Here is a 60,948-nt window from a genome sequence, read left to right as displayed (position 1 = left end):
GTTCGGGGCCATTTACGAGAAAAATATGGAAGTATGCGACAAAAGGACCGGACACTCTCCCCTCGGTGCCCGGGGGCTACTGTCGGGGATACGATCTCCGTTCTTGGAGCCTGCCGGTCAGTGAGCACGCTAAAGGAAGAGCCCTTGGTCGCTTGGGCCCATTGGTTAGCTGGAAGAAATGGATATGTCAACCCTAAAAGAACCCGCCCTTGGTCAAACCCCACAGCACCGAGGGAGGGTCGGATGTGGTGGAACCTGACATGAGGGACTAGGCGTGGTGGAGAGAAACCACTCGAGTGGATCCCGCGTCCGACCCCAGATTGACCTGTCGTAAAATAATCGGCCGCATTAGCCACGCCTGGCACCGAGCCACAACGCAGGCGCTGGTCCGCTTCCCACTCATGACCTACAAACCCTTTAGGCCGCATTACACTCATGACCTACGAACTCCCTGGAGTGCGACACATTTATGGTCCGTGTGCCCCTCGGCCTACGACGCACTCATGATCTACCGGACTAGGCCTGAGTGCGTAGATCACTGGCAGAGCGCAACACGAAGACCATGGTTTGGCATAACCTAAATGATGGCGCTTGGGACCCATAGCCCCGCGTCGTCCGCCACAATAAATGTAACACCCCAGGTGTTTATATTCCGCTGGACAGCGAGTATGAATTTAAGCACGTAATATCAGTGGATAAAACAGATGCTAAATTTTAAACATCTTCGCGTATCGCGATTTTAATATCGCATCTGTTCCATTTATCGCGAGTTCGATATTGTTTTTATTTATCCGGGCTCTTCCTAAATTTTCGTGATGTTCGGAATATCGTTGTTCCGAAAATCGGTGCGTCCGGTGAGTATTTAAAATTCATCGCTCACGCAAATACGAATTTGGAAGCTCGACCCACTAGGTGATTTTTATCCCGGGCAAATTAATTTGAACTCGGCGACAACAGTTAACGCAAAAACGTTATTTCGGACTGAGATAACTTAATCAGAACTGAGTATTCGTGATTAATCCGTTCCACTGTTTACAATTATGGAAATTATTCGATTCCTATGTAAACAAAAGCGGACTAAAATTTCAGTCTCGATCTCGTTTGGTTCATTCTGTTTGCGTCTTATCTGAACCCGATATTATCCGAGACAAAGAGATTAACGTTTGATTTTATAGCAGATAATATTGGTCCGAAAGTATAATATGGATTGCTTGCGTTACCAAGAAACCGTGCGCAAGATTAATAATTGGGATTATTCTTTAGTGTGCTATTCTAGGTAGAGAAATCAAATGGGTTCGAAAAATAGATAAATTTTTATCCGGGTTTAACTAAATTAATGGCGTCTTAAGTATCGTATTCTGATTGTGTTTTGATCTGTTCTATTTATATCACACCCAAACTCTAATTCTAATACCAGTATTCTTTGAGAAAGAAGAAAAGACCAAATAGAAAATATCTGAAATCTTTCCACCGTTTAGCATTTTTTGACCACCGCATGGAACTCTTCCACGCGTCTCTCTCTCCTCCTTATATTGACCACGTCATCTGCGGGACTCCATTATCTGGTGCCGTGTGGACGAAACAGCGGTTCGGCCACTCCCGTCCGTCAAAATCAAGTGGCGCTACTAGCTTGTCGTCGTCGTCGCTGGCCATATCCATTCTCTTCTCGACGGACTCCATTATCCGGCCACCTCTCCGCATCGCACATATTTTCTATCCCCTACAGTTCTGCGCTCAGAGCTTGCAGACGCCCGACCGCCGCTCCAAGTCGTCGTTCCAGCCAACCTCGCCGGAGCTCCTCCCTCTGCTATTCTCATGTGCCCAGGAAGAAAAATCTCGCGGCTCTATCCTTCCAGCCGTCTTCTTCCCTTATCCCCGCCGCCGCTCAGCTCAAGATTTTTCTCACCGCCGTTGCCTCGTTCCCATCCGCTCGGCCACCCTGAATAAAAATCCCATCGCGGTGTCCATCTTCTGCTCTTAGCCGAGTGCCTCTGCTCCTCTTCTCCCCGGCGCCTGGTCGGATGTGGATCCTCTGCTCGAAGCTCCCAGCGCCGGATTCCCTGCAAGCTTCAGCTTCCTGCGCGCCCAGCCTCTCCACTTCTCCAGCGCCCAGCCCCAACTCCCAGCCGAGCTCGGCCGCCCGGCCCCCAACGCCGCTCTCTTCCCCAGCGCCCCTCCCCTCTGTTCGCTTGTCGCCATGTCCGCCGTAGCTCAGCTCGACCGCTCGGCTTCCCCTAGCCTCTTCCCCTGCGAGCTCGACTCCTGCTCGCCCATGGAGTTCGCCCAGCTCCCTGCTCCGGTGACTAGCGCTCGGCGTCCTGCTCTCTATGCCCTGCTCGTCCCTGCGCACGCGCCGCGGTTTCCCCCGAGCTCCCTCGCCGTGGATTCTTTCTGCGCGTCCTCTCCGGCGCTGCGGTGCCCCAGCTTGGCCTCTGCCCATTCCTCAGCCGCACCCTGCTCCAGTCGCTCACCCATCGGACGCTACACGCTCGCCTCTGCTCGTTCCGTGGGTGCGCACTGCCTTCTCTGTCCATGGTGCGCCCTCACCTCTACTTCTCTGCTGGCCGGCGTTTTTCCAGCCGTGGATCTCCTTGTGTGCCGCGTCCGGCTCCCTGACGTGCCGCGGTGCCCATCGCCCTGCGCGCGCTCTGTTTCCTCGCGCGGCTTCGTGCTCGCCTGGCCGTTGTCTTGGATGCGCAGGAGTAGTGTAGGTGCTTGCAGTTGGGGGATCCTCGATATCGGGCTGGGATTAGAGAAGACAGTACTGTTCCGTGCGTCGCTTATCCGATGCTCGACGGAATGTCCAACTGGGAGGTGATAGCTTCGTGTGTCGGCGAGCCGTCGTTTTCCTCGTTCAGTGTTTGCGCGGCCTTGCCTGAACCGTGCTGCCATCTCCCGACCGTTGGCTCTTGCCCCCTGCACGGGCTTGTCGTGCTAGTCAACCCCGCCTCGATCCTCGTCGTCGATACTGCGCTTGCTGGTGGCCAAAGCTCGCGCTAACCTGCTCGATCACACGTCGTCAGCTCGCTTCATACTCAAACTCGTCGTCGCGTCGTGTGTGCATCACTCGCCAGCCATATGTGATCAAAGACGTCAACCGGAAACCATCCTCGTGCTTGCAACTATCGCGTCGAATTAGTCAGGGTAAGTTGATTCGTATTCCCGTTAACTAGGTCTATAAATAGATTAAATAGAATTGTTGGTCACAGTAAATATTATTAATTTAGCATGCGTATATTGTGATGATCGATTTAGATAGCTCGCTAAATCAAGTAATTAAGTTACACAGTTTAGAGAGTTAATAAAAAGCTAGGAATAAAAATAGATTTTCTAGTGTTATTAGGTCAATTTGGTTAATGAATGTAGTCGATGCTCTGCTATGATATCCATGGTGCTTAATGCTTGATTTTAAGTGTTTCATCCTTTTTAGTATAGAGTATCTATCTTATACTCGTTCTACTTGTGCTCATACATGTGCATCGTGCATCTCATGAGGTACGATAAATAATCATGTGATGCGGAAGACAAGCCAAGTCGACCCCAAGCACGGGCTAAATCCGCAGGATGAAGCTGATGGACCAACCTGAAGATGGTTAAATTAAGCAAGTGCTCGGTCGAGGGATACTCGTCAAGCGGACATCGTCTAACAAACACTAACGTAGTGTTATTCCAGGCAAGCCCCGGTGCATTTACCCCTTCCTTGTGTTTTAAATACTTTTTCACCTTATCTGATGCATTAGGTGATAGGAGTTGTGTGATAAACAATTGATGCATTATCATTCCTTGGAGACTCCTTAATCCCGGTTTTATAAAAAGAACTGATAATGCTTAGCCCTGCTTAGAAACTGAAAAATCATTTGTTTTCAAAAAGAATGATTGTGGCACATTGGTTATGGGCCTTTCGTTTCAAAAATCAAAGCAAACTTATGGTGATGATTCCACTTCGGCCGGAGTGGGTTCATCATTTGGAAAAGAGTACCCCTGCCGGGTACCAAAAATGGGAAAATGGTTCGAATACATCTAGACCAGACGTTGAGCGGACATGGTCGCCCGTCTGTGTCGATTAAGGACCGTTCGATGTAGGCCTGATGAGGTGAGACTTTGCAACTAACCACATGCTCCGGTAAGCCTGAACCTGGCTATTCCATACGTGAAAAGACAACCGCGCACTGGGCGTGGGAGATGGTGGGAGTAGCGTGTACCCTCCTGGCTAGAGGCTGGATGGAGGAGTACTGTGCTCCCGGGTAGCGCGGACCGGTTCACGTTGTGGAGGATCTATGGGAACAGTTGACATATGCAAGGGTTAAGTGCTACATATGTCGTGTGGTTAGGGATCTCCAGCTGGGTATAATCGGTTCGAATCGTCGTTGCTCCTCGGTTATGGAGACTCGACTCACTGACCACTCATCGTAGTTGACAAGTGAAACATGATTGTAGTTGGTTAAAAGAAAGCTAGATCAGGACAAGTGAATGCTCTAGATTAGACAAATCTAGATTCAGGAAAAGTACTTAACTTGTGAAGTAAAATTTTGGCATAAGGATTCACTACTAGTAAGCTCTTCTGCAAAATGAGTCCTTGATTATTGCTTAACCTTACCTTGACTCCTAATCAGCCAGCATATCCTTGAGAGTCTTTTCTTTAGTCGGGTAAGTCTTGCTGAGTAATTCCGTACTCAGGGTTTTATTCCCTGTTGTTTTTCAGGTTATAGTTTTGTGCTGCTGTTGATGGTGTTATGTGCCGGTGGGCTCGGCCTTCTTATAAGTCTAAGTAATTCTTCTATACTTCTTATTGAGGATGGTCACTTGAGCTAGCATATATTTCAAACTTACAAATAATTTATAACATCTCAAAGTTATTCCTTTGAACCACTTTTGCAATCACTCCGATAAATACAATGTAAACTTGTTGTAACTTGTAAAATTTGGTAATAAGATTTTCCGCTGCAAAATGTTGGTGTGTGATTTGTGTTTACTTAATCTTGCGATCCTGGTTGTAAGTGGTTTATCCGGGGTCCTTGGGACACTCGGACGGATCCTGTTAAGTTATCTGGTGCACATGCATAGCTGTCTGAGGTCTTTGAGATAAGGACAGGTGCATGTGGGCCCGATAACTTGGGAGGTTCTGCCACAATAAATACGAGATAGACAGGCGAACCTAGGGCCCACGAGGACGTGTCACACCCGGCTTTAAGGAACAAAGACAGGTGCATCTCATACATGCGCCAAGAAGACAACATATATAATAACAGAGTGTATAGAGATAAATGTCATAATAACATCAGAGTATTTATTACATAGCAGAAGACTTATTACAGAATAAAATATAAATATAAGACGAACTAAGGATCATCCTTGGCGCAAGAGTCAACTGGGGAAACGCCACCTAGATCAGATCAAACTCCTCGCCTTGTGGCTCCTCCTGAACCACCTACTCTTCTCCTGTGGTGGGGGTGTGAGACAGCAAGGGTGAGCTCACACATGATCATAGTTCAACAAGTTGTGGGGAACCAGTGGACATGAACTCACAAAGGTGGGAGTCCATGTGATGTGTAAGTCTAATCATTGACAGGGGTTAGAGCTGAGCATTGCTTTTAAGTAGTTGGTCAAAATTTTATTAGCAGTTACTAAGTGTAAGTAAATACCAAACCTTAAATAAAGTATTAGAACAAAATTAATAATAATCCCATGCATATGCAAATGACAAATTGAATTTAAGTTCCATAAATTAATCATCAGAGAGTCCCGAGCTGCTGATGACCGTGAGCATGGCTAGTATACCAGTTTTACACTCTGCAGAGGTTGTACCCTTTACCCACAAGTCATGTTACCCATCTGCTAAGGGGTCGCGACTCCCATACACCTCTACTGAGGAGGCGAGGCAGGGCAACACTACGAGGCCTTTACAAAGTTCCACTAGCTTCCGAAAACCCGCTATAGTTTATGGGAAGAGCACTTGCAAGAATCCCTTGTCTGACCGCCATCGCAACAAAATCAACCCGAGAACCTCCTTGCATGCAACTCCCCTACTGCCCTTGCCCCTTTCGGGTAAGGTAGTCTTCCTCTAGCTTTCCTAATTAGTCAGCCAAGGGGTCCCATTCCTCCCTTGTGGTGGCACGTGTTTCTCAAGTTAAGCTCTATATTCCAATTAACATTAATGATCTTGACATGAACATAATAACAAAAGAATTGGAACATAGATATACTAAATGATTATCCCAAAACCATATAAAGCAATAGCAAACTACCCAAGTGATTCAGGGGTAAACAAGGTAATGAGATAAACAATCTAGGGTGACCTATCGGGTCCCATCAAAATTAACCTATGCATGAATAAATAATATTAAAGAACATTATTGGGTAAAAAGTGATCAATGGCACAACTTGCCTTTAATGAGCTCCTGCTCAGCTACTTCTATCTGCTGCTCACCAGGATCCTCAGTCACAGGCTCTTCTACTCGCCACAATACAAACAAGCACAATATATAGAGAAAATTAATATTACACCAAACATGTAAACAAAATACACAGTAATATTCTACACATTAAAATAAAAACCTAGGAACATGAATCATAATTTTTGGAGTTATAGATTTTAAGATATGAATTTCCAAAGGTTTAATGTGTTTAAAATAGGATTAAGTGAGAAATTATTTTTCTTACTGTTTTCATGACAAAACAGAGACTCTAAGTGGTAAAGAATAAAATTACAAAATTTTAGAAAGTGGAATGGATTAATTTGGAGTTCATATGAATTTTCTATGAATTATTAAAGTTCTAGCATATATTTTTGTATTAAAAAGTAATTTCTAAAATTAAATAACTGAATTTACAGAGCTATGGACTGGGCACACTATTTACAGAGAACCCAGGGGCCTCAGGGTAAGATGTCCAAGACGCAGCGCATAGTCCATGCGGATGGCTGGTCGAATACTTAATAACAGAGGGGGTCTTACGCAAATGCGCCAGAGCGAACGGGTAACCTGAATCCAGAGCCGACTGATCAGATTTGAAGGGCGCAGATTAAATCTATATTACGTCGAACCGGTATGCAAAACTGACCGCATGATTTTGATCCCCCGGTCCGGATACCCCGATGGTCTCATACACAAACAGACCGTTGATGGGTATATCAAAGGTCCCGATCTTATTTTCCGAGATTGAATCACAGTCACCGGATCACAATCAGATGGTTACGCCTATTCAACCCAAGCGGTACGCCAAGTTCTAATCCTGGCCGTTCTTTTCCCGATCAACGACCCTGACCAACACCCGACTCAGCTACCTCTACGGCGGTGGCGTAGCCCCTCGCACGGTGGCGCCCATCACCGGAGCCAAGCGATCCGAGGCCCCCAATGGAATATCCACCCAACCAAATAGGTCTACACCGTATGGCCAGCAACGTGAATCCGAGGAGGGTTATCTCACCGGCGATGATTACGCGACGATGGTTGACCACGACGAAGTGCGAGCGCACGGCAGAGCTTTTCCTCCGACGACCAATTCACGCCACTCTGGCCTCAAAACTTGCGCGGCGAGACTACTGATATCTTCAGGGTGTTGAGGCGAAGCTCCCTCAATGGCTCAGGTCAGCTTTACGACGGCGGTTGCGTGCTTCGACCACGGCGGGTTTCGCGGTTGCGGTGGCTCTAGAAATTAGGTCGGTTGCGGACCTAGTGGGGCTACGAGAAGTGGCGAGGTAGGCGGAGAGCACCCAGACGAATCCATTTATGCGCCTGGCATGAGCTCGGTCCATGCCTCCGTGATTCGCGCGCGGTAGTTGACGCCGCCGCGACAGGTCCGCACGGTCGTTTCAGAGGAGGAAGATGGCGCAACTGATCCCTCGGGCCCACGTGCCAGCGACAGTTCACTCGCCCAAGAGACTGGCGGCTGGGCCCAAGGTGTCGGCGCCACATTTCCAGGTGTTGGGCTATGCGGAGGATTTGGCCAAATGGGCCGAATGGCTGAGGACGCAGCCCAAGCGGGGTTTTGCCTTTTTCTTTATATTTATTTTTTTTCTTTTCTCCCTTTCCAATTCAAACTTCAATCCTAGTTTAAATTCAAACATGTGTCAAACTTTTATCCTCAGATTATTTTGTGCCATAAACAGTACCAAATTGAAGATATTTTTATATATGTATTATTTTTATCTTTATATCTCCATATATATTTTTTTCTTACTTATATAATTTCCTTTATATTCTAAATTCCACCTTGGGACTTTATTATTTTTTTCTTGTCACATTTGTTATTTTATTTTGTCACAATGTGCACACAAAAGAAAATCGCAACATGATGCAATGATTTAGTGGCATTTACTTTATAATTATCTGTTTTAAAATATGGTGTTCACATGTGATGGCACAAAAAGTTCAAACTCCCACATAGATAAAGTGAACTTGTTTCTCCCTTTGGTATTAGCTCTTGCAAATTACAAATGGGGTATTACAAATCCTACTCTCCTTAAAAATAATCTCGTCCTCGAGATTTAGGAAGATCTAGGGAAAAGGTTGGGGAAATCTATGCGAAGCTCTTCTTCTCTTTCCCATGTTGCTTCATCCTCTCCATGGTGACTCCATTATACTTTGCACATCTTTATCACCTTATTTCTTGTAACTCGAGTCAATGTATCAAGAATCTTGACAGGATACTCAGTGTAAGTCAGATCACCCTGAATACTGAGCTCTTCCATTGGTAACTATTCCTCAGGAACACGGAGACACTTCTTAAGTTGAGACACGTGGAACACATTATGCACATCCGATAGATTAGCAGGTAGCTCGAGTTGGTATGCCATCTCCCCAACTCGCCTAAAGATCACGAATGGTCCAATATAGCGAGGGGACAATTTGCCCTTAACTTTGAATCTCCTCATTCCATGAAGTGGTGACACCTTGAGGTACACATAATCTCCTTCCTCAAATTCCAGTGGTCTCCTTCTATTATCAGCATAGCTCTTTTGCCTGGTTTGAGCTACCCTCAAATTCTCTCGAATTATACAGACTTGTTCTTCTACCTCTTGAATCAGTTCAGGCCCAAAGAACTGCCTTTCTCCAACTTGATCCCAATATAGAGGAGTCCTGCACTTTCTCCAATATAAAGATTCAAAAGGTGACATCTTCAGACTAGCCTGATAGCTATTATTATATGAGAACTCAGCATATGGTAAACTTTTATCCCAACTTCCTCCATGTTGAAGGGCACAAGCTCTCAACATATCTTCCAATACTTGATTGGTCCTTTCAGTCTGTCCATCAGTCTGAGGGTGATAAGCCGTACTAAAGTTCAACTTTGTGCTCATGTTCTCATGAAAGCTTCTCTAAAATCTTGAGGTAAACTGTGAACCTCGATCAGACACGATCTTCTTCGGTACTCCATGTAAACACACAATCCGAGCCATATATAACTCTGCTAGTGGAGAGCCTTTATAAGTAGTCTTGACCGGAATGAAATGAGCCACTTTAGTCAATCTATCCACAATCACCCATATAGCATCATATCCTTTTTGGGTGCGAGGCAATCCAGTAATGAAATCCATACCAATCTCTTCCCACTTCCACTCGGGTATCTTCAGTGGATGCAATAGTTTAGCTGGCCTCTAGTGTTCAGCCTTAACTCTTTGACACACATCGCACATAGCCACGTGTGCAGCCACATCTCTCTTCAATCCATACCACCAATATTTCCGCTTCAAATCCTAATACATCTTGGTACTACCAGGATGAATAGAATAATCTGAGTCATGGGACTCCTTTAAAATAGTCTCACGAAGGCTTCCAATATCAGGAACACATATCCTGTCCTTGAACCATACGGTGCCTTACTCATCTTTCGTGAATTCTGGACCTCGACCTTCAGTAATAAGATCCTTAATCTCTTGTATTTTAGCATCACCAATCTATCCTTTGTGGATTTCTTGCTCCAAAGTAGGTTCCACATCAATAGTGACTCCTTCGGTGTGAGCAACTATCCCCAGGTTAAGTCTCCTGAAATCCTCAACAATTTCATCGGGTAGCTGGGCAACAATAGCTGAATGAACATGCTCCTTTCGACTCAAGGCATCTGCAACCCAATTTGTCTTGCCCGGGTGATAGTGAATCTCCAAATCATAATCCTTAATAAGCTCCAACCAACGACGTTGTTTAAGGTTGAGATCCTTCTGAGTGAATATATACTTCAAACTCTTATGATCCGTGTATACTTGACACTTGGTTCCCATGATATAATGTCTCCATATCTTAAGCGCATGCACAACAGCTACCAGTTCTAAGTCATGAGTGGGGTAATTCAATTCATGTTTCCGCAACTGACGAGAAGCATAGGCAATCACATGTCCCTCTTGCATGAGCACACATCCCAAGCCTTGGCCACATGCATCACAATAAATATCAAATCCCTTCTGCAGATCTGGCATAACCAACACTGGTGGCGACATCAATCTTTTCTTTAATTGATCAAAGCTGTCTTGGCACTTCTCGTCCCACTTAAATTCTTTGCCCTTCTCCAAAAGGGAGGTCATAGGCTTAGCGATCTTAGAAAATCCTTCAATAAATCTCCAATAATATCCTGCTAGTCCCAAGAAACTCCGAATCTCAGTAACTGTAGTGGTTACTCTCCACTCCATTATCTCCTTAACCTTAGAAGGATCCACTGATATTCCTCCATTAGATATGATATGACCAAGAAATGGCACCTCGCCAATCCAAAACTCGCACTTGCTAAACTTGGCATATAGTTGGTTATCTTGTAGCTTCTGTAGCACCAATCTCAGATGTTCCTCATGGTCTCTATCACTCTGGGAATAAATAAGTATATCGTCGATGAATACCACGACGAATCTGTCCAAATACTCCATAAGCACCTTATTCATCAAATTCATAAAATAAGCTAGTGCATTGGTTAATCCAAACGACATAACAGTGAACTCATATAATCCATATCGAGTCGAGAAAGTCGTCTTAGGAATATCTGATGGTCTAATCCTCATCTGATGGTATCCCGATCAGAGATCAATCTTCGAGAATACTCTGGCACCTCTCATCTGATCGAATAAATCCTCAATAGGGGGTAACAGATATTTGTTCTTCACCGTAACATCATTAAGTGATCTATAATCCACACACATCCTTTGTGATCCATCCTTCTTCTGTACAAACAGAACCGGCGCTCCCCAAGGTGAGGAACTCGGACGAATGTACCCAGCCTCTTGTAACTCAGTTAACTACTTCTTCAGTTCCTTTAACTCTTCTACAGACATCCTGTATGGCCGTTTAGAAATAGGGGCAGTTCCAGGTAGAAGATCAATTACAAACTCAACTTCCCTATCAGGTGGCATCCCTGGTAACTCCTCTGGAAAGACAACCGGAAAATCTCTAACCACACGGATGTTGTCGCCAACAAACTCCTCAGGTATAAAGAACATTGCACGTTTGGATGAGGTGGTTACTGCAATATTAACTTGAAATCTTTCTCATTTAGGGCTAGTGAATTCTACGGTACGTGTACCACATGCTATAATGGCCTTTGTCTTTCTTAACCATGACATACCAAGGATCAGATCTATACTGCTTGCCTCTAATATTATAGCAGTAGCTCCAAATTCTCTTCCCATAATTGTTAATGTCAATCTACGTGTCATTTGATTTGCCTCAACAGGCCCTTTAGGTGTAATTTCTATCATTGGTTTTCTCATATTTAACAGTGGTATCTCATTTGTGTTGGCATATCGAGCAGACATAAATGAATGTATAGCACCTGAATCAAATAATATAGTTGCAGGAATAGCATTAACATAAAACATACCAAGTACGATGTCAGCACCATCCGGAGTAGCATCAACGCTGACTTGATTAACCTTGGCAATAGAGTATCCCTTGCCAGATCCTGGAGTTTGCTGCCTATTCTGAACTGGGGTAGTAGCAATCCTTTGTGGGCAGACATTTGCATAATGTCCAGTCTTCCCACACTTGAAGCAAGTGGTGCCTGCACTCTGTCCTGAAAACTTCGTCGGGGTGCCAGTGGGGGTGGCCTGACGAGGCGGTGGAGTCCTCTAAGGTGATTGCTGAACTGGGCGCTGGCCTCCGCCAGTGCGAACTGGTGTACCCTAGGGTGAACTGTAGCGAGGACGAACACTGCTACTTCCTTGTCCTTGAGATATAGCTATCCTCTTCTAGTCTCCTAGCTGAACACGCTTGTGTTCAATAGCTAGAGCCTTATCGAGCAACCTCTGAAATGATGGGAATATATGTGCCACTAGAGCATACTGTAGAGGTCCATTAAGTCCTTCAATAAAATGTTCCTGCTTCCTCTCATCCTCAGCAACTTCATCTGGAGCATATCTAGATAGCTGGATAAACTTGTCGCGGTACTCGCTGACTGACATACTTCCTTACTTCAGCGATAGAAATTCCTTCTTCTTAATCTTCATCAATCCAACTGGTATATGATAATTCCTGAACTGCGTACTGAACTCTGCCCAAGTAATAGTATCAGCAGCATCGTGGGCAGCAGTATATGAATCCCACCAATCATTAGCAGGACCTGTCAGACGTCCAAAAGCATATAAAACCTTCTCCCGGTCAGTGCATTGAGCAATGTTCAACATCTTCTCTATGGATTTCAACCAATCATCTGTGTCTAGTGGATCAGGAGAGCTTGCAAATGTCGGTGGCTTATGGCTCATGAACTCCCAGTGCTTATCACGGGGTGGAACTGGTGGTGGAGGTGGAGGCAATGGTACTTGTTGTTGTTGCTGCTGTTGCTGCTGTTGCTATTGTTGTTGAAGTTGCTGTTGCAGCTGCTGTTGCGCCCTTCTTTCCTGGCGTATCTCTTCTCATTCCTGGTGCAACTCCTGGAGTATCTCTTCTCTTTCCTGGTGCATCTTCTGGCGTTCTTGCTGCATCTGAGCCCGCATATCTGCCATAGTGTCCGCCATTTGTTGCATCATCCTCATTTGAGCTGCAACCAATGGGTCAACTCCGCTTGGTGGAGGATTAGGAGGATTCATCTCCGTCGGCTGTGGCTGGGGTTGTCTAAATATCCTCAGAGTGTGTCGTCTGGGAGGTAAATCAATTCCACCACCCCTCCTAGTATTGACCATCTGAGTTAGATACATATGGTAAGAGAATAGTAGTCAAAGCAGTAATTACGAATCGTGTTACTTTGGGGGATTTATTAGCTAACTAGATTAATGTTTTACCTACCATAGCTAATTCATTACCTTATGGTGGTACATACTAAGATGTCCATATATAATATTGCAATCAATCAAAGAAGCAAATCAGATATTTATCATCAGAACAATCAAACAACATTTTAAAATAGAGAAAATAGTTTTAATTTTTTTTGTCTTAGGTTCCCTATCTCTTAAGAAGATCATAGTTGTAGGATTCCAAGGTGTGAAATCCATCTTGTCTTAGAGTAGAAAAGATAAGATTAATCAGAGTAGAAAAGCAAAAGGTGAGACAAGACCAAGATGAGATAAGTATAGAATGAATCCGAATAAGGTAAGTAGGTAAGGGTTTTGTCCATTTCTATCTAGGTTTCGTCCTACAGTCAACATTGCTCCGATACCACTTCTGTCACACCTGGCTTTAAGGAACAAAGCCAGGTGCATCTCATACATGCGCCAAGAAGACAACATATATAATAACATAGTGTATAGAGATAAATGTCAATAACATCAGAGTATTTATTACATAGCGGAAGTCTTATTACAGAATAAAATATAAATATAAGACGAACTAAGGATCATCCTTGGCGCAAGTGTCAACTAGGGAAACGCCACCTAGATCAGATCAAACTCCTCGCCTTGTGGCTCCTCCTGAACCACCTACTCTTCTCCTGTGGGGGGTGTGAGACAGCAAGGGTGAGCTCACACATGATCATAGCTCAACAAGTTGTGGGGAACCAGTGGACATTAACTCACAAAGGTGGGAGTCCATGTGATGTGTAAGTCTAATCAATGACAGGGGTTAGAGCTGAGCATTGCTTTTAAGTAGTTGGTCAAAATTTTATTAGCAGTTACTAAGTGTAAGTAAATACCAAACCTTAAATAAAGTATTAGAACAAAATTAATAATAATCCCATGCATATGCAAATGACAAATTGAATTTAAGTTCCATAAATTAATCATCAGAGAGTCCTGAGCTGCTCATGACAGTGAGCACGGCTAGTATACTAGTTTTACACTCTGCAGAGGTTGTACTCTTTACCCATAAGTCATGTTACCCATCTGCCAAGGGGTCGCGACTCCCATACACCTCTACCTTGGAGGCGAGGCAGGGCAACACTACGAGGCCTTTACAAAGTTCCACTAGCTTCCGAAAACCCGCTATAGTTTATGGGAAGAGCACTTGCAAGAATCCCCCGTCTGACCGCCATCGCAGCAAAATCAACCCGAGAACATCCTTGCATGCAACTCCCCTACTACCCTTGCCCCTTTCGGTTAAAGAAGTCTTCCACTAGCTTTCCTAATTAGTCAGCCAAGGGGTCCCATTCCTCCCTTGTGGTGGCACGTGTTTCTCAAGTTAAGCTCTATGTTCCAATTAACATTAATGATCTTGACATGAACATAAATATAATAACAAAAGAATTGGAACATAGATATAATAAATGATTATCCCAAAACCATGTAAAGCAATAGCAAACTACCCAAGTGATTCAGGGGTAAACAAAGTAATGAGATAAATAATCTAGGGTGACCTATCGGGTCCCATCAAAATTAACCTATGCATGAATAAATGATATTAAAGAACTTTATTGGGTAAAAAGTGATCAAGGGCACAACTTGCCTTCAATGAGCTCCTGCTCAGCTACTTCTATCTGCTGCTCACTAGGATCCTCAGTCATAGGCTCTTCTACTTGCCACAATACAAACAAGCACAGTATATAGAGAAAATTAACATCACACCAAACATGTAAACAAAATACACAGTAATAATCTACACATTAAAATAAAAACCTAGGAACAGGAATCATAATTTTTAGAGTTATAGATTTTAAGATATGAATTTCCAAAGGTTTATTATGTTTAAAATATGATTAAGTGAGAAATTATTTTTCTTACTGTTTTCATGACAAAACAGAGACTCTAAGTGGTAAAGAATAAAATTACAAAATTTTAGAAAGTGGAATGGATTAATTCAGAGTTCATATGAATTTTCTATGAATTATTAAAGTTCTAGCATATATTTTTGTATTAAAAAGTAATTTCTAAAATTAAATAACTGAATTTACAGAGCTATGGACTGGGCACACTATTAACATAGAACCCAGGGGCCTCGGGGTAAGATGTCCAAGACCCAGCGCACAGTCCATGCGGATGGCGGGTCGAATACTAAATAACAGAGGGGGTCTTACGCATATGCACCAGAGCGAACGAGTAATCCGAATCTAGAGCCGACCGATTAGATTTGAAGGGCACAGATTAAAACTATATTACGTCGAACCAGTATGCAAAACTGACCGCATGATTTTGATCCCACGGTCCGGACACCCCGATGGTCTCATATGCAAATAGACCGTTGATGGGTATATCAACGGTCTCGATCTTATTTTCGGAGATTGAATCACAGTCACTGGATCACGATCAGAGGGTTACGCCTATTCAACCCAAGCGGTACGCCAAGTTCTAATCCTAGCCGTTCGTTTCCCGATCAACGGCCCTGACCAACACCCGACTCAGCTACCTCTACGGCGGTGGCGTAGCCCCTCGCACGGCGGCGCCCATCACCGGAGCCAAGCGATCCGAGGCCCCCAGTGGAATATCCACCCAACTAAATAGGTCTACACCGTATGGACAACAACGTGAATCCGAGGAGGGTTATCTCACCGGCGATGATTATGCGACGATGGCTGACCACGACGAAGTGCGAGCGCACGACAGAGCTTTTCCTCCAACGACCAATTCACGCCACTCTAGCCTCAAAACTTGTGCGGCGAGACTACTGATTTGCACGCCTCCGTGATTTGCGCGCATTAGTTGACGCTGCCGCGACAGGTACGCGCGGTCGTTTCGGAGGAGGAAGATGGCGCAGCTGATCCCTCGGGCCCACGCGCTAGCGAGGGTTCACTCACCCAAGAGACTGGCGGCCGGACCCAGGGTGTCGGCGCCACATTTCTAGGTGTTGGGCTGCGCGAAGGATTTGGCCAAATGGGCCGAATGGCTGAGGACGCAGCCCAAGCGGGGTTTTGCCTTTTTCTTTATATTTTTTTCTTTTCTCCCTTTCCAATTCAAACTTCAATCCTAGTTTAAATTCAAACTTGTGTCAAACTTTTATCCTCAGATTGTTTTGTGCCATAAACAGTACCAAATTGAAGATATTTTTATATATGTATTATTTTTATCTTTATATCTCCATATATATATTTTTCTTACTTATATAATTTCCTTTATATTCTAAATTCCACCTTGGGAATTTATTATTTTTTTTCTTGTCACATTTGTTATTTTATTTTGTCACAATGTGCACACAAAAGAAAATCGCAGCATGATGCAATGATTTAGTAGCATTTACTTTATAATTATCTGTTTTAAAATATGGTGTTCACATGTGATGGCACAAAAAGTTCAAACTCCCACATAGATAAAGTGAACTTGTTTCTCCCTTTGGTATTAGCTCTTGCAAATTACAAATGGGGTATTACAGGACGCGTGGCTTTACCGCGGATAAGAACGTTTGGTTTTACCCTTGTCTTACGGTTCCACTTCCACCTCAATATGAGACTTGGGAGCCTCTCCTCCCTTTCTCGCCCACTTGTAACCCATACTATGAGTTTCGATCATCAGTGGTGCCGATAGCGCAAGCTACCGATGACTGTAACTAGGGACGTTGTGCTTGAACTAGTATAAATCTTGCGCCCACCGCACACACCTTTTGGAGCCCGAAACATGCACAGTAAATTTACTTGTCAAAGCGAGGTTCAAAACACCGACAGTATGAAAGTGCAAAAGGCTGGAACTTGCGTCCATTATAAAAAACGACAACCTACCCAACTACCACTGATAGCCTAGGCGATGAGACTGCACCGACGACACAATTGCGCCCTTAGGAACACTCATCCACTCTGTTACATCCGAACCCTCCTTCAGAAACCTTGATACTAAAAGTTTAATGGCTAGTTTGACAACACTATTTTTCCAAGATATTTCCATTTTCCCAAAGTAAATTAGTTCATTTTCCCTTAGGAAAATGAGAATCCTTTAGAAAAATGGAGTTGCCAAACTAGCCCTAAAATAATATTGATAATGTAGGATATTTCATATCATTCGAATACAGATATCCTGACCCGGTCTTCTTGTCTTGTAGCCCAATTCAGATACAAGATTAGAGTGGGAATATTTTTACTTATTACAAGCATTTGGCTTCCAAACATGCACTACCGGAAACAACTTCTTTGGCGAGTGTCTGAAGCACTCAACAAAGCCTAGAAAACACTCGACGAAGACTTTGCCGAGTGTGACACTCGGCAAAGAAGGATCGATGAACTGTACATCAACAACACCTTCTTTGCCAAGTACTTTTTGTCGGGCACTCAGTAAAGACTTTGCTAAGAGCCACTCGGTACTCGGCAAATAAAAGTCGCTGTCACGGTGCCAGGTGAAGGCAGCGGAGCCTATGCTAAGTGCCACGGGATACTCGTCAAAGACACACTTTGCCAAGTGTCTAATGTATTAACACTCGACAAAGAAGCTCCCCGTGGTTCCCTTTGCCGGTTCCTTTGCCGAGCGGATTATGTGGCACTCGGCAAAGGCTCTCTCTTTGCCGAGTGCCCACCGGACTAGCACTCGGCAAAGGGATCACCAGCGGGTCCCTTTGTCAGTTCCTTTGCCGAGTGCACTAGGAGGCACTCGACAAAGCTTGCTTCTTTGCCATGTGTCAAGGCCACAACACTCGGCAAATAAACTTTATCGGCTCCCAGGTGTAACTTCTTTGCCAAGTGCTATGATCTTAAGAATCGGCAAAGTACCTCTTTGCCGAGTGTTACACTCGGCAAAGTGACCAGCATGCCCCTTTTTTATTTGTTTTTATTATTCCATCCAAACAAACAAAAGATATATCACATAATCATCACAAATGTATCATAGATATCACATAATCATCACAGATATCACATATACATCACATATCTCACAAAGACCATAAATCTCATAAATCAAACAAGTTCGAACACAAACATAAGTCTCCAACACTCACAAACATAAGTCTCAAGTATCTCACAAAGCGATACCAACATCAACAAGTTTAGACCAAGTTATCTCACAAAGTATTAACAACACCAACAAAGATAATATCATGTGCACTAAGTATCTCAACGAGGTGGGCGACTGATCTTGTGCGACGATGGGCTGGGCGATCCATGAGGGTTGTTGGATGCCGCCCTAGATTGTCCCTGCACAAAGAAGAGATTGCATGTGTTATACCAGATGAATATATATCACACTGGACTAGAATTTTGATAATCACAGGAGTACGGAATTGAGCAGGATCTACTGGAGAGAACAACAGAGGTGGTGGAGCAAAACCATGTGCGGCTCCAAGGTTCTGCATGTACTAGAACATCTCTGTCGTCCTCTGATGATCTGGCATGCGGGCCTCCCGCTCCGCCTCCTGCTCTGCCATCATCCTCGCCTCCATGTTTGTCGGAGAGGAAATCTCCGGCCGGGTGGCGGAATGCACCTGCCCTAAATCCTAAGATGAGGAAGGGGCTAAGCGTTTTGCCTGTTACGAGATTGGGGGATGAACACACAAGAACACAAAGATTTAGAGTGGTTCGGACCGCCGAAGCGTAATACCCTACTCCACTGTGTGTTGTATTGCTGTGCGAGCTTGAGAGCTAAGAATCTAAGTTGGCCTGTGTCTCCCCGCCTTGTAATGCTGCATGCCTCCCCTTTTATAGCTCAAGGGGGCACGTATAAGGGTGTTGAGCCCCGACATGTGGGCCTAGGAACATAGCGGATGTAGTACTTGGAGCAACTAATGCTAGTCGCCAGTGCAATCTACTTGCGTCCTGATATCCGCAGCCTACGTAGTATTGGCGTACAATGGAAGCCTTCCAGGCAACGTGTGAGTGATGATGAGCACATTGCGTGTTGCAGCACAGGCGCACTGCCTGCCAGCGGAACAGACAGGCATGCCGCCTGCGAGACGACCTGGCCGCTGCCTGCCAGCGGAGTGGACAGGGCACATTAAATGCTGAAGGGGCACATCGCCTGTCAGCGGGATGGACAGGCGGTGCGCCCTATCTGTATTTAATGCTGAGGTAGTTTAGCTTGCAGCGTAGCCCACGGTGCGGCCCGCGGCGCAGAGGTCATACATCAGGCTCCGCCCATTGGCTTACGTCACGGGCTGTGGGCCACGTGGCGGCATCGGGTCTCCACCTGGGCGGGGAGCAGAAGCGTACATGATGGGATCCGGACATGTGTCAGCACCGGACCCTAGCCTGGTCCTTGACCAGGGCTTTAAGCTTTTCTTACCTTGGAATTCCGAGACCCTGCCATGGGCAGTCCGGACCCCACATAGGGGGGGTCCAGACTCCATCCCACGGACCCGGCTTGCACACGTGGTGGTCCTAGACCTCCCTGGGGGTCCCGGCTGCATACCCAGAGGTCCGGCGCTCTCCCATGTGGGTCCGGACTTACTGTTGGTGACCTAGAGCATTCTTTCTTTCCTGGACACGTGGCGGCTCCGGACCCACCCATGTGGTGCGGTCGGGCGCTATTGTGGGCCCTGAGTAGCGGTCCATGACTGGGTTGAGTCGTGGCCTGGCCCCGGTCGCTACATTATTGCTGCGCGGCTAAAAGATAGCCACGCAGCCACTATGTCTTGATACAGTAGTAGGGGGTACCCCTGTTCGGGGTTACCGACAGTGGCCCTCGGGCCCACCTCAGGGGAGGATGCGAGCCTGCAGGTGGTGCCAAAACTTGTACTTTGCGTCAACATGGCATGACTGGTGACTGGGGCACCACCTTAGCATGTGTTGCATTAACTCGGCGCATCTGGCGACGCACGCGCTGTCAGTCTGCCCTCGGTCACGTCGACTGCCACATCTATCCCCGCGACTGACTGACTTGTGGACCCCATGCCTGATGGTTACGCCAGGCCATGCGCGAGGCGCCTCGATCCCGCTGCCTTTAAAAATTCACATTTTTGTCTTCTTGCAGTGGTACTGAGGGAGTGCAGTATTGTTGCGAATGGCGGTTCGACTTCTCTGCACCCAGGAATCGACGCCCAAGGAGGATGACTCGTAGGCCCAGGCCCTTGCGTCAGAGACTGGACCGTTGTCTTCGGCGAAGATGAAGAGGCGTACTACCGCAGGCGGCAGCACGCTCCCCGTGTGTCGGTTCGCCTCCTTCGCACTCGCGAACCAGCACGCCAAATGTATGACTTGTGGGCCTGGGCCCCCATGTCAGAGGCTGGGCCGTTGTCTTTGGCGGAGATGAAGAGGCGCACTACCGCGGGCGATGGTACGCTCCTCGCGTGGCGGTTTGCCTTCTTCGCACCCAGGAACCGGCACGCCAGGTATATGACATGTGGGCCTGGGCCTCCATGCCAGAGGCTGGGCCGTTGTTTTCGGCGAAGATGGAGAGGCGCACTACCGCAGGTCGGTAGCATGCTCCACGCGCAGCGGTTCGCCTTCTCCGCACTCGGAGACCAGCACACAGGCTGCATGACTTGTGGGGCTAGGCCCCCGTGTCATAGGTTGGGTGCACCGGTGTGCATCAGGGGAGATCTTCTATGGCGTTTCGAGGCACAAGCGGGAGAGTGTGCCTTTAAAAGGGGTTGAACCCGCGGGCAGCAGTCATGCCCTCGCTTCTCTCCCACTTGTTGTGCCCTTTTGCCTCCGAGCTCTCTGCGCCCCTTTGCCTTCAAGGCTTTTGCTTTATGCCACCGTAGTTACCTTGGCCTTGTTAGTTCATCCCGAGCGCTTTCAGACTGAGTGGGCGCTTGACATGGTGCGCCGCCTGCCTGGATGGAGCGCGCCAGCGTGCAGTGGAAGGATCCACGTTGGCGCCTTCCCCCTCGGCGATCTCGCCACCGGGGAGCTCGTGCTTTTTGTTTCCTGCGTGATGGCGCTGTCGATCTTGTCTTCTTCTTGCTATTGCTGGAGGAGCTCGACCTCGCGGGGGGTGGCGCTCTTTCGCCAGTGCTCAATTTCAAGGATGTTCATCAGCCTTGCGGTGGTGGAAAGCGAGCTGGGCTATGACCTTTCGTCAGTGCTCAGCTTCAAGGATGTTCATCAGCCTTGCGGTGGTGGAAAGCGAGCTGGGCTGCGGCTCCGTCCTCCGCATGAGCTGGTGGCCCGCCTCCATGAACTGGTCGAGCCCCGGCTACGCCGCAAGCGCCATGTGCCGTCGTGCTTCCAACTCTTTGGCTTTAATGGCCGCATTGTCAACCCCGTAGGAAGATAGGGGTGAGGGCCTCTTCGCATGTGTTGAGGTGGCCATCGCCGCTGGCAAGGCGCCTGGAAGGATTCCATGAAGACGGTGGCCGCGAGCTTCCAGTGCAACCCTGCTAGTGCCTAGTAGTTTACACCTGTAGAAATGGAGCTAGAACTTCGCTTGACAGCGGATGCAATAACTTTTGCTTTTGTAAGGTACTTTTGAGTATTAATTATCAAGCAGTATTAGCACTTATCTGTATACTATTTGTCCCTATTGTGTGCGGTGTTGCCGACTCGTCCCTGGTACTTGGTCCCCCTGGGATGCAGGCTCGATGTGTCGAGGCTGGATACCAGCGTACCTAAAAGAGTTGGCAACGACCCCCAGGAGGTAGCCTCGACTGGGACCTGGACCTGTACATAGCTTTAGCTAGGGAGAGTTAGTAGCACAAACATAGGGTCCATCGTCTGATACTAACCATCCTTTGATACATGCACGGGACCAGTAGGTTTTAGTCTGGGAAGCCAAGTTGTGTGTCCAGACCCCCTAGACCGTGGTTCTAAATACTAGGACACCTGTCGCAGAGTGGTAGAGCATGCAGGCTTACGGTACAGGACCAGGCTAAGCGGCTACACGGCTTCGGACCATCCCAGGAGACAAGTGTCCATTCTCTAGAACCGGACCCCTGGTTACCGAGCCCATAGGACTGTAGCTCCAAATACTAGGGTGCCCATCACAGAGTGGTGGAGCATGCAGGCTTAGGGTACGGAACCAGGCTAAGCGGCTACACAGCTCCGGACCGCCCCATGGAACGAGCTCCCATTCTTTAGAACCGCCCCCAGGCTGTTGGACCCCCTACCTTTGTAGAGGGGTCCTAAACTGCAAGCCTTGGCTACTCAATTCGGATGTCATTATATCAGCAGAATGGAAACTATATGGGTGGGTTAGATAAAAATAATATCCAGAAACTTCAGGATAAAACAGTGGAGCAAGAGGATAAAGTTATCATAGAAGCACGTGTGAGGGGGTAAATCTCTTCTTTATAACTTGACATGCATGGGTGTAGACCAACAGGCTGGGTTTATGAGGGCGGACCTCACCGGGTTGGAGTAAACATATGCAAAACCTAATTACAAAAGAAGAAAAACTTAACCCCTTAGGCTTGCTTCTATGGGCAGGACTTACGGATATGCTCCATGTTCCACGGCTAGGAAAAGGCATTCCTTCAGTTATAGTAAGGTGGGCACGCCCCGGGTTGTCATATTTCCGTCACCTTGAAGGGTCTCTCTCAGCTGGGGAGAGTCTGTGGAACCCTTCTCGGTTCAGTACTCGCCTTAGGGCCAGGTACCGACCTCGGGCTCCCCACTGTGCACGAACTGTTGGTAGCAGCGCCTGGGTGCCCGATTGTGATGTGCATTTTGGGTCGCCGCTTATCATCTGAGTTTGTCGATGGAGTCCATGTCCTCGCGCTATAGCCGCCCCTGCATAGACCCATCAGAAGACTGGACCCGTGGGGAGTCCAGAAGGGTTTCCGGGGGAAGACAGGCTTCGGCCCCGTAGACCAGGGAGTACGGGGTCCCCCGGCAGCCCGTCTAGTTGTCGTCACCGGAGTCGGAGTCTCTGGTGAAAACATCTTTCAGGACCCCCTTGGGCGACTGATACCCGAGGTCCTGTTCAGCCGCGGCCACCTCGTCGTCGTCGACCCTTTCCTTGCTAGGTCGGCGACGAGGTGGGGAGCCGTCTGACTGCTCGCGCTGCTCGCTGACGTGCTTCGCGAGCTCGATGATCTCGCGACATTCTGCGACGCTGTGGCGACTGTTGGGGTGTACAGGGCATGAGCCGTTGTTGCCCCTCTGCGACTGTGGGCGCTTGTTGCGCTCGTTCCGCCCCCAGTCGCAGCTGCAACGACCAGAGCGGCAAAATGCGCCTTCTCACGGCCACGATTTTTCTTCTTCTTCCTTTTGCTGTCCTCGGTAACGGCATCGAAGCCTCCTGTCTGGGTGACTTCGGTCTATGGCGCCGAGTGCCATGCACGGCCCTCGGCGGCTCTGGCACACTTGTCGGCCAGAGTGAAGAGAGTGGAGATAGTTTTGCCTGTTACGAGATTGGGGGATGAACACACAAGAACACAAAGATTTAGAGTGGTTCAGGCCGTCGGAGCGTAATACCCTACTCCACTGTGTGTTGTATTGCTGTGAGAGCTTGAGAGGTGAGAATCTAAGTTGGCCTGTGTCTCCCCGCCTTGTAATGCTGCATGCCTCTCCTTTTATAGCTCAAGGGGGCACGTACAAGGGTGTTGAGCCCCGACATGTGGGCCTAGGAACATAGCGGATGTAGAACTTGGAGCAACTAATGCTAGTCGCTAGTGCAATCTCCTTGCGTCCTAATATCCGCAGCCTACATAGTATTAGCGTACAGCGAAAGCCTTCCTGGCAACGTGTGAGTGATGATGAGCACAGTGCGCGCCGCAGCACGGGCGCACTGCCTGCCAGCGGAACGGACAGGAACGCCGCCTGCGAGACGGCCTGGTCGCTGCCTGCTAGCGGAGTGGACAGGGCACATTAAATGCTGAAGGGGCACACCGCCTGTCAGCGGGATGGACAGGCGGTGCGCCCTATCCGTATTTAATGCTGAGGTAGCGTAGCTTGCGGCGTAGCCCACGGCGCAGAGGTCATACGTCAGGCTCCACCCATTGGCTTACATCATGGGCCATGGGCCACGTGGCGGCATCGGGTCTCTCCCTGGGCGGGGAGCAGAAGCGTACAGGATGGGATCCGGACACGTGTCAGCATCAGACCCTAGCCTGGTCCTTGACCAGGGCTTTAAGCTTTTCTTGCCTTGGAAATCCGGGACCCTACTGTGGGCGGTCCGGACCCCATGTGGGGGGGTCCGGACTCCATCCCACGGACCCGGCTTGCACACGTGGTGGTCCCGGACCTCCCTGGGGGTCCCGGCTGCATACCCAGAGGTCCGGTGCTCTCCCATGTGGGTCCGGACTTACTGTTGGTGACCTGGAGCATTCCTTCTTTCATGGACACGTGGCGGCTCTGGACCCTCCCATGTGGTGCGGTCGGGCGCTGCTGTGGGCCCTGAGTAGCGGTCCATGACTGGGCCGAGTCGTGGCCTGGCCCCATTCGCGGCATTATTGCTACGCGGCTAAAAGATAGCCACGCGGCCACTACGTCTTGATACAGTAGTAGGGGGTACCCCTGTTCGGGGGTACCGACAATGTCCTACCGTTCCCTCCTCTCTTCTTCTAGCTGGGCCTGTAATATTTCACCCCAATGTTATAATAACTCAAAGATAAGGTATATAACTCATGGAATGACGAGATACAGAAGCACTAACCTAGAGTTGTTGTATCTGATGATGTGAGTTGTCCTGCTAAGGTCATATGGCTGTGCTCGAGGTCGTGGTCCTTGCTCACACCTTAGACAGAGTGGGAGTGGACGACGAGTCGATGCCGCATCAGCAATCTAGTACCGCCCATGCCTCTTGCCTCCTTTGTCCCTCATGAGGACATCTCCGTCGATGTCCTCGGTTCTCAGATCATAATCTAGCCCATGGACCTCCTGTGCCATGGTAGTGTACTCACTTAGGAGGCTGTATACATTGGGGTTGCTATACACCTTAGGCCCGTTCTTCGGGTTGTAGGTGACGTCGAACATTGCCTTGCCCTTGTGAGCCTTAGCATGCGCTGAGAAGATGGAGCAAGGGTGGCCACCATGTGACACCGACTGCAAGAAAACCAACGAGATAGTTAGAAATCATGTCTAATCCAGTGTTATATACCTAAATTAAAAGAGGGCGTACCCATGCTTCTGCATATTTGCCGAGGTTGCGGCTACCTTGGTCGTGGGAGGGACCTTGTATCATCAGACGTCGTTCTCGGCTAGCGTTGTACGCCTCATCCCACTCAGGCGAGCACCACCTATCCACCATTTGCTCCTAGAACTGAGGATACGTGACGCACCAATAAGGAATCATCTACAAAGTAAAACAAGTACACTGCATATCAAAAGATAAAATTAAGAAAATTTTGTCACGAATATTAAAGTTTTGTATTTACCTGTAAGTACTGGTCCTAGAGATGGCAATGGGGACCCGATCCCTGATTCCCCACGGAAATTCCTCTTTTAGGGGATGGGGAAGAAACTTCCCCCGCAGGGATATAAACTGAAAAAATTTATCCCCCGACAGGTAAACGGGGACGGGGATTCCCCATCCCTGTTCCTCGCGGGAACCCGTTAAACTTACATGTCACTATGTTTTCATGTACTAATTTGTGACAAAAATAAATAATTACCTTGTCAAGAGACCACTAATTGTGCAAATATGTTCATTTTGATGTATGCATAATGATTTCTTACCTCTAACAATGTGTATAAGTGACAATGTTTAACATTATTAACAAAGAACATATGTCTTATTTATAATTTAAACGGGGATGGGGATCCTCGTTGGGGATTTATCCCCGTGGGGAATGGGGATGGGGAAGAAATGTTCCTCGCAAGCATTCATGGGGATCCCCGTGGGAATATTTTTTCGTCGTGGGGATGGGGAGCTATTCCCTGGCGGGGAATTCTCCATTGCCATCCCTATCTGGTTCCGAGTCAACGACATGGTTCGGGCGTCCTGCTTGGTCAACTTCTCCCCAAGGACGGAGCCATGGTAACTGACGATGGCCTAGATTCACGCCTCGTAGTGCATGTTCACGACGAGCTTCTTATAGCTTGTGGCAGCCACCACATCCGCCCTGGCCTCATATCCAGCCTTGCATCTGAAGAAATCCTGCATGCAAAGGCAAATTATCCATACATTATTTCAAGAATGTGCAACGAATGCGACATATTTTACAATATAGGAAGACTTACCCACAACTCTTGCTTCACCCGTTCCGCTTGTTATTGAATTCCCTGCCTTCCCGATCTACCGCATCAGGGGCGACGGCGTAGTGGTTGAAGGTGTAGGCTGGGCTCATCACTCTGGCGTACTCAACCAGTCCAGGGAAGTGTTCCCTGCACAGAAGGTCGAGGATGCCATTGTGGTTGCGGCCGTGACCCCCTACATTCTCCACAACCTTTTAGGACCTGTCCAAGTGATAAATAAAAAGTATTAGTTTATATTAAGAATTTGAACACATATATGAACAAGCTGCGAGAACATCTATAGTTACATGTCTCTCCCCATCGGGTCGAATCAGCGGCCGCCTATCATGAACTATGGGACACTGAGGGAGACTCATGTGACCTTGCAAGTAGACGTTCCTCGAACCTAAGGCGATAGAACCTGAGGCATCCCGCTGAGCGTCATCGTCATCCTGCTACGCTGCATTGACAGCAGCCTGCTACTCCACCTACTGCTAGGCATCGTTGTCCTCTTGTGCCTCCTCCGCCGTCCTATGGGTGCTCCTCCTCCCCCTCATATGTGTCAATGTTAGCCAGATCATAAGTCTCATCATCACTATCAACCATTTCATAGTCAACACCATCTGAAGGCGCAAGTTTGTCATTAATGTCATTCCCTTCAAGTATTTCTAAGTCATTCTCATTTTGCACCTCATCCTCCTCCTCATCAACAACCATTTCAATATCTACTTCCATTCCGATAACTTCGGTTAAGTCTATCTCAAATCGCCCTTCTAGCCCATCTTCTTGGAAGAACTCTCTGTCATATGTGTCTGGGTCTAAGTTATAGCACGTAGCCCTTCGGACAAGCGTGTATCTGCTCAGACGTCATCTTGAGTGCACGAAGGAGTTTTTGTGCCTCGTACATGCTCTTTGGCAGGACGTGATCATCTAGAAGCAGACTGCCAACAACTGTCAACAAACCATCGAATGTGTCTCGACACATGTTGTACTGTGACTTGAACACCATTACACGCCCAATGACATCTAGTTGAGAAACCTTTGTTTGGTCGTGAAGTGGCTTCTGTACCGCGTCAAACATGTCATATAACACCGTTACGGTCGGCTCTGGCTCGTCCTCCTTACGTCCTTCGGCGAACTGTGCCTCGTGATAGTCATTCAACATATCCGCTACCCTGACATCAGCATCATAATCCTCGACGCATTGTCTCACCACCTCCTCTCCCGTACGATGTGCTTCACCGTGGAAGATCCATCGAGTATTATTCGACGTAAATCCATTTTTCTAAATATGTTCTACCATGGCTTTCTTTGGTTTTCTTTTCTTGTTGGCACCTTTGCTGCACGGGCCTGGGAATAGACTCGCTCCTTTAGCAGCTTCGCCAAATGCCCGTTCCACGAAAGCATCTGTCTTTCTAATCCATTTAGGGTGACATCATTCCTTTCTACACGGCCCATGTACATCCACTCACGGTCCTCCATCCTCTAACATATATAACCGAGTATAGTTTAATATAAACATGTAATGCATGTACACTACGTTCCTACCTTCTAATAGGTGAGGATAGGTCCTAATCCCACCCGCGGTTGCGTGGATGGTGTTAGTTTCCATGCTCTACTCCGACCTGAGACAGAGTTTTGGTAGCACCTCCCCGATGTTCTCTGGATACATGTCCTAGTAGGGAGAGTGTACTGTCCAGAGAACAACAGGGAGGTGATGTCGAAACTCTGTCTCAGACCGGAGTAGAGCATGGAAACTAACACCATCCACGCAAACGTGGGCTATCCAAAAAAACGTGGACAATCTGAAACATATACATTTGAAGATATGCAAAGATCTGCATATCTACACCGTATGTCTTTCGAACGGGAGACACCTAACTGGGTTACGTGATCTACGACCATGAAATGAAAATCGAGGTTATACCTAGGGTGGTGGTGGAGTCAGGCTAGCGGGGATGTGGCGGGTCGATGCAGTGGCGACGTGTCGCGGTGCAGGCAGACCCGCAACGGTTAGGAAGACATCTGCAAAAAAAGAACACAAGTCTATCAACTAAAAAATTCGGCATCACCTCCACCGCACTGGAAGGTTTCTAAAACCTGCAAATAAAACTACAGCATGATGGCTGACATTCACACACATATCGATCAACGACATGATAGCCAACAATCACATATACATCAATCTATATACTATAAAAGACAATATGATCAAGGCGCATGTCATGGTAGGGGCCAATGCCATGACTAAACAATATGGACTGCTATTTTATTGACAAACATAGACTCACAAAACCACATAAACTAGCAGAACCATATGATCCAACTAATTATTAGCACATCGTAATAAATTACATCGACAACATATTTCATCCACTCATTTTTATTAGCTGAGTAGTTGGTCTTAGCTTCATCCACTATTCTATCCGTACGTATATTTCATCCACGCATGCATATATTAACAAGATCTTATAAACCGAGACAGTGAAATGTATACCTTAGCTCGGCAGGGGTTCGCGGGGCGACGATGGCTATGACGACGCCGAGAAGTGAAGAGAAAGGCAAGTTAAGAGAAGAAGAAGGCCGGTTAGGACTATGTAAACAAACTTTGTCGAGTGCCCACGATCTGGTACTCAACAAAGTTTTCTTTAGTTTTAAAATATAATTTGTCGAGTGTTCTTGATCTGACACTCGACAAAGCATTCTTTGTCAAGTGCCCACTGATAGGAACTCGACAAAGATTGTTTTATTTTTTTTAAAAAAATTCGTTGCCGAGTGTCCCACGACAGACACTCGGCAAAGTATATTTTTATTCTTTTATTTTTTTACCAAACTTTTTGTGGTATTTTTTATAGTATGTAGATCTACATGTTCAATTTTGGCACAATTATCAAAGTGTTTGCTAGAGCTATTTGATTTAGTTTGTTTAATTGAATTTCTTCGGATGATCCAGATTTGAGCTGCAAGTCACTCGGAAAATAGAAAACGGTGAATGCAAAAATGATATTTATGTTATTTAGCACAAGTTATGGCCTATTTAAGGAACAGACCGGAATTTTCGAGCACCATGCTCACGAAACATGATCGTTAACTTGTCATACAGTTGTTTAAAAATTGTATAAAACATAAACAAAGTCAGAAAGTAATGTAACTTGTTGACATGTCATGATATCATATGTATAGCCTATGTTAAAAATTTGAAAATATTTCGAGAAAGTTATCAGACACTATGTGTAGAAACCGAAGTGTCCTACACATGAAATAATAGAACTTAAATGTAGACCGGCTAGGTTTCTATCCATAACATAAAAGGTCGCTTTGTTAAAATTCATCTTAAGCCCAGACATTTGTTCAAATCATATGTAAGACGATCGATGTTAAGCATTTAGAAAACAATATAAATAGGTCAGGTCGTGCTCTCGAGCTGGTGTGTTGCTTTCGTTCGAACAAAATTCAGGTATAAGATTTTGGATTTTTTTTTGCATGATGACGGCGTTTTGTTACTCGATCGCACATATAGAGCAACCATCGCATGGCAGAGAGCGATGCACACACCCAACATATCCCCTTTTATTTAATCACCAGAAAACTTACGTGGATAAAACAACACCCCCTTCTGCCCGGTTCCCTGACAGGACTAAATTATTTAATACACATATACATAAAGCATCCATGGATATTAGATGCCCTGAACACATTGTTTGGCACCAAAAGGAGCACGAACGGTCCGGCCCTGAGGCCGGACAGTCCGCGGTCCGGACAGTCCGCGCCTGTGGGCCGGACGGTCCGCGCGTGCCCAGAGTAGTTTAGGGTTCCGAGTTTTGTGCTATGTTTGTTAGCTAGATCCTCGGAATTAGCTCGGAATTCAGTTGTGTAAAGGGTCCAGCCCCCCTCCTCTATAAATAGAGAGGTATACGGCCGATTTGTAATCATCAATCGAATCAATACAACTTATATTTCACATTTATTTCTTGTACGATTAGGAGTAGTTCTAGTCTAGTTCTAGTTTAGCCTCTCGATCCCCAAATTCTCCGTCTCTCCTCGACTCTACGTCAATTAGAGGAGTTTAGGTCGGCCTGCCCGAGCCTAGACAACTCCTAGGATCTCTCCTCCCCGACGGGGTCCCTCCCGGGAGCGAGATCCAGGCGCCGCTGGTGATCTTCCGCCGCCCCTGCGCACGCGCGGACCATCCGGCCCTAGGGCGCGGACCGTCCGGCCGTCAGGCAGGGAACCCGGGCTCCTGCACCAGGTCGCGGACCGTCCGGCCCTATGCCGCGGACCGTCCGCGCCTGACAATAGAGCACCGCCGCCTCACGCCAGGTCGCGGACCGTCCGGCCCTGTGCCGCGGACCGTCCGCGCCTGACCAGAGAGCACCGCCGCTGGTTCTTTTGAAGTGATTGGCGCCTCCAAAAGGGTGTCAACACACATGCATAACTTATTGAACAGAAGCTCACGAGGCAGCGGTCGTCGTCGGCCGGTGCATGTACGGGCAGTGGCTTCACGGAATGGCCCTCAGGCAAATGGTGGAGTAAATATGACGTAGCAGAGGCGATCACTAAAGCTGCAGGAGCAAGCAGGAGTGAAGCAGGGAGTGTATATGCATGTCTCCCCCGTGTAGCACAGCGTGGACGATAGCATCGTCACCTTGGGCGTCGTGGCGAGGGAGCCATCCGGCACGGCTCCGTGCGGTGAGCGGGCGGCCATAGCCGTCGGTGCAGCAGTACGGCCACCACCGCACCAGCCACTCCCTTCATGCCCCCATCCTTCATGATCGACTACGCAGTATACGCTATATGCTTGGTTCCTTCGGTTTGGCTTTGCTCCAGCAGCCCCGTCGATCCCGGCCATTTTATAGGCAACTAGCAAACTGTAGCACGTCTGACAGACACTACTGAAACAACTTCTTTACCGAGTGTCTGAAGCACTTGGCGAAGTCTGGAAAACGTTTGGCGAAGGGTTTGCCGAGTGTAATACTCGGCAAATAAAGCTCGGTGAACTGTATATCGGTAACAGTTTCTTTGCCGAGTACTTTTTATCGCGCACTCGGTAAAAACTTTGTCGAGTGTCACCCGGTACTTGGCAAAGATAAGTCGCCGTTACGGCGACCGTTAACGGCGACGGAGCCTGTGCCGAGTGCCCACCGAGTAACACTCGGCAAAGAGTTCCACTTTGCCGAGTGTTAACTGTACTGACACTCGGCAAAGAGTGAGCCTGCAGCCCCCTTTGTCAGTAACTTTGCCGAGTGTCAAGGCTACATCACTCGGCAAAGAGGTTTTACCAAGTTCTATGGTCTTGACACTCGGCAAATTACCTCTTTGCCGAGTGTTACACTCGACAAAGTGACCAATACATCCCTTTTTTAGTTATTTTTGCTATTCCGTCGAAACAAACAAAAGATATCACATAATCATCACAGATATCACATAATCATCACAGATATCAATTATACATCACATATCTCACAAAGACCATAAATCAAACAAGTTCTCACAAAGCATTAGCAACATGTTCGAACGCAAACATAAGTATCCAACACTCAAGAACATAAGTCTCAAGTATCTCACAAAGCATTATCAACATCAACAAGCTCAAACCAAGTTATCTCACAAAGTATTAACAACACTAACAAAGATAATATCATGTGCACAAAGTATCTCATCGAGGAGGGCGGTTGGACTGGTGCGGCGATAGGCTGGGCGATCCATGAGGGTTCTTGGATGCCGCCCTAGATTGTCCCTGCACAGAGAAGTGATTGCATGTGTTATACCAGATGAATATATATCATGAAGAACTAGAATTTTGATACTCACAGAAGTATGGAACTGAACAGGTGGGCCACGAGGCCATCTATCTGTTGACGAATTTCGGCACCAGTCATCATTGCAGGTGGACGGTCTGTCACTACGACACTTTTCGTAAAGTTCTTGATGTCTAAGCAGAATGAATGGTCAGGAGGGAGAAATTGTCGATGTTTATCGAATGACGAATATTTATCACCCTTCTTCAACCAAATGAACCTAAGAGCTTTCTTGCAAAGTGGGCATGGGAACTTACCGTGAACACACCAGACACAGAATAGCCCATAAGCCGGTAAGTCATGCATAGAGTACTGGTACCAAACATGTATTTTAAAGTTTGTCTTTGTAGCTCGATCATACGTCCATACCCCTTCCTCCCAAGCACGTACCAATTCATCAATCAAAGGCTCCATGTACACGCCCATTTTATTCCCTGGGTGTCCGGGAATTATCAACAACACAAATATGTTTTGCCTTTGAAAGCATACACCGGGGGAGATTGATTGGGATAACAAACACATGCCTACATGTGTACGAGGCAGCGCTGATTCCATAGGGATTGAACCCATCTGTGGCCAGCACAACACGTACATTAAGAGCCTCTTCGGCTTTCTCACGGTGGATGGCATCAAAGTGTTTCCATGCTTCACCATCGGATGCGTGCACCATCTTGTCAGGATTGTATCGTTTGCCATTTTTGTGCTATGTCATCTATTTCGTGAATTCCTCGGTCATGTATAGATGTTAGATCCTCGGTATGAACGGAAGGTGGCGTAGGATTGTCACGGGGATGTCGAGCTGCCTCTTCTGTCCATTCACCAGAGTCTACCTCCATGAACCTAGACGGTTTACACTTCTGACAGTACTTTGCCTCTGCGTATTCTTTCCTAAATAGCATGCAGCCCTTCAGACAAGCATGTATCTGCTCATACGTCATCTTGAGTGTACGAAGGAGTTTCTATGCCTCGTACATGCTCTTTGGCAGAACGTGATCCTCCGGAAGTAGGCTGCTAATAACTGTCAACAAGCCATTGAATGCGTCTCGACTCATGCTGTACTGCGACTTGAACGCCACTACACGCCCAATGGCATCGAGTTGAGAAATCTTTGTCTGGCCCTGAAGGGGCTTCCATGCTGCGTCAAACATGTCATAGAACATCTTTGCGGTCGGCTCTAGCTCGTCCTTCGTACATCCTCTGATGAACTGTGCCTCGTGATAGTCATTCAACATATCCGCTACCCCGACATCAGCATCATAATCCTCGACGTGTTGTCTCACCACCTCCTCTCTCGTACGATGTGCTTCACCATGAAAGATCCACCAAGTATAGTCCGACGTAAATCCATTCTTCCAAATATGTTCTACCATGGTCTTCTTTGATTTTCTTTTCTGGTTGACACATTTGCTGCACGAGTATGGGACTAGACTCGCTCATTTAGCAGCTTCGCTATATGCCCATTTCAAGAAATCATCGGTCTTTCTAATCTATTCAGAGGTGACATCATTCCTTCCTACATGGCCCGTGTACATCCACTCACGGTCATCCATCTTCTAACATATATATACCTCTAATCAACAATTAAATAAAAATAATATGCTAAACAAGGAACAAATGCTCAGATTTGACCACACTAATATTATTGAGCAATGTAAGGATTAGATTATCATGTCTGAAATGCTTGCACAATCGAGCGGTGGTCGGGATACGGAGCGGTGGTTGGTGATTGGCCGAGCTCGAGTTATGGCCGGTAGTGGGTGGAGCAGAGGCCGGCGGTCAAGCTCCGGGATGGCGACGGCGCGGGCGCTGTAAGGCGGTGGCGGCGTGGGCGTGTAAGGACGAGAAAGAATGGGGCCATGGGCCCCTGGTAGTGATTAAGTGAGCGTTCTTTGCTGAGTGCCCGCGATCTCGCACTCGGTAAAGATTTTTTTAATTTAAATATTGCTTTGCCGAGTGTCTTAGATCTGACACTCGACAAAGATTGTTTAAATTATTTAAAAATTCTTTGTTGAGAGTTCTCTAGTGGACACTGGGTAAAATAAGGCTTTGCCGAATGTCACAAGTCGATTGTCCTCTTGTGACACTCGGCAAAGTATATTTTTCTTTTTTACTTTTTCAACCAATCTTTTTGTTGTGTTTTTCTATAGTATGTAGTCCTACATGTTCAATTTCGGCACAATAATAAAAGTGTTTGCTATAACTATTATATTTTATTCATTTAATTGAATTTTCTCAGATAATTTAGATTTAAACTGCAAGTCACACGAAATATGGCAAACCATGAATGCAAAAATAATATTCATATTATTTAGCACAAGTTACGACCGATTTCAGGAGCAGACCGGAATTTTCGAATACCATGCTCACGAAACATGATCGTGAACTTGCCATGCGGTTGTTTAAAAATTGTATAAAACACAAACAAAACCAGAAAATCATAAAACTTGTCCACATGTCATGATATCATATGTAGACGCTGTGATAAAAATTTGAGAATGTTTCGAAAAAGTTTTGACACACTATGTGTAGAAACCTAATTCTCCTACACATGAAATCATAGAGTTTCAGACCAGCTAAGATTCTACACATAGTGCATCACAACTTTATTGAAATATTCTCAAATTTTTATCACAATATCTACATATGATATCATGACATGTTGACAAGTTTCATGATTTTCTGACTTTGTTTATGTTTTATACAAATTTTAAACAACTAGATGGCAAGTTCATGGTCATGTTTAGTGAGCATGGTGCTTGAAAATTCTGGCCTGCTCCTGAAATCGGTCGTAACTTGAGCTAAGTAACATGAATATCATTTTTGCATTCACGGTTTTCCATTTTTCGAGTGACTTGCAGTTCAAATCTGAATTATTAGAGGAAATTCAATTAAATAAACAAAATCTAATAGTTATAGCAAACACTTTTATAATTGTGCCAAAAATGGAACATATAAGTACATAGTGTAGAAACAAACAACAAAAAGTTGGCTGGGAAAAGAAAAAAAATGGAAATATATTTTTCCGAGTGTCCATGTAAGGAACTCGGCAAAGCACAGTTTGCCGAGTGCAAGCCGGGTGACACTCGGCAAAGTACCTTCTTTGCCGAGTGTCAACGTCTGGCGCTCGGCAAACATAATGGCTATCAGCTATAGACGGATGCTGACAGCCCTTTGCCGAGCATCGACGTTCGTCGAGTGTTTGGCACTCGGCAAAGCGGTCTTTACCGAGTGTCTGCATGTGCCGAGAGTCCTGCTCTCGGTAAATGTGGTCGTTACCGAGTGTAGAACGTTGCCGAGTGTGGCACTTGTCGGTGTTTCGAAACCCGGGGGGTCCCTGGACCGACGAGTGAATCGTCGCCGCGTGACCCAGCCCAGATGGGTCGGCGCGAGGCGGAACGCGAAGGGGGGAGAAGCAGCTGGAGGGAGACAGGCGTGGGAGGTGGAACCCACGGCCTTCGTGTTAGCCCCGCGCCCAGGTCGGGTGCGCTTGCAGTAGGGGGTTATAAGCGTCCACGAGGGAGGGAGCGAGCGGCCTTGCGCGAGCGCTGTCCCGTCCTTCCCCGCGCGGCCAACCCTCTGTAAGAGGGCCCTGGACCTCCCTTTTATAGGCGTAAGGAGAGGATCCAGGTGTACAATGGGGGTGTAGCAGTGTGCTAACGTGTCTAGCGGAGGAGAGCTAGCGCCCTAAGTACATGCCATCGTGGCAGCCGGAGAGGTTTTGGCACCCAGTTCGTGTGATGTCGTGGCCGTCGGAGGAGCGTTGGAGCCTGGCGGAAGGACAGCTGTCGGGGCTGTCGAGTCCTTGCTGACGTCCTCTTGCTTCCGTAAGGGGACTGAGAGCCGCCGTCGTCACAGGGCATGCGGGGCGCCATCATTACTCGTATGGTGGAGCGAGCCAGATGGGACGTCGGTCTTGTTCCCCGTAGCCTGAGTCAGCTCGGGGTAGGGTAATGATGGCGCCTCCTGTCGACGTGGTCGGTCCGTGCCCTAGGTTGGGCGAGGTGGAGGCTCCTCCGAGGTCGAGGTCGAGTCTGTCTTCCAAGGTCGAGGTCGAGTCCGGGCCCCCGGGTCGGACAAGGCGGAGACCGTCGGCTGAGGCTGGAGCTGAGTCCGAGCCCTGGGGTCGGGCGAAGCGGAGTTCGTTGTCTTCCGGGGCTGAGCCCGTGTCCGAGCCCTGGGGTTGGGTGAAGCGGAGTTCGTCGTCTTCCGGGGCTGAGCTCGAGTCCGAGCCCTGGGGTCGGGCGAAGGGGAGTTCGTCGTCTTCTGGGGCTGAGCCCGAGTCCGAGCCCTGGGGTCGGGCGAAGCGGAGTTCGTTGTCTTCTGGGGCTGAGCCCGTGTCCGAGCCCTGGGGTCGGGCGAAGCGGAGTTCGTCGTCTTCCGGGGCTGAGCCCGTGTCCGAGCCATGGGGTCGGGCGATGCGGAGTTTCCTATGACGCCTGAGGCCGGACTTGGCTGCTGTCAGCCTCACTCTATCGAGTAGCTCAGCAGTCGGAGCGGCGCAGGCGGCGCTGTCCTCTTGTCAGACCGGTCAGTGGAGCGGCGAAGTGACTGCGGTCACTTCGGCTCTGTCGACTGGAGGGCGTGCGTCAGGATAAAGGTGTCAGGCCACCTTTGCATTAAATGCCCCTGTGATTTGGTCAGTTGGCGTGGCGATATGGCCAAGGTTGCTTCTTGGTGAATACTGGGCCTCGGGCGAGCCGAAGGTGTGTCCATTGCTGGAGGGGGTCCTCGGGCGAGACGTAGATCCTCCGGGGTCGGCTGCCCTTACCCGAGGCTGGGCTCGGGCGAGGCATGATCGCATCCCTCGAATGGATCGATCTTTGACTTAATCGCACCCATCAGGCCTTTGCAGCTTTGTGCTGATGGGGGTTACCAGCTGAGATTTAGGAGCCTTGAGGGTACCCCTAATTATGGTCCCCGACAGTAGCCCCCGAGCCTCGAAGGGAGTGTTAATACTCGCTTGGAGGCTTCTGCCGCACTTTTTTGCAAGGGGACCAGCCTTTTTTGGTTGCATTTTGTTCCGGTGGGTGCGCGTGAGCGCACCCGCCGGTTGTAGCCCCCGAGGCCTCGGAGGAGTAGTTTGACTCCTTCGAGGTCTTAGTGCGTTTCGCAACACTTCGGTTGGTCTGGTTGTTCCCTCATGCGAGCTGGCCGTAGCCCGGGTGCACGGTCGGGTCCCAAGTTCTCAGGCTGGTATGTTGATGCTGTCAACGATTTGGCCGGAGCCGGGTTTGCGAGAGCAGCCCCCGAGCCTCTGCACAGGGCGAGAGGACGGTCAAGGATAGACTCGACTTTTTTTACATACGCCCATGCGTCGCCTTTCCGCAAGGAGGAGGGGGGAAAGCGCCATGTTGCCCTCGGAGGGCGCCGAACATGGTGTCTCCGGTGAGCTGCTGGCGGGTAATCCGAGTGGACGCCCGTGCCCCATTTGTTAGGGGTCGGCTAGAGGCCCAGAGGCGCGCTCCAAAAGTACCTGCGGGCGATCTGCCGGACCCAGTCCCCTTTTGACGGGGTCCGAGGGCTCGATGCCTCCCTCTGATGGGACACCGTTACAAGATCGTTCCCGCTGGTCTCGGAAATGTCCTAGGGTACCTCGGGAGCGTAGCCTGAGCCTTGGTTATGTATCGAACGTACCCAGGGTCATCCCTCGCTCTGTGTCTGAGGCGACTGTGAACCCTTCGAGGGCCAGCCTACGAACCCCTGATCAGTAGTGGGCGCGGAGCCCGAGTGGCCTGAGGCGGCCGTTGAACCCTTCCGAGGGGCCGGCCATCGAACCTCTGACCAGTAGTGGGCGCAGAACCCAAGCGCTCTGAGGCGGCCGTTGAACCCCTCCGAGGGGCTAGCCTTTGAACCTCTGATCAGTAGGGAGACTCAGGGCCTGTTTCCTTCATGGAGAAGGATCCTTTTCGGGGTATCCCCCTTTCCCGGTCCCTGTTGTAAGAGAGAGAAAGAGGAAAAGGAAAAGGATACGAAATCGAATGATGTGGCATACCTTTTTCGACGCGGTCATTATGGCGAAGGCGAAGCGTCGCTTGCTTTTCCCCCTGAGGCGCCGCCTGTCCCGTCGCGGAGTTAATGCGACGGGGCGAGTGGTTTGCGAGGCGGTCGTTGCGCGTGTGCGAGCCGTTCGAGGAACGGTCGTTTCGCTTTGAGTCTTTGAATCCCGCGGCGGGTTCGGGCGACGCGTTGAACGGGTCTTGCCTTGGTCTTTATATACTCGGGGATGGGCCTGGTGACGGTTCTTTGCTCTGCTTCTTGCCTTCTTCTTAGGTTTTCGCAACCTGAGAGATTTAGCCAGAGAAAAGGGAACCGCTCACCCAGTCCTTTCCGCCGCCACCCCTTCTGCTCGGTGATGGCCGACCGGGTGACCATTATTCTGCCGCGCAACCTATGGCCTTTCTCCACAGTCACGTCGGGTGACCTGGAGGACCTCGTTGCTGAGGGTTTACTTCGCCCTCTCTCTTATGAGAGGCAGCCGGAGTGGATTCCCCCCCGAACGGAGCCGCCCCGTCCCCGTCGCCGAGGTACGTCGTGAGCTTCGTCTCCTTTCACGAGCGGGGATTCGGCGTGCCGGCAAGCCACTTCATGCGGGCGATCCTGCATAACTACGGGGTGGAGTTGCACAACCTCAGCTCCAACTCCATCTCGCAAGCCGCCATCTTCGTAGCGGTGTGCGAAGGATACTTGGGGATCGACCCCCACTGGGACTTGTGGACTCATTTCTTCTCTGCGGAGCTTTTTGCTTCGCCGACGGGAGAGAGAAGGGTCCGCGCGGCAGTGCGGGCCGGCGGCTGCATCCTCCAGCTGAGGCAGTCGCGGGCGTCGCAGTATATTCCTGCTGTCCTTGCGTCCTCGAATAAAGGGTGGCAGCGCCGGTGGTTCTATCTCCGAAATGACGATGAGAGGCTCCCGTCGTTTTCTCAGCGAGTGGTCACCGTCGCCACCGATGCTTGGCGCTATGGGACCCCGCACGACAGACAAAAAAATCTCGAGCCCCTTCTCAAGGCCCTGGAGGTGTTGCAGAAAGGAGGGCTCACCGCTGTGGGAGTGATTGCCGCCATTCATCGTCGGAGGGTGCTTCCCTTGGTGGAGCGGCGGTTGCCGCTTTGCGAGATGACGCCAGAGGCTGACTTGGAGGGCTCGCGGATGTCCTCGGATCCCCTTCCCATCGACGTTCTCTACGGGCGGGTGGCCGCCGCGTTGGGAAAACCGGACGCCAGCGCCTTCTCCCAGCCCTTGATGCGCCCCGACTACGGGTGTGTGTCCCTGTTGAGTGTCCGCTCCTTCTTTCTCCTTGCGTCGGATTGCCCTTGGTCCTTATGGTCGAGACTTTTCATCTGTCTCCAGGAGGTAGGGTGTCACAAGCCTTCCCGGCCACGGGTCCCGGAGGACGCGGTGGACCGAGCAGCGCGGCGGGTTGCCGCGGAGGAGAAGAAGAAGAAAATGGACGCGAAGAAGGCTCGGGCCCGCGAGCGGACGCGGGCCCGGGACGCCTTGGAAAAGCTCCGTCGTCGGCAGGAGAGGGATGGACTCCCGAGGAAGCCGTCGCCGGAAACGCCTGACGACGACGACGATGATGAAGACGATGACGAGGATGATGACACAGCTGCCCGCCTTGGCCTCAGCCCGGGTTTGAGGCTAGGCCAGGAGTCGTCAAGCCAGCCCCCGAGCGGGCTGGCGCCGTCAGTTCCCGGGGTCGGGACGCCAAGGTCCCGACCCGAAGAGAGGGGGCAGACCGAGGGGGTACTCGACCCCTCGGCTGGGGAAGTTGAGGTGACCCCGGGGAGTCAGGCCGAGGCGCCTGTTCCCCGAGAGTCGTCGCCCATGCCGACAGCGCAGGAGAGCGACCCTCAGATCGCCGTGGCAGCGCCTGGGCAGTCCATCTCCCGGGCGTCCAAGGTGCCTAAGGCGAGGATGGTACCGAAGCTGGCGGCGAGGCGGACCTCGGCAGTATCTTTGGGGGTCGAGATCCGGGAGACCTCTCCTCAGGCACGGTTGATCATGGCCCGGAGCGGGTAAGTACCTTAGAACGTCTTCGTCCTGGCTCCTCATCTGTATGTCCCGACCGTGACTTTCCTTTCCTCCTCAGCAAGCGAAGCCATGGCCTGACCGATCTGGCTCCCCGGAAAGTCCTTAAGACGGCGTCGGCTTCCGTAGCCGGTGCCGCGCCGGGCCTCGCCGTTCAGCTGATCTTCTCGTAAGGCGCCCCACAGCGGGGGGCTCAGGCGGCACCAGTCGCCGTGGAGCGAGTTCCCGAGGCCGGCTCTTCTATGGAGGTGGCCGTCGCGCTGGGGGAGGCAGCTGGCGTGGACGTGACCTCGGGCCCACCAGACATGCCGCCGGTGCTGGCGCCATCTGCTGCCGAAGCCGCTGCCGTCCCGATCGGGGAGCGACCTATCGCCGCCAATGCTGAGATGGCCGAGGCGTCGGTGCTTGGTGCCTCGGAGGAGGGGGGCGTGGAACCGCGACTCGTCCCGCCGAGCGGCGGCCTTGTCCCTGCGCGGTGGAGCTTCGAGGGGCGGCGCCAGTTGCTTCGGTTCCGGACCCGTGGGGCTTCGGATCCCTTCTTCGTTCTTGACGATGAGCGGGAGGAGCAGTCTTGGGACGAGCTCCGCGAGTGTGCGGAAGCAACGGTGGGGTCGCTCCGGTCATCCTTGGAGGTCTTTTGCAGGGACGTCCCCAAGATCCTCTAGGTAATGATTTCAGGCATACCTTTTTTGTGATCAAGGCATCCTTTGTGACGCCCCGCTTCCTTCCCTCAGGATCTGACGGATCTGAGCGCCGCCAAGTCATCATTTTTCCGCCACGAGGTCGATGTCTGGGGCTCGCTGCGATCCCTGAGGACCTCGCTTGCTGGGGCTACCGTGCGCCTCTCCCAGCAGGGCGCCGAGGTGGCGGACCTTTGGTTGCTCTGTGCCGATCTGAGAGCAGAGGCAACAGCGGCACGTGCAGAGGTTCAGCGACGGCAGTCGGAGTTCGACCAGGTCATCGATGAGCGAGATCAATCTCGGGACCGGGCTGCTGAGGCCGAAAGCCGGGGCGGAGCCCTTGCAGCAGACCTAGCCGTAGCCTAAGTTGCAGCCTCGGAGCAGCGTGCCCGAGCCGGAGGTATGTCCTCGCTGTTTTCGGTTTTCGTTTCAGCTTGTTTCCTCCACTTGTGTTTGAGGCCTTGCGCTCTGGCTGTTCGCAGAGCTCGAGTCTGCCCTTGATGAGTCCACCAGGGCGCTTGCCCAGGCGGCCGAGCAGAGGGAGGCCGACCATGCGGCCATGTCTGAGGCCATCTCGGACTTCTGCCGGGTCTTTGGCTTCGACGACGTCCCCTCAGGAAGCTCCCCTCAGAGTCGCCTGCAGGCCTTGGGTGACCACATGCGCGGCAGACTCCGCGAGGCGCTACACCACGGCGTCAGGCGGGCCTTCGCCGTGCTTGCTTCCCACTACGTCATGGATCTGGAGCGGGTCAGCGAGGGGTATTGCCTCCCTGATGAAGACGAAGCCGCCCTGGCTGAAGTCCAGAGGCTCGACGCAGCCGCCACGGGCCCGAGCGTAGTGCTGGCGACCACCTTCGAGGCAGAGATCCTCCCGCCTGTGCCGTCGTCCGAAGCCGGGGTGGACTTTGCTGAAGGCGGGGACGAAGCCGAAGGCGCGGCTCCTTCCCCGGGCGACGCCTAACTCTGCCGGAGTAGTTTCCTTTGAATGCACGTGTGTCTCTTGCGGCCGCTGAGGCCCGAACATTTTATTATCATAGTATAAAGTCGTGGCCCTTTTTTCTTTCATTTTGCGTGTCCGGCCCCGTTCGTCAGTAGCAGGGTGGCTTGCCCAAGTAGGAGTCATTTTTCGTGGTAGGTGACGAGTGAGGTGTCCGTAACCCAGAGGCGTAGGAGTCCCTCGGCTCAGTCAGCCTTGCCACTTACATGCACCCGTGTTCGCTTCTTGGGGTCCTGCTACTGACATAGCCGGGGGGAACGCGGAAGCCTTTTTGATTGAAAATTTTGACGCAGAGGGGGTTCCCCCCTTCTAGCCCCTGAGGGAGGGTCGGGCTTTGCCGAGGCAAGGCTGACCCTTCCTTGACGACCAGACTTTGTGTGTGAACGGGGTGTACGAATAACTTGGAAGCATCTTAAGTGTATAAGCGACGTAGCTGTTGGATGTTCCAAGCGTTGCTGTAGACCTCGCCTTGACTGTTGGCCAGCTTGTATGTTCCGGGCTTCAGAACCTTGGCGATGACGAATGGCCCTTCCCAGGGAGGCGTGAGCTTATGCCGCCCTCGGGTGTCTTGTCGCAGCCGAAGCACCAGGTCGCCCACCTGGAGGTCTCGGGACCGAACCCCTCGGGCGTGGTAACGTCGCAGGGACTGTTGGTATCGCGCCGAGTGTAGTAAGGCCATGTCCTGAGCCTCCTCCAGCTGGTCCAGTGAGTCTTCTCGATTAGCTCGATTGCTTTGGTCGGCGTAGGCCCTCGTCCTCGGGGAACCGTATTCTAAGTTTGTGGGCAAGATGGCCTCGGCCCCATAGACTAGAAAGAACGGTGTGAAGCCCGTGGCCCGGCTCGGCGTTGTCCTCAGACTCCAGACCACCGAGGGGATCTCCTTCACCCATCGCTTGCCGAACTTGTTGAGGTCATTGTAGATCCGAGGCTTGAGTCCTTGCAGAATCATGCCATTGGCACGTTCTACCTGCCCATTCGTCATGGGGTGAGCCACGGCGGCCTAGTCCACCCGGATGTGGTGATCCTTGCAGAAGTCCAGGAAATTTCTGCCGGTGAACTGGGTGCCGTTGTCGGTGATGATGGAGTTCGGGACCCCAAAGCGATGGATGATGTTGGTGAAGAACGCCACCGCCTGTTCGGACCTGATGCTGTTTAGGGGTCGGACCTCGATCCACTTGGAGAATTTGTCGATGGCGACCAGCAGGTGCGTGTAGCCCCTGGGTGCCTTCTGCAAGGGGCCGACTAGGTCCAGACCCCACACAGCAAACGACCAGGTGATGGGTATGGTCTGCAGAGCCTGAACGGGCAGGTGGGTCTGCCTTGCGTAGAACTGACACCCTTCGCAGGTGCGGACAATTCTAGTGGCGTCGGCCACTGCTGTCGACCAGTAGAAACCTTGTCGGAAGGCGTTTCCAACAAGGGTTCGAGGTGCTGCGTGATGGCCGCAAGCCCCCGAGTGTATCTCTTGTAAGAGCTCCTGACCTTCGGCGATGGAAATGCATCGCTGGAGGATGCCCGAGGGGCTGCGGTGGTAGAGCTCCTTCTCATCTCCTAGCAAGACGAACGACTTGGCGCGCCGCGCCACTCGCCGAGCTTCAGCTTGGTCGAGGGGTAGCTCTCCTCGGTGGAGATAATGCAGGTACGGGGTCTGCCAGTTTCGATCAGGCGTGACCTCGCTTCGCTCCCCCTCGATGCGCAGTGCCTCACCCTCGGGGGCCGAGGGTACCTCAGGCTAAGCTGAGGGTACCTCGGGCTAAGCCGAGGGTGCCTCGGGTTGAGTCGAGGGTGCCTCGGGCTGAGCCGAGGGTACCTTGGACTGAGCCGAGGGTGCCTCAGGCTGGACCGAGGCCTCCTCGGGCTCGGGCGTGTCGTCGGTCTTGACGGAGGGTTGATGCAGGTCTCGGGAGAATACGTCCGGGGGAACCGTTGTTCGCCCCGAGGCTATTTTAGCCAGCTCGTCCGCAGTCTCGTTGTAGCGTCGGGCGATGTGGTTGAGCTCGAGCCCGTAGAACTTGTCTTCCAGGCGCCGAACCTCATCGCAGTAGGCTTCCATCTTCGGGTCACGGTAGTGGGAGTTCTTCATGACCTGGTCGATGACGAGTTGTGAGTCACCGCGAGCGTCGAGGCGTCGGACCCCTAGCTCGATGGCGATTCGCAACCCGTTTACCAGAGCCTCGTACTCAGCCATGTTGTTGGACGCCGGGAAGTGGAGGCGTAGCACGTAGCGTAGGTGCTTCCCGAGGGGCGAGATGAAGAGCAGGCCCGCGCCGGCCCCCGTCTTCATCAGCGACTCGTCGAAAAACATGGTCCAGAGCTCCGATTGGATCGGAGCTGTCGGGAGCTGGGTGTCGACCCATTCAGCCACGAAGTCCGCCAAGACCTGGGACTTGATGGCCTTCCGGGGGCGAATGAGATCGTCTCGCCCATGATCTCCACCGCCCACTTTGCAATTCTACCTGAAGCCTCTCGGGACTGGATGATCTCCCCCAGGGGGAAGGATGACACCACGGTCACCGGATGAGACTCGAAGTAGTGTCGTAACTTCCGCCGCGTCAGGATCACTGCGTACAGCAGCTTCTGAATTTGTGGGTAGCGGATTTTGGTCTCGGACAGTACCTCACTGATGAAGTAGACTGGCCTCTGGATGGGCAATGCATGCCCTTCTTCTCGTCTCTCAACCACAATCGCAGCGCTAACCACCTGAGTGGTCGCGGCGACGTAGATCAAGAGGGCTTCTCCGGCAGCGGGGGGCACCAAGATGGGCGCGTTCGTGAGGAGCGCCTTCAGGTTCCCGAGGGCTTCCTCGGCCTCAGGGGTCCAAGCGAAGCACTCGACCTTCCTTAAGAGGCGGTACAGAGGCAGGCCTCTTTCGCCGAGGCGCGAGATGAAACGGCTCAGAGCCGCGAGGCATCCCATGACCCTCTGTACACCTTTCAAGTCCTCGATGGGCCCCATGCTGGTGATGGCTGCGATCTTCTCCAGGTTGGCCTCGATGCCCTGCTTGGAGACGATGAACCCCAAGAGCATGCCTCGGGGACCCCGAAGACACACTTTTCGGGATTGAGCTTCACACGGGAGGGAGCGAGCGGCCTTGCGTCGAATCGGCACAGTGGCTGCTTCACGGGTCGGGCTCCAGCTCGGATATCCAGCGAGTGCTCGGTGACTTCCCTCGGTATGTCGGGCATGTCCGAGGGACTCCACGCGAAAACGTCGGCGTTTGCGCGGAGAAAGTCGACGAGCACTGCTTCCTATTTGGGGTCGAGCTCAGAGCCGATCCGGATCTGCTTGGAGGCGTCGTTGCAGGGGTCGAGAGGGACAGACTTGACCGTCTCCGCTGGCTCGAAGTTGCCGGCGTGGCGCTTCACGTCGGGCGCCTCCCTAGAGAGGCTATCCAGGTCGGCGATGAGGGCCTCGGACTCGGCGAGGGCCTCGGCGTACTCCACGCACTCCACGTCGCATTCGTACGCGTGTCGGTACGTGGGCCCGACGGTGATGACCCCGTTGGGGCCCGGCATCTTGAGCTTGAGGTAGGTGTAGTTGGGGACGGCCATGAACTTGGCGTAGCATGGCCTCCCCAGCACTGCGTGGTAGGTTCCTCGAAACCCGACCACTTCGAACGTGAGAGTCTCCCTTCGAAAGTTGGAGGGCGTCCCGAAGCAGACGGGTAGATCGAGTTGTTCGAGGGGTTGGACGCGCTTCCCGGGGATGATCCCGTGGAAAGGCGCAGCGCCCGCCCGGACCGAGGACAGATCGATCCGCAGGAGCCCGAGGGTTTCGGCGTAGATGATGTTGAGGCTGCTGCCTCCGTCCATGAGGACCTTGGTGAGCCTGACGTTGCCGATGATGGGGTCAACAACGAGCGGGTATTTCCCCGGGCTCGGCACATGGTCGGGATGGTCGGCCTGGTCGAAGGTGATGGGCTTGTCGGACCAGTCTAGGTAGACTGGCGCCGCCACCTTTACCAAGTAGACCTCCCGACGCTCTTGCTTGCGGTGCCGAGCCGAGGCGTTTGCCACTTGCCCACCGTAGATCATGAAGCAGTCGCGGACCTCGGGGAACTCTCCTGCCTTGTGATCTTCCTTCTTAGCGTCGTCGAGAGCCTTGCCACCCTCCGCGGGTGGCCCGGCCTTGTGAAAGTGGCGTCGAAGCATGGCACACTCCTCGAGGGTGTGCTTGACGGGCCCCTGATGATAAGGGCACGACTCCTTGAGCATCTTGTCGAAGAGGTTGGCACCTCCGGGAGGTTTCCGAGGGTTCTTGTACTCGGCGACGGCGACAAGGTCCGCGTCGGCGGCGTCGCGTTTCACTTGCGACTTCTTCTTGCCCTTCTTCTTGGTGTCGCGCCGAGTTGACGCCTCGGGAACATCTTCCGGTGGGCGGCCCTGGGGTTGCTTGTCCTTCCGGAAGATGGCCTCAACCGCCTCCTGGCCAGAGGCGAACTTGGTGGCGATGTCCATCAGCTCGCTCGCCCTGGTGGGGGTCTTGCGACCCAGCTTGCTCACCAGGTCGCGGCAGGTGGTGCCAGTGAGGAACGCGCCGATGACATCCGAATCGGTGACGTTGGGCAGCTCGGTGCGCTGCTTCGAGAATCGCCGGATGTAGTCCCGGAGAGACTCTCCCGGCTGCTGGCGGCAGCTTCAGAGATCCCAGGAGTTTCCAGGGCGCACGTACGTGCCTTGGAAATTGCCGGCGAAGGCTTGGACCAGGTCGTCCCAGTTGGAGATCTGCCCCGGAGGCAGGTGCTCCAGCCAGGCTCGAGCGGTGTCGGAGAGGAAAAGGGGGAGGTCGCGGATGATGAGATTATCATCGTCCGTTCGACCTAGTTGGCAGGCCAGCCGATAGTCCGCGAGCCACAGTTCCGGTCTCGTCTCCCCTTAGTACTTTGTGATAGTAGTCGGGGTTCGGAACTGGGTCGGGAACGGTGCCCGTCGTATGGCGCGGCTGAAAGCCTGTGGACCGGGTGGTTCGGGCGAAGGACTCCGATCCTCCCCGCTGTCGTAGCGTCCCCCACGCCTGGGGTGGTAGCCTCGGCGCACCCTCTCGTCGAGGTGGGCCCGACAGCTGTGGTGATGGTGCTCGTTGCCGAGGTGACCCGGGGCCGCAGGCGCTATGTTGCGCGTGCGCCCGGTGTGGACCGAGGCTTCCCGCATGAATCGGGAAGTCGCGACGCTATGTTCTGAGGGGTACCCCTGCCTTCGGGAGGCGGAGCTTTCGGCCCGTCGGACCGCGGCGTCCTCCAGGAGGTTCTTGAGCTCTCCCTGGATACGCCGCCCCTCGGTGGTTGATGACTCCGGCATCGCGCGGAGAAGTATTGCCGCCGCAGCCAGGTTCTGGCCGACTCCACTGGAAACCGGTGGCGGCCTTACCCTAACGTCGTCGGCGATGCGGTGCTGGATGCCTTGGGGAGATGACGCGCTTCTTCGTCCGGAGGTTGGCCCGCCCATTCCTGCCCGATGTCCCGGCGGATCGGCACAAGCGTTCCTGCTCCCTCGTCGAGCCTGGCCTGCATCTCGCGGATTTGCTCGAGTTGTGGGTCAGGACCCCCCGTCGGGACGGGGACCACAGCTAGCTCCCGAAGGATGTCGACGCGAGGCACGGGCCTGGGGGGATCACCGTTCTCTGGCATACCAGGATGGTTGCCTTCGTCGGGACCCCCTAGATCGACGTGGAAACATTCGCGACTTGGGCCGTAGTCCTCGTCGTCGAGGCTGCGGCTACCGTCGGAACAGTCGGAAAGGCAGTAGTCGCATGCGGTCATGAAATCCCTCATGGCATTGGGGTTACCTAGCCCGGAGAAATCCCAACAGAGGTCGGGCTCGCCATCTTCCTCGGACCCCGAGGGCCCGTAGGTCGAGACGATCGTCAGCCGGTCCCAGGTGGACCGCACACGATACCCCAGAGGGTTTGGACTCGCCTCTATGGGAGTGTCCACCGAAGTGGAGTTGCTTGGTGGGTCGAGGCCGAATCCGAAAGGCGCAAGATGGGAATCGGTCGGTACCTTTTGGTCGACGGGCGGTGACGAAGTCACGTCAGGGACTGACTGCACCGTCGTCTCAGGTACGAGGGTGACGCCCAGCAAGTCCTTCGCGAGCGTGCTGGCGTCGTCCGTTTGCTTGAGGTTGGTGTGTTGCGGGGAGACGGCGCTCGTCTTCGTCTCAGACGCGAGGCCGATGCCCGACGCGCTCCCCGTTGGGGCGCCGGCACCATCGACTCGCTCGACAGCCAACGAGGTGCCGCCTCCCGCTTGGCCTTGGTTGCCCCGCCTGCTCCTCCGTCGGCGGGGGAGGGGACGGGACAAGCCCGAAAGTCGTCCTTCCACCACATGGGGAAGGCGTCGTCGATTTCCCCGCCGGCGGGCGGGTTGTCGACCGCCATTGTCGCTGTCGCGCGGCGGGGAAAGGAGTATCATGTCATAGCTGTCGTCGAGGGACATGAACTCAAGACTCCCGAAACGGAGCACCGTCCCGGGTTGGAGAGGTTGCTGGAGACTGCCCATCTGGAGCTTGACGGGAAGCTGTTTGTCAACACGCAGCAGGCCCCTACCTGGCGCGCCAACTGTCGGTGTTTCGAAACCCGGGGGGTCCCTGGACCGACGAGTGAATCGTCGCCGCGTGCCCCAGCCCAGATGGGTCGGCGCGAGGCGGAACGCGAAGGGGGGAGAAGCAGCCGGAGGGAGACAGGCGTGGGAGGTGGAACCCGCGGCCTTCGTGTTAGCCCCGCGCCCAGGTCGGGTGCGCTTGCAGTAGGGGGTTACAAGCGTCCACGCGGTAGGGAGCGAGCGGCCTTGAGCGAGCGCCGTCCCGTCCTTCCTCGCGCGGCCAACCCTCTATAAGAGGGCCCTGGACCTCCCTTTTATAGGCGTAAGGAGAGGATCCAGGTGTACAATGGGGGTGTAGCAGTGTGCTAACGTGTCTAGCGGAGGAGAGCTAGCGCCCTAAGTACATGCCATCGTGGCAGCCGGAGAGGTTTTGGCACCCAGTTCGTGTGATGTCGTGGCCGTCGGAGGAGCGCTGGAGCCTGGCGGAAGGACAGCTGTCGGGGCTGTCGAGTCCTTGCTGACGTCCTCTTGCTTCCGTAAGGGGACTGAGAGCCGCCGTCGTCACAGGGCATGCGGGGCGCCATCATTACTCGTATGGTGGAGCGAGCCAGATGGGACGCCGGTCTTATTCCCCGTAGCCTGAGTCAGCTCGGGGTAGGGTAATGATGGCGCCTCCTGTCGACGTGGTCGGTCCGTGCCCTAGATTGGGCGAGGTGGAGGCTCTTCCGAGGTCGAGGTCGAGTCTGTCTTCCAAGGTCGAGGTCGAGTCCGGGCCCCCGGGACGGACAAGGCAGAGACCGTCGGCTGAGGCCGGAGCTGAGTCCGAGCCCTGGGGTCGGGCGAAGTGGAGTTCGTCGTCTTCCGGGGCTGAGCCCGTGTCCGAGCCCTGGGGTCGGGCGAAGCGGAGTTCGTCGTCTTCCGGGGCTGAGCCCGTGTCCGAGCCCTGGGGTCGGGCGAAGCGGAGTTCGTCGTCTTCCGGGGCTGAGCCCGTGTCCGAGCCCTGGGGTCGGGCGAAGCGGAGTTCGTCGTCTTCCGGGGCTGAGCCCGAGTCCGAGCCCTGGGGTCGGGCGGAGCGGAATTCGTCGTCTTCCGGGGCTGAGCCCGAGTCCGAGCCCTGGGGTCGGGCGGAGCAGAGTTTGTCGTCTTCCGGGGCTGAGCCCGAGTCCGAGCCCTGGGGTCGGGCGAAGCGGAGTTCGTCGTCTTTCGGGGCTGAGCCCGTGTCCGAGCCATGGGGTCGGGCGAAGCGGAGTTTGTCGTCTTCCGGGGCTGAGCCCGTGTTCGAGCCATGGGGTCGGGCGAAGCGGAGTTTCCTATGACGTCTGAGGCCGGACTTGGCTACTGTCAGCCTCACTCTGTCGAGTAGCTCAGCAGTCGGAGCGGCGCAGGCGGCGCTGTCCTCTTGTCAGACCGGTTAGTGGAGCGGTGAAGTGACTGCAGTCACTTCGGCTCTGTCGACTGGAGGGCGTGCGTCAGGATAAAGGTGTCAACCCACCTTTGCATTAAATGCCCCTGCGATTTGGTCGGTTGGCGTGGCGATATGGCCAAGGTTGCTTCTTGGTGAAGACTGGGCCTCGGGCGAGCCGAAGGTGTGTCCGTTGCTGGAGGGGGTCCTCGGGCGAGACGTAGATCCTCCGGGGTCGGCTGCCCTTGCCCGAGGCTGGGCTCGGGCGAGGCATGATCGCATCCCTCAAATGGACCGATCTTTGACTTAATCGCACCCATCAGGTCTTTGCAACTTTGTGCTGATGGGGTTACCAGCTGAGATTTAGGAGCCTTGAGGGTACCCTAATTATGGTCCCCGACAGCACTCGATAAAGACTTCTTTATCGAGTGCTCGAGAAAAAGCACTCGACAAAGCGTCGAGCACTCAGCAAAGAGCCAGATTCCGGTTGTGAAACATGTGGGACTATACAATAGTAACTGTGGAAGATGGATCACAGTTGGCTAATAAACTGCACGAGGTTCACGTTGTGTGGTCGTGGTATAAATAAATGTGCATGCAGCAATGGAACCCACTGGAGTTGATGACTGTCGCCCAATCATCTCTTTCTACTGCTATATATCCGCTGCCGTCTCATAGACGCGGATCCAGCAATTCTATAAATAGCGCAACACTGTTCAAGGAAAACAACACCCGATCGTTAATTATTGTGTTATCATATTTAAATGCTGTCATTTTCTTTACACATTACGAAACTTGAACAAGAAGATGCCACTTCTTCAGCTTGTCACTCCAGAGAAAAAAAAATCCATCTTGATGTCTCTTTGATATGGTGGTTGTTTACTTGTTTGTATAAGTATAAATATATATATAGTAGGCAGCGAGTCTCTCTCATCGAGATATCCATCATAAAGATATGCTCTTTCTGTAGCTAGAAAAATATATCGGGCCAGAAATCTACAATAATAGAATGGACATCTCTCGAAACAGTTGATAACTTGCCTTCGTAGTCGAGTTATAACCACACACAAGGCACATGTACGTGTCAGGGCATGCAGAGGAGACGCCGACTCATGTGTTGTTATAATTGGTGTGTTCAATCAAGCCACTGGTAATCAATTTATGGACTAACCATTAGAACCTTTGATATGAACCAGAAGCAAATCGTGTATACGACAGTGCAAAACATTATTATGCATTGTAGACTGTAGCCGTTCGGCTGCCCTTACATCAAACGGCTGCGGCATCTGTGTAGAATAATAAACAAAGAAGCAGCAACCTGCAGAAAAGGCAATCGAACGGTGTGTACGTCGTTGAAATATGAGATGTGAATTAGAAAAGGCTGTTGGAGACAACCTAAGAGAAGAGGAAACAATGAGAATTGTACTCCCATGAATCATATTCATCTTGACCGCACTCTCGCTTTGTCTTACACTAGACTAGTTCCACCACTCAGCGCTTTAATTTGTGAAACCTCAGATGGTCGTGGGACAACTAGGACAGGGACGTCCCCAGGCGTCCTCTCTTGTCCCTCCAATTTTGAAGAACAACTGAGGACAACATTGAGATAGTCCTGTCCCAACCCTTGACACTGAACCAAACAACCTTTATTTGAGGGATGGTTCCATCCCGTCCCGTCCTATCATTACAACCAAACGCACCCTAAGTGGATGGACGGGGCACCTACTACGTGTGGCCCCAAGCCTCTGTGCGATTCAAAGAATAGGGTGGACGGGAGTAGTAGTAGTTTCTTTTGTGTTCTTTAGGTCCCTAGGCGTGATAGGTGCGTCTAATGCGTGTTTCTCGGTGCGAGAACATTGAATTTCGATAATTTTTCTCGTTTTCGCTACTAACAGAAAAACGAATTTCGGTCCAGTTTTAAATAGATTTCGATTCAAAATGAAAAAATACAAAAGTCAAATTTTAGTCAACCAAACAAAATTCAGATCATCCTAAACGAAATTGTGAACCCTGGTGTAGTCCCTAAACCTATGAGTGTGATTTCGAAATAGCTTAGTGAACTCCGAGTGATTCAAAGTTCAGAGATCGATGTGGTTACCCTTTATGAGGTGCATACCGACTGGTCTTCTCGAGTTCAGTCATTAGTACTGAGTGGTCTGTTTTGCCAAACAGGTACCTAAATGTTGCTCTAGTGTGGGGTTCTAGTTATGGGATAGGGTGTACTTGTCGGTACCCTAAATCAGGGGTACTCCTTACTACAGTATGAAGACACGGTGCCCGTACGACGATCTCTAGCCGCACGGAGAACAACACCTGACCCCACCACGTGGACGGCTCAAGGGGCACCACGTGGCGAGAAAAGATGATACATCCCAGGATGTATCAGTTGGATCGGACCTCCGCGAGGAAGCACCGGACCCCTGTACGCGCAACCCGGACCCCCGATTACGGTCCGGGACTCCCAAGTAAGCATGTCGGGTCCCTTGGATCGGGTCCAGATCCCTCCGAGTAAGGTCCGGGCCACAACGAGGTCCCGGGACAGGGGATACCCTGGCATAAGCAAGGGTCCGGTACGGACACGTGTCAGGCCTTATCCTGTGCGCTTGCGCTCCCCGCTCAGGTGGAGACCCGCTGCTGCCGCGTGGCTTGTTGCCCGTGACATAAGCCAGCGGGCGGAGCCTGACGTAAGGCCTCTAGGCCGCACGGTCTCTGCATTTATTGCGGACAGGACGCGCCGCCTGTCCACCCTGCTGACAGGCAATGTGCCCCCTCAGCATTTAATGCATCCTGTCCACTCCGCTCGCAGGTGGCGCCAGGGCCATCCTACAGACGGCACGCCTGTCCAGTCCACTGTCAAACAGTGCGCCCGTGCTGCACGGCGCACTATGTCCATCATCCCTTATACGAGAAGCTTCCCCTGCACGCCGATACTACGCAGATCTCGGATGTCAGGGCGCAAGAAGATTGCTCGAGCGGCGAACATTAGTAGATCCAAGTACTACATCCGTTATGCTCCTGGGCCCATATGTCGGGGCTCAGTACCCTTGTGCATGCCCCCTTAGCTATAAAAGGGGAGGCATGCAACGTTACAACACAGGCTCTGGGAGGCCACACTCGGACGAACCCAACTTAGACTCTCAGCTCTCAAGCTTCCACAGCAATCCAACACACAGTGGAGTAGGGTATTACGCTCCGGCGGCCCGAACCACTCTAAATCCTCGTGTGTTCATGTGCTCGGTGATCGCTTAGCAAGACAGGCAAAACACTTAAGCCCCTTCCTCATCTTAGGATTTAGGGCGGGTGCATTCCGCCACCCGGCCGGAGAATTCCCTCTCTGACATTTGGCGCGCCAGGTAGGGGGCTAGGCATTAGGTTTTTGCTTGTTTCCTCGCTCAGCATGATGGTGCAAATCGTGGAGCACCGCGCCGAGACTTCAATGGATTTCCTGGTGGAGGAAGAAGTTGTTTCTTCCACGCCATAGGTTTCCAACCGCCCAGTGCCGGGCACGGCTGCTGTGCACGCCACACGGCAGCATACAACAGCGCAGACATCCCGGACTCCGTCGAGGACGGCTTCAGGAGCATTGTCAGCAGCCAGGGAGTTGTTGTGTCACCCTCCAAGCTCCACGGCCTCACCAGGGGCCATGAAGCAGTGGCGGGACAACGTCGACCGACTGCTCGGCATGGCACATTCTACCTCGACCAGGTCGAGGCCACGGTCATCCCGGCGCCAACATGAGGCGTTGGCGTCTGTGCGCTCACCCTCAGTGAGGGGCGCACAGACCAACGACCTCCGGGCGAACTCAACCGCAGGTGTGCGGGAGAGGACGCCCGGGTCTCTTTAGAGAGGGCGCGCGAGCGCCACCAAAACATCGAGGGTCGCAACCTCGATCAAGACTTCGCTGCGGTAGCACCGTAGACCCTAATGGGCACCCGGTCCCAAGCGAGTGTCCCCTTGGCCGGCGTAGGCTGCGCCGCTCTCGCGGATCATCTCTACGCGACGTCTTGGCCATCCAAGTTTCGGCCACACCTGTCGGAAAAGTACGACGGTACATCAAACCCGTCAGAATTCCTGCAGGTGTACGTCACCGCTATCACAGCAGCAGGTGGAAACACCGCTGTGATGGCGACATATTTTCATGTCGCCTTGTCTGGACCTGCCCGGACTTGGCTCATGAACCTCGCCCCAGGGTCAATCTACTCCTGGGAAGAGCTCTACGCGTGGTTCGTTGCAAACTTCGCCAGCGCTTACCAGCAGCACGGTGTGGAGGCCCACCTCCACGTGGTAAGGCAGGAGCTCGGGGAGACTCTCCGGACGTTCATCTCCCGCTTCACCAAGGTGTGAGGTACTATACCTCGCATTTCCGATGCTTCCATCATCACGGCCTTCCGCCATTAGTACGTGATGAGAAAATGTTGGAGAAGTTGGCCACGCATGACGTGGAGACTGTCCCCACACTCTTCACTCTGGCCGACAAATGCGCCAGAGCCGCCGAGGGCCGTGCATGGCATTTGGCCCCACAGACTGAGGCTGCCCAGTCGGGTGGCTCAGGTGCCGTCCCCCAGGACGGTAAGAAGAAAAAGAAGAAGGACCGCGACCACCAGAAGCCGTGGTCCACCGCTCTAGTCGTTGCAGCCGCGACCGTCTGCCGGGGCGACCGCAACAAACGCCCACGGTCGTAGAGGGGTAACAGCGGCCCATGCCCTATGCACCCCAATGGTCGCCACAGCGCCGCGGAGTGTCGTGAGATCATTGACCTCGCGAAATGGGTCAGCAAGCGGCGCGAGCAGTCTTCCAAGGACGGCTCCCCACCTCGTCGTCGACCTGGCAAAGAAAAGGTCGACGACGGCGAGGTGGCCGCGGCTGAATGGGACCTCGGGTATCAGTCACCCGAGGGGGACCTGAAGGATGTCTTCGCCGGAGATTCCTACTCCGGTGGCGACAACTAGATGGACCCCCAGAGGGATCCCGTACTCCCCAGTCTAGGCCGAAGCCTGCCTTCCCCCGGAAACCCTTCTGGACTCCCCACGGGTCCAGGCCTCTGACAAGTCCATGCAGGAATGGGTATAGCACGAGGACGAGGGCTCCCTCATCAAACGCAAATGGGAACCCAGAGTCGGGACCTAGTCCTACGACAAGTACCAAGCTAAGATGGGCTCCACAACTCTCCCCCAGCTGGGAAGGACCCTTCAAGGTGACGGGAATACGCCGACCCGGGGGTGACTATCTTGCTATGACTGAAGGAGTACCTCTTCCTGACCACCGGAGCATCTCTGTAAGTTCTATCCATAGGAGCAAATTTGAGGGGTCGAATTTTTCTCCCTTTTGTAACTAGGTAACGCATACGTGTACGCCAACCCGGTGAGGTCTGCCCTCATAAGCCCGGCCTGTTAGTCTGCACCCATGCATGATAAGTTATAAAGAAAAGATTTACCCCCTCAGATGTGCCTCTACGATAGTTTTATCCTACTGCTCCATGGTCTTACCTTGCAGTTTTCCGGATGTTGTTTTATCTAACCCACCCAAACAGTTCCCATTCCATCATACATAATGACATCAGAATTGAACAGCCAGGATTGCAGTTTAGGACCTCTCTGCGAAAGTAGGAGGGCCCGACAGCCTGGGGGCCGACTCTAAAGAGCGGGAGCCCGTTCCATGGGGTGGTCCGGAGCCTATGTGGCCGCTTAGCCTGGTTCCGTACCCGAAAGCCTGCACACTCCACCACTCCGTGATGGGTACCCTAGTATTTGGAGCTATAAGTCCTGTGGGTCCGGCAACCTGGAGTCCGGAACTAGAGAATGGACACTTGTCTCCTAGGGTGGTCCGGAGCCGTGTAGCCGCTCAGCCTGGTTCCGTACCGTGGGCCTGCACGCTCCACCACTCTGTGACTGGTGTCCTAGTACCTAGAACCACCTTCCAGGGGGTCCGGACGCACAACTTGGCTTCCCAGACTAGACCATGCAGGTCCCGAGCATGTATCAAAGGGTGGCTAGTGTCAGATGGTAGGTCCTGTGGGTGTACTACTAATGCTCCCTAGCCAAAATTGTGTGCAGGCCCAGGTCACAGTCGAGGCTACCTCCTGGGGGCCATTGCCAACTCTTTCTTAGGTATGCTGGTCTACAGCCTCAACAAATTGAGCCTACATCCCAGGGGGGCCAGGTACCAAGGAGGAATCGGTTACACCACACACAACAGGGACAAGTGGTACACAGATAAGTGCTAATATTGCTTGATAAATAGTACTCAAAAGTACCTTACAAAAAGCAAAAGTATTACATCCACTTTCAAGCGGAGTCCTAGCTCCACCTCTACTCTGCAGGAATGGACTACTCTGCACCAGCAGGGTCACGTTGGAAGCTAGCTTTGGGCAGCCTCACCAGCGGTGGCGACCACCTCTACTCCGAGCGGCTCGCCAGTAGAGGCGGCCACCTCTACACCGACGGCTCGCCAGCAGCGGAGGCCGCCTTTGCACTAGTGGCTTGCCAGCGACGGCGACCACCTCAGCACGTGCGAAGAGGTCCTCGCCCTCGTCCTCCTATGGGGGTGGACAAGACCATCCAAGAACTCGGTCACCACCTCCACGGCGTATGACGTCTTGTACGTCCCCCCGGGCAGCGTCAGAGCAGTGTGGCCGGCGGCGCAGGGGACGCTACGGATACGACGGACCTGCACGACATGACCATCGCCCGTGCTGTGGACGGATATCCATGCCCCGCTTGGCGGCGGGAGGCAGCGTTGGAGGCGGCCCCAAAGCCATCAAAGCCAAAGAGATGGAGCCACAGCACGGCTCGCTTCCTACCCCCAAAGAGTTGGAGGGCGTGAGGGATGGAGTCGTGGCTCAGCCCGCTGTCCACCTTCACGAGGCTGGTGATCATCCTCCCCCGGATGCTGGAGGAAGAAGCGGGAAGGAGCGTCGCCTCCGCGGATATCCCGGGGAGGTAGGCGATGATGGCCGACTGAAGGATGAAGCAGGACGCCACGGGTAGAGGCTGGAGGCCAAGCCCCTCCAGCAGCTGCACGAAGAAAGATAGGATCGACAGAGCCACCCTGCTGGGGAGGACAAAAGGCACGAACTCTCTGGCGGCAAGTTCGCTGGGGAGGATGGCGCCGGCGCAAATCCTCCCGCCGAACGCCGGCGCATCCCATCCAAGTAGGTGGCACACCATGTCGAGCACCCATTCAGTCTGGGCATGCTCGAGATGAACTTACAAGGCCATGGTAAACTATGGCGACACAAAGCAGAAACCTTGAAGGCAAAAGGGCACAGAGAGCTTGAAGGCGAAAGGGCACCGCGAGTGGGAGAGAAGCAAGGCATGGCTGCTACTCGAGGGATGAACCCCTTTTTAAAGGCAGACTTCCCCACTCGCGCCCCTAAGCGTCACGGGCAAGGTCTCCCCCGATGCGCACCAGGGTTCCCATCCTATGACACGGGGCCAGGCCTCACATGTCATACAAGCTGGCCCGAAGCGCGAAGAAGGTGAATCGTCGCACAAGGAGCATGCCACCGCCCCGCGGTAGTGCGCCCCTTCATCTTCGCCGCAACCAACGGTCAAGAAGGCGAACCGCCGCACAAGGAGCATGCAACCGCCCCGCGGTCGTGCGCCCCCTCGGCTTCGCCGCAACCAGCGGTCCAACCTCTGACACAAGGGCCTAGGCCCACATGTTGTGCACCTGGCGCCGCGGTTTCTGTGTGCAGAAGAGTCGCACCGCCGCTCGCGCCAGTACCGCGCCTCCTCGGGGCCGCCGCAGAAGGCGGAGAAGTTAAAACCAATGTAGCGACTCGAGGCACCCCACGCATGGCCCAACAAAGCCATTAAGTGCGGAGGTCACAGGTTAGTCAGCCGCGGGGACAGGCATGGCATTCAGCGTGACCAAGGGCGGACCGGCAGTAATTGCATCGAACGGGCGCGCAGAAGCAGCAAGCCAATCAGTCAAACTTTGGCCCCACCTGCAGGCTCGTATCTTCCCCTGAGGCGAGCCCGGGGGCCACTGTCGGTAACCTGAATCAGGGGTACCCCCTTACTACAGTATGAAGACACGGTGCCCGTACGGCAATCTCTAGCCGCACTGAGAACAACACCCGACCCCACAACATGGACGGCTCAAGGGGCACCACGTGGCGAGAAAAGATGATACATCCCAGGATGTATCAGTTGGATCGGACCTCCGCGAGGAAGCACTGGACCCCTGTACGCGCAACCCGGACCCCGATTACAGTCCGGGACTCCCAAGTAAGCATGTCGGGTCCCTTGGATGGGGTCCAGATCCCTCCGAGTAAGGTTCGAGCCACAACGAGGTCCCAGGACAGGGGATACCCTAGCATAAGCAAGGGTCCGGTACTGACACGTGTCAGGCCTTATCCTGTGCGCTTGCGCTCCTCGCTCAGGTGGAGACCCGCTGCTGCCGCGTGGCTTGTTGCCCATGACATAAGCCAGCGGGCGGAGCCAGACGTAAGGCCTCTAGGCCGCATGGTCTCTGCATTTATTGCAGAGAGGACGCGCTACCTGTCCACCCTGCTGATAGGCGATGTGCCCCCTCAGCATTTAATGCGTCCTGTCCACTCCGCTGGCAGGTGCCGCCAGGGCCATCCTACAGACGGCATGCCTGTCCAGTCCACTGTCAAACAGTGCGCACGTGCTGCGCGGCGCACTGTGTCTGTCGGAGAGGGAATTCTCCGGCCGGGTGGCGGAATGCACCCGCCCTAAATCCTAAGATGAGGAAGGGGCTTAAGCGTTTTGCCTGTCTTGCTAAGCGATCACCGAGCACGTGAACACGCGAGGATTTAGAGTGGTTCGGGCTGCTGGAGCGTAATACCCTACTCCAATGTGTGTTGGATTGCTGTGGAAGCTTGAGAGCTGAGAGTCTGAGTCTATCTATGTCGTGTGCCCTCCCTTTTATAGCTCAATGGGGCACGTACAAAGACACTGAACCCCGACATGTGGGCCCAGGGACATAACGGATGGAATACCCGGAGCAACTAATGTCAGTCACCTTGTGCAATCTCTCTGTGCCCCGATATCCACCACTTGAGTAGTATTAGCGTGCAACAGAAGGTTCCCCGGCATCATACAAGTCATGATGACCATCGCACGCGCGCAGCGGTATGGGCGTACTGCCCGCTGTCTGATTGGACAGGCACGCCGCCTATAGGGTGGTCTAGTCGTTGCCTGCCATCAGAGTGGACGAGGCACATTAAATGCCGAGACGACACATCGCCTGTCAGCAGGGCGGACAGGCGGCGCGTCTTTTCCGCAATAAATGCAGAGATCGCGTGGCCTAGAGGCCTTACGTCAGGCTCTGCCCGCCGGCTTATGTCACGGGCAATAGGCCACGTGGCAGCATCGGGTCCCCGCCTAAGCGGGGAGCGGAAGCACACTGGGCAAGACCCTGACAAATGTCTGCGTCGGACCCCTGTACGTCCTTGACTTAGGCCAGGGTATTCTTCGTCCCGGGATCTTGCCGTGGGTGGCCCAGACCTCACTTATAGGGGTCCAGGTCCCATCCAGGGGAACGTGGAGGTCCTGGGTCGTACCCGGAGGTCCGGGTCATGTATGCTGGGGTCCGGCACTTTCCCACGGGGGTCCGGATCCACTGACAATATCACGGTATATGTTACCTTCTTTGGTCACTTGGCGGCCTCGGAGTCGCCCACGTGGTGGGGTCGAGCGCTGTTTACCGCGCGTCTAGAGATAGACGCGTGGGTACCGCGCCTTTACCATAGTAAGGGGTACCCCTGTTCCAGGGTACTGACAGTGGCCCCCATGCCCACCTCAGGGGAGGTTACAAGCCTGCAGGTGGGGCCAAAGCCTGATAGGCGTGCCATTTTCGGGCACTTGCTGACGTAGCCATCGCCAACCCGCCTTCGGTCATGCCGCCTGCCACGTCTGTCCCCGCAGCTGGCAGGTACGTGGCCCCCACGCCCGGCGGTTTTGTCGGGTCGTGCACGGGGCGTCTCATTGTCGCCGCCTTAGTTAAAAATATCCTTCAGTGGCTCCTAGGCGACGTGCGGTTGTGCGTGACGGTTTGCTTCCGGGAGGACGGTCCGTCTTCTACGCACTCGGAGGTCAGTTCTCCATGTGCGTGACATGTGGACCTAGGCCCCCATGTCGAGGACAGGGTCACTGCGAGCACTAGGTGCGCGTCGGATGGGGTTGGGACGCGAGCGGGAGAGCCTTCTTTGAGAAGGGGATTCATCCCGCGGCCAGCAGTTACACTTTCGCACTTTCTTCAACTGCTGCGTCCTTTCTCCTCCGAGTCCTCTACGCCTGTGTTGCACTCACATTTTTCTGCTTTTCGCCGCTGTAGTCGCCATGGCTTCGCTGGTTCATCCCGAGCGTTACCAGACCGAGAGGACGCTCGGCACGGTGTGCCGCCTGCTCGGATGGAGTGCGTCGTCGCACGCCTGGAGGATCCGGGCCGGCGCTACCCCCTCGGTGATCTCGCCGCCGAGGAGTTTGTGCTCTTTGTCTCCTACCTTTCGTGTGGGTTGGTGTTGCCGATCTCACCCTTCTTCATGTTACTATTGGAGGATCTCGGTCTCCAGCTCTAGCACCACACACCCCACTCCATCCTTCAGGTGGCCATCTTCGCTCATCTGTGCGAGATGTTCGTGGGGTGGTGCCGTGCACCTCTCTTCCGCCATTTTTTTCGTGTTGGTGAAGTCCGGGAAGGCCAAGGACTATCTCGGTGCGTACTACTTCCAGACGAGGGCGGATTCGGTCGGCGCCTATATCTCCTCCCTCAGCGGCGCGAGGTGGGAAAACTGGCAGACCGAATGGGTGATCGCCAGTACCAAGGCCAGCGACCGCCTCGTACTACTGAGTGACGGGCCGAGGCTCGACAAGAAGCAATGGAGGGCCAAGCCGCCGTTGACACCAGAGTTCGAGCCCGTATTGGGCAGGATCAAGTCCCTGGCGACCGGCGGTCTGACGTCGATGCTTGTGGTCGGCGACTTCTTGAAGCGCCGGATCGCGCTGCTGCAGGCGAGGGCATGCCTGAGCTGCTGGTTCACTTGCCCGAACGACCTCGGCCGGGTCCATCACGGGCCAGGCATCGACCTATCCTGGGAGGAGTTAGAGCTCCTGGTGAAGGGGATTGCTGATGAGTCTTTCATTGTTGAGACCTTAATCCATCCCGAGGGCATTCCTCCGCTCTGCGACGACCAAGGGTTGAGGGCAACGATCTTGGATTGGCTACCGACCCTTGATGAGAGCGGCGTAGCAGTTCGCCAGACCGATGGCCGGGACCTGCACCGCGGG

The 60,948-nt window shown here is 52.4% G+C and overlaps 1 protein-coding gene, 1 long non-coding RNA gene and 1 pseudogene across 2 annotated transcripts; 2 read left to right on the top strand and 1 right to left on the bottom strand.

The window, feature by feature from the left end:
- Positions 1-1,473: 1,473 nt before the first annotated feature.
- Positions 1,474-3,689, top strand: LOC109940955 (uncharacterized). Its single transcript, XM_035960790.1, has one exon. The coding sequence runs from the start codon at positions 2,198-2,200 to the stop codon at positions 2,816-2,818; it is 621 nt and encodes a 206-aa protein (XP_035816683.1). The 5' UTR covers positions 1,474-2,197; the 3' UTR covers positions 2,819-3,689.
- Positions 3,690-4,728: 1,039 nt separating this feature from the next.
- On the top strand, positions 4,729-29,177 carry LOC109940956 (uncharacterized). The gene is made up of 2 exons (XR_002263738.1): positions 4,729-4,768; positions 28,750-29,177. It is a non-coding gene; the product is annotated as an uncharacterized lncRNA (long non-coding RNA).
- A 1,583-nt stretch (positions 29,178-30,760) lies between these two features.
- Positions 30,761-31,017, bottom strand: LOC111589733 (uncharacterized; annotated as a pseudogene).
- Positions 31,018-60,948: the final 29,931 nt, after the last annotated feature.

The sequence above is a fragment of the Zea mays genome, chromosome 7, assembly GCF_902167145.1.
Source record: "Zea mays cultivar B73 chromosome 7, Zm-B73-REFERENCE-NAM-5.0, whole genome shotgun sequence".
Taxonomy (NCBI): Eukaryota; Viridiplantae; Streptophyta; class Magnoliopsida; order Poales; family Poaceae; genus Zea; species Zea mays.
Note: the sequence above shows the minus strand (reverse complement) of the source record. Positions and strands in the feature narration are given on the sequence as shown.

Coding starts and splice junctions, on each gene's coding strand:
- LOC109940955 (XM_035960790.1), top strand. CDS start 2,198: ATGTCCGCCGTAGCTCAGCTCGACCGCTCGGCTTCCCCTAGCCTCTTC.